This window comes from Thalia democratica, chromosome 2, assembly GCF_965202585.1.
Source record: "Thalia democratica chromosome 2, ktThaDemo2.hap1.1, whole genome shotgun sequence".
NCBI classification, from domain to species: Eukaryota; Metazoa; Chordata; class Thaliacea; order Salpida; family Salpidae; genus Thalia; species Thalia democratica.
Window position 1 is genome coordinate 57,643,249 of NC_139166.1, and position 60,948 is coordinate 57,704,196.

Sequence of the window (60,948 nt, forward strand, 5' to 3'; positions counted from 1 at the left end):
CACATTCTTCTTCATCACCATATGTGATGTATAAACTGATTAAAGTATTTTAAGTATGTTTTTATATATAAGCAGAAAAATCTAAATTAGAGATTTTTTTCATAATTAGAATGTCAAAAATTCAAATTAACTAATTAAGTTTAAATGCTGATAAATGTATTGATAAAAATAAACATTATTTTATATACCTTTACTAATTACGATAGTTGATTTAAACTCCTTAAGTCATAAACTTTAATAAAATAGATATTAAGTCTAAGAGTCTAAGAGTGTGTAATTCTCTTAATAATATAAAGCTTACTTTGTTACTTTCACCAATTACGGTAGTAGACTTATACTATTTAAAATATACTAAATTTAAGATTGTAAGTGATAACTGCATTTTAAATGCTTTGCTTAAAAATAAGTTTAAAAAATCTTCATACCTGTAGAAATGTTTTACCTTATATTATTACGATAGAAAAAGAAAACCAATTAAATAATATTAGAAATATAGTTAATTAAGGATGCATATTGCGGTAAACACGAGGTAAAAGGCAATGATTAGTTGTTTGTAAACTATTTATCTTCTTCAAAAATTATATCACTATTAAAACTCAGAAAAGATTTTCCAAAACCATCAGAATCATCGAATTGGTTTTTCTCCTTATTCACAACTTCATCGTTTTCAGCTGCTTCAAAAAGCATATTTTCAAAACTGGCGAAGTTTGCTTTCACACTTTGAACTTCAACATTACAGTTTTCCTCACCACACTTATCATTGTTGTTGACATCAAAATCAGCTAGGCTGTTCGTATCACTTTTTATACCCTCTGTACTGTTGACGTCAGTTTTAAACAATTCACAATATTTGTAAAAGTCCTTTCTGGCTTTTTTCAAATTAAAGCAGCCGTCGTCTTTTTCAGTGTTATCAGAAAGATAAGATAAGTCGTCAGTTTTGAATATGCCTAAATAGCCATGATAAACTTCTGTCACCTCTTCCGAATTAATTTTTGAGCTTACTTTTGTTTTTACCTTTTTGTCTATCTTATCAAAATTTAGAATAAGAGATCTTTTGTAGTCATTAACTTCGAAAATACGTGGTTTTGTTGCAACATTCTTTTCGCTTTCTTCATTGACTGATAAAGTTGGCAAATTTACTTCAGTAGAAATTTCTTCAAGAAGCTTTTCAGCCTGTTTGGTCTGATATGTTTCTGGTTCAACCCAGTTATCATCAAGGGTTGGTAACCTGTAATATGTTTATTTACAATTGGGTAACTAGTTTGATGAATACCATAAATCAATGGGGATCATTAAAATTTTTATTTTTATACGATAAGTTGTTTAATTAAGAAAATCTGAAACTAATAAAAAAGTTTTACAACACTCTTAAAGTAATTACAATATTTATTGACGCATTTATAATCAAAACTCAGTGGAAAACCTTCTATAGTACAACAAGTACGGCCTGCTGTCCAAAACATTTTCCACCGACACATTTCGCGCACTCTCGTCGTTGTAAGTGTTCCATTGCCCACTGGGCGCCTTGCAGTGAGCAAAGTAATGCTTGAAGGAAGATGAAACATCTCCTGTCATAACTACAACTGCGTAGAGCTCATACACTACAGCGCCTCCGGTGTTAGATTCCATGTAGGGCCTTATGTTGATTTTTTCTGGAAAAACTGTCTTTTTCTTATCAGGGGCGAAGTCTAACAGTTTTACGCTCAAAACATGAGGAGGACAGTTGATAACAGTTTTTTCAGCGCAGTCTTTGAGTTTATTGCACTTTTCGCAGGTTCGTTTTACATCGCAGTCTTTCTCTCTGCTCTTTTCAAGGAGTTGGTCTTTTATGTCTCCCTTATTCAACAACAAGTGTTCAGTAGTAACAGTGCGCCATTCATTATTGCATAATTTGCATCGAAATATGTTTGCTATTTTGCTTCCGTATATGTCGTTCAAAATACTGTTCTTTTTCGAATCTACCAATTTATCTGAAAGGTGATCGAAAAACTCACTGGCGTCGGCTTGCTGACCGAACTTGAACTCCTGGTGGTTTCTCATGACTGTTTTCAAGAACTCTTTGTGAACTACGTGAGTGTTGTTAGCATGACATTGTTCGAAAAGATCTATGTACTCTTTCATCGAACAGTGGCAGCAGTCAAAACTGTATTCACTTTTTTGTTTCTCTTTTTTACAGTTGCAAGGGTGATTTCTAAAATAATTAATCAATGCTGGAGTGTGGTTAAACACCTGTAGTATGGAGTTGGCAAAACAATTGTTCCGGAAATTATGCATTCCTGGAAGTTTGTCACTTCCTTTAAGGCTGTTTGGCCAACTTGTGTTAAGTTTGTTAATATCCATTTCTTCTTGCGCTTAAAACTCTTCAAAATCATGTTTGTTTAAATATATATAGTTAAGGACTTCCGCTAAGAAGTATAATACTAAAATAGCCAGTTTAACTAGTTGAAATTGAGTTTTAACCTTTTAATCCAGCCGCTTTTTGACAATTACAAACAGAAATTAAACGGAATATTTTTACATAACGTTTTTAATCCAACAAAGCTCCTGTTTTAAGTGCTTTAAATAAAAGTCAATACTTTATCTATAAACCAATTTTTTTATTACTACTAAGTTTTACTTATCAAATACTTTTTCTTCATCATTTAATTATACTCGGATATTTTTTTAACTTTAAAGAGGTTCTACTTTACTTAAAGTATAAACATTTAAACAGTATTTATAGTTTGTTAATTTTTTTAATAGTAGTTTAACTCGAAAATTCAAAATGTTATGCTTGCGTTTAAACTTAGATTAAAAAATGTTTTCTTTTTTACGATTATTTGTATTTACAAAATAATTACACGTATTTTTAATTTGATAAAATTATTTTACTAGACCTTTTAAGATATTTTAATGCAAAAGTTAAAAACTTTAGCATTTAATTTTATTAAGAGTATTTTTTAAGTTTATGTTATTCTAGTTAATTATCCTACTAAAATTTAAAAGTATGCTATTAACAGTAGTACATTTACAAAGTTATTTATTAAGTTAACTGGTTCAAACTTAAATTAGTGAAAAAACCCTACTTGATATAATATTGTTTCAAATAAGAATAGCGGAAACAAAATATTAGAAAATAGAAACAATATTTTTATATATACTTCTTTACCTTCTAAAGCTCTAGTCAAAGACAAGTTTTAAGCTTTAAAAAAACGCTTTATAACGAAAAAAAAAAATTCTAGTACCAAACTTTTTGACTTTTATTTAGATTCAATACTTGAATTTGAAATAGTGAAGTCGGCTTTAGTAGCTATAATTTGGAACTATAAAAATTTTATCTCAAAACAATTAAACGTTTTATGTAAACGAAAATTGGTTCAAACTGCACAACAATAGGTATTTTAAATTTAACTAATTCGTTTTGTAAAAGTTTAACCAAACTTTTACATGTTTTAAAGGGAGAAAATTTCTACAGTTTAGGTAAGTGAACGACGTACGACCCACGGGCCAGATCCGCCAGAACTGCATAAATTTCTGGCCAGTTACCTGACCGGATCTAGTTAATAAGAAACTCAAAGTTATTCACAGCTATTTGATTTAAAAAAAAATCATTCACAAAGTAAAATTGGGCATTATAATTACATATTTAAAATTATTGAATTATCGTAATTTATTAATAGTTAATACCAAACTCTTAAACGTGCAGCTTAGAACTAACTTATGTAATGATTCACTTACCTTATGAGTAAAAACATTTAACAGCTGTATGAAAAAGTCTTTCAAAACTAAAAAGTTTACTATGAACTTATTATAGTTATTTGATAATACTTGTACGCTCATGCTGAAGAGAATAAAAACAAGAACTAACTACTTTTGATATAATATTTTACATGAACTAAACTTTGACAAACTTAACTTGTTTTGGGAACAAATTAATAAAAAACCTTTTTCGTTTCGTATTGAAAAATCAGTAATTTGTATATAATATATAGTTTGTTCAACTTTAAGGGCTAAAAGTTGGCTTTTATCAATAAAGTTATATATACTTATTTTACAAAAAAAGTTATTTCTTAATCGATATTTTATGTTAGTAGCTAGGTAATGTTGTTATATGTCACAACAATGTTTTTTAAGGACAAAAAATCACATAAATGTTTGTTAATTTGTTAATTTTGTTTTATATTAGGCTGTTTGAGTATATAAAGTATTATAGAAGTATTTTATACACTTGATAGTATAAATTTTCTGGCTAATTTTAAATCAGGTTAAGTATTCATTAATTAAATCACACCAAACAGTTTTACTTTAGTATTTTTGGAGTCAGTTATCTTTGAAAACTAAGTATTTAAACAAAAACTAAGTATAGTTTAGTGCAGGTTATGAATAAATAACTTACAATATTAAAAATGAACACATTTTATACATTAAAATTTCCAAATTATTTTATTTACGGAAAAAATGCACTTTTACACCTTTCGAAAATAAAACAGCAATGATACTAAACTCTGCTTTGGTTCCAATCAGATTTACGAACAAACTCTTAGACATAATTTTAAGTGTTACATGACAATTCAAATTCGGACAACTCCAATTCAGACAGTTCAAATTCTTGAAAAAATATTTAAAACACTATATCTGAAAAAGTAATATAAATTTAAAAAAAAAGTAAAGCATATGTAGATCTTATTGAAACCTACAAGCCACCTTTTTCTTTTTTGCAAAATCCTAAATAGTTTTTAAGATATTTTAAATTACTAAAAATAAATATACTTTTTACTTTATTTAAGCCATATCTCAAAAAATATTCAATATCTGCAAAAAGAATAAAATGGCCCGTAGATATTAGTAGGACCTACATATGTGTTTTTATATTTGACAAATATGAATTACTTTTTTAGCTGTGGCCCTTTTAATTTTAGTTGTGGCCCTTTAATTTCTAAGAATTTGAATTGTCGGAATTTAAATTGTCCGAAAATGAATAGTCGTGCACCCAATTTTAAGCATTAATTGAAAAGTTTTAGTTTTCAAAATTAAATTTGATTTTGATTGAAACTATCATAAATAAATCTTTTGGTTACTAGTTTTTTACAGATTAAAAAGACTATTAAGTAGGGCAATGGCAAAAAAAAGATTTCATTTAATCTGTTATTAACTTTACCAACAATAGAGCTAACCTTATTTTGATTATACTATAGTACTTTGTTACTTTATTTACCCTAGTAATATTAAAGCTCTGTTTTTCAACGAAATTAGTCTGCTAAGTGTTACAATTACAAACTAAATTTTCAACGAAAGGACTTCTGTATCGTATCAAACTAGGTATTGTGCTCAAAAAGACTTCAGTATTGCTGTATGCATGAACAAAAGTTTAAGAATAACAGAATTTCCATTTTCTTTGAATAGTTCTGTAAGCAGCAACCAAATATGCGCCTTAGATACACACAACTCTAAAGTAGTCGCTGGTGGTTCAGACTTGTACTTTATAAGTGACAGCTGGCCCAATTGTACCTTTAAAAAGTATTCTGAATCCAGTAAAAAATTGGATGCTTTGCCTCCGTTGTTGGATGAGCGCGATAATTTTCATGTTTGCAGTTTTATGCAGAAGATCTATGTTCTCGGTGGGTACCTCAAAAATGAAAGAAACATATTGTCTGTAAGTGGTTCTTGCATGTGTTTTGATAAAAAACGTAACAAATGGACTTACATAGCTTCAATGATTGAAAGTAGACTAAATGTGTCTTGTGCAGCTTTTGAAGGAAAACTTGTAATTACTGGAGGTCGCATAAAGAAACAAGAATCTCTTGGCCCTACAAATTCTGTTGAAGCGTATTGCTTTCATGAAAATAAATGGACGCAATTACCTGATATGTTAGATGAAAGATCTTACCATGGTACCGTTAGCATTGGTAATAAACTGTTTGTTATTGGTGGAAATAATTTAACTACGTGTGAAGTATTAGATAGCAATACAAACAAGTTTATTTATGTCAAAGATGTTCAACGTATAGAAAATATTGAATGTTTTCAACTCCAATTTCATGCGATGACTCTAGGATATAAGGTTTATGTTTTTCAGGAGAAAATAGAAAGTTATTTGATGGATGAAAACAGTTTTTCAACATTTTGTTATGGATTGAATCAAAAAATTTGGATACATTTAGGCAGCTGCAAGTTCAAACGATTCCGTGTATTTAGTTGTGCAAAAATGCCCAAACAATGACATAAAAAAAAGTTTTAACTAAAACTTTGAAGTTTATGAATTGATGAGTCTTTTGATAAATTAATGTGTTTGGGATATTATATTTTTGATATATTTTTCTGTTTTTGAAAAACTAAGTTTTCATTTTTATGTTTGTATATTTGCAATAAAAACATGTAAACTAATAATAGTTAAAAATAGCTTAAGTCTCTAACGCAAACTGCGGCCGACGAGCCGCATTAAAAATTTTGTGTCAAGGTACGTAATATAACTTTGTTTTTAAAAAGGATAAAACATAATTCTAATTTATTTTCAAAGCAAAATATATTTCCTAAATTTTTGTTGAATTAAAGCACAATAAAAAATTCTTTTTTTTTACAAAAATATAAATGATTTATTACTTAATTTTTTATAAATAGTATTCATTTTTAGTGAGTTATATGGTCAAGGTTTATTTTTTATTTAAACAAAAATAAAACTAAGAAAATTTCTTAAATTGTTTTAAAACTACTAATAAATGATTTTGTGGCTATTTCAACTTCTAGAGTCTAGATTCAGTGGTCGTCAAAGTGTACACTGGTGCACACCAGGGACGTAGCTAGCTCAAAAATAGTTACGAATCTACAAAAATTAAAACATCTGAAATAACTCGTGATAACGTCCTAGCGGTAACACAGCAATTTAAACTACCTCTAATGTTATTGAATTTAATCTGAAAAAATGCATTCATGTTAATATATCACAAATGGAATGTTGAGGTACGAGTGATAACTGTATAAAGGGCAATTTAATTTGCTCCACACCCCCTATGACTCTTTATGTTTTGCCACTTGTGTAAACCAAGAAAAAATTCATTAAACGTTAAGAATTTTTATAGGTAGTTTTAAATATTGAGTATTTACAATTACAGCAAATTTGCAAAAAAAAAAGTACTAAATATTTCAATGACGTTATTAACTTTACTTTGGGTAGTTTTGAAGCTTAAACTTGTAAAAAAAACAAAATTGCTGTCTAAGCCTATGACAAATTCACTTTTTTAATTTTCTAAAATATGAAAATAATCATATCTGAAATAAAACAATAGAATAATATGTTAACAAAGTTATAGAAATATTTTTTGTTAACCTAAAGTTACAATTTTAAATTCAAACACAAATTAAAAAAAATGATTTTTAAAATTTTTCTGTTATAGTTTATTGATGAATGTGATTCATAAAAAATTTTGAACTAATTATACATGAGTTATGTACTTTAATAAAAGCTACCTTTTTATAGTTTGAAATAAAGTTAACAGGGTGGCCATCAAACCTAAATGCTTATGGGAATCTTGGAATGTTATATAAAATCATAGAATGACTTGAAATTCTGATCACTTATTTTGTCCAGAAAAGTAAATAAGACTTGAATTAAAAAAAATATATCAAATTTTGAAAAATTGAAAGAAGTTTGAAAAAAACTTTAGGAGCCACCTTGGGTACAGTGAGGGTGTAGATCACTTTTATTACAAGTTGATGTCACTTTATGAAATTTAATCTATACTACAAGTACCTTTATACAGATTTTTTATACCAAAACAAATTTTTGATATAAATCATTAAAATAGGAGAGTACAGTAGGTTTTAATTGTCATCTTTTACTATTTTTAAATATTGAAAGGAATAATTCCTTAAAATTTGAGCAGGGTTGCCAAAACACCTGGAATCCAGGAACTTGACAGTTTAAACAAAAACTGGAAAAACCTGGAACTTTTGAAATTAAAAAAATAGAAAAAATATAGTGTTTAAAAAAAAATCATCAAAAAATCTGTAATTTTTAAACTACTTCTACATGTAAAATAATGAATTTTTTATAAAATATGATAACTTAAAGTCATCAATAATCTAAAAAAGAAAAATTTTCAAAGTCAATAGCTTAATTTGTGGTTGAATTTAAAATTGTAACTCACACAAAAAATATCAAGGTTTAAAATAATTATATTTCCTCAATTTTGTTAACGTAGCGAAATGTTTAGTATTATTTTATTTCACATATGATTATTTTTATATTTAGAAAAATAAACAAAGTGAATTTATCATAGGCCTAGACAGCAAATTTTTTTTTTTTACAAAGTTTAACCTTAATAACTACCCAAAGTAAAGTTAATGACATCATCAAAATATTGGATTTTTTTTTTTGCAAAATTGAGGCAATTAAAAGTACTCAATATTTAAAATTACCCATAAAAAATTAAAAAGTCCTACCCTTCATTAAAAATAAGTATAAAAAATCACCATTTAACTCAAAAACACTTATACTGTTTTGAAAATCAAACATTTAACGTAGTCAATAGTAACAACAAGTTAGCAAATTTTTGTAACATAAAATTGTATGATTTTGATTTTTGAAGCTACAGCTTCCTTTAGAATCAATTTTGCATTGCAGCTTTCTGACAAAATAAAGCTTTAACGCCCTAAATGTTACAATTTGGATGTATTTATTTCGTTCAATTTTTTTACGACACTAAAAATGCTAAAGAGTACATATATTTGAAAATTATCTCTCAGGAGTGCAAAATTAAGCATAAATGAATACTAAAAGCTAAGACAGCAGAGTCTTTTCAAGCTGAAATAAAAGCAAGTTTTTTCGCACATAAGTATACGTTTCTGTAGATTTGCATAAACGTACCAAGCTACGTCCCTGGTGCACACTAATGTACACAAAATTTATTTTAGGCTGCACGAATCTTTTGAAGTACACAATGACTGAAAAAAAAGTTGTACAAAATTATGTTTACTAGTTTATTTATTTTTAAAATTTTAATTTAATTAGGGTCTAACTTTAAAGTAAAGGAGTTTCCCCTAATGTTTGCTGAATCATCAATTAATTTTTTTTTTAATATTTATACCCTTAACCCTAACCCACTTTAGATAAAAATATTAAAAACTAATCAAAACATAACATTTTTATAATTTTTATATGCTGATTCAGCAAAGATTTGGGGATTCCCGTCACATCAACAAAAGGACTTTTCTAACATCGGTCCGATTGTAAAGTTAAGATATTTTTCCTAATATTTGCCGAATCATCATTTCTAAAAGGTTTTTTAGTTTTGTTTTAATTTATACTCTTATCCCTAACCCGCCTTACCCAAACATATTAAAAAGTGTTTTAGCATAAATCTTTAATAAATAAAAATAAAAAAAATCCAAAAAAAAACTTTTCATTTTGCTGACTCAGCAAATATTAGGGGAAACACAATAAAGTTTCAACAAAACTCTACTAACATTTTCAATGAAAAAATGTTAATAATGTAATATCTATCAATGACTAAAATATGAAAAATGTTTAGTATACAACTTATTTGTTATATAAAATCTTTTAGTATAAGCTTTGTGCTAAAATTAAAATTACTAAGTATTATTATGATGAAATATATAGTATACTAATCAGTAGTTTAATAGTACTTTAGCAAACAGAATAATTTAAATAAAATCAATACAAATAAACAACTTTATTTAAAAACATTTTACACAACTCTTTTCTTGGTACAACAAAAACTTTAAACTTGTTTGGTTAACCAAAAAATATGTTTCTTAAGTTAAGTTTTGTAAAAATTTACTATTAAATACTTGTAGATTACAAAAAAATATAAATATTTATTAAAAACTTCTAGATAGTTATTGTGGTGAGACGTGATTTGCAAAAGTAAAAAAAAAAGAAAATCGTAAATTCTCTTTTTAACTAAGAAGATATTTGTTAAAATCTTTTTATTAAGAATAAATGCAAATATAAAACAATTAAAGAATAATAAATTTAGTCTCATTCAAAACAAAAAGCTTCATACAAAAATTTATAGTAAAAGTACTTTAGTTACATTCAAAAGAATAAGTTTCATTTTAGTATACTCTATTATCTAAAGACAAAAGTTTATTATAAAGCTTTATTTAGCACAAATTAGATTGTAATTTAAAGTAAATTTTTAACTGATTTTCCTTTAAATGCTGTTATCTTCAAACTGATAAGCAATAACAATCACTTTAATTATTGAATTGAAAGGTTCTAAACAACATTACAATCTATAAATAAACAAAATTGTTTAAGTTCTTATTCAAAGCTAATTGACAATGACAGTACTTGTGTTTTTTACCTTAAAAACTCTAGCTATTGTTTTAAAATAATCAAAAAAGTCTAAAAATAAAATCTCATGCGAACTATCGTTGTGGAGAAAAACAATTAAAAACTAAAAATTATAAAACTTTTGTATTTTATATCAAAATTTCAAAATATATTGCAAAACTGGCAATTTCAATCACAATATATGTACTGAATGTTTACGAGTTTTTAAATATTTTGTTATTTTACTTTCTGGATAGTAAACTAACTTTAAGTCTTAAGATATTTAAGTTTTAATTACTTCGTAGAAATAAATTTTTAGTATTTGTATTCTTTATAACTTGTAAATGTTTTGCATTTTTTGATAAAAACGACCTCAAGTTACTATGTATTCTGTTCTTATTTAATTAATTACTGCTACTAAAAAATAAATGTGTTGGATAAACTGGAAATTATTTTCAGTTTTAGATGTCGATAACAAATATTCTACTTTTTTAACTACTTTAAGTTTATTTTATTTAAATTTAAACAGCACTTTTTAGAAGTAATAAAACAGTTTAAAACAATAAAATAAAAGGTAGCAAAATGAATATTAAAACAAACTTAAAAGCTAACTTGTACAATTTAAACAATATCTAAAATGTTGTACTTTTATTAATATATATACTTTTCATCATAGCAAAGGTTATTTTTATTAATTTTTATGAAAAATCAAAAAGTTTTGTATTTAGCTCTTTAAAAGCTCATATTAAACTAGTATTACTCAAAGCAAACCTACTATAAAAGTTATACAACAACTTCAATATTTTAAAACTTTTTGCGACAACAACACCGTAAAAATTAAATAAACGCTTTTTATTACTATGTAAATGATTTTAAGAGCAAGTTATCTGCCAGGCAATAAGAATGCCAAGCATCTTTATTAAGATCATTGTCTTAAACCCTATAATTTTAAGCCATTTAAAGGCACGAATGTGTGACAAAAATTTCGTACGTTCAACTCACGAGGCACTTTCCTTATCTTTAGATTAAATCAAGCAATTATTCCAGATAATGCCCGAAGTAACGCTGGCAGTGCTCAAAATCACTTTCCGATGGAAATCAAAAAAAAACTATGACAATTCAGTAGCTTATGTGTCTTTTGATTTCTCTGAACGTCCTTTATTTCCCTTTGGCAACGTATTTTTAATCAGCCGAATTTAAACTTATAAATTTGCACTTTTACTTTGGCGTCCAGACAGCAAATTAAAGAACTATAAACATCTTCAAGTATCACTAAACACATCAACAATGCTCAAAAAACTTTGTTTGACATTGTTATGACTTTGTTATATAGATTAAAACCTAAAACCGCTCGTACTTAAGTAATCGAGTTCGGATAATTTGCTAGAATAAACAAATTAAGTCATTTTGTTTACGTTAGGTTTCGTTCATAATTTCATGATTAGTATGAAGCACTAACAGTTTTAATTTATTTTTGACAAGTGCAAATGAAAATTTTTCGAACAAGCAAGTCATTGTTAAACGCAAAAAGCGCTGTAGATAAAGCTTTACACATAAAATTTACAGCTTTCAAATTTATACATAGCCTCTTATCATGCAAATAAATAAACTTGGTAAAAAAATAGCCTCGTTAAAACGAATCAGAATTATTTACTTAATGGCATAAAGTTAAATAAATAAAAACGACATTTATATCACTGCTAATTTTGTTTGAACTGTGCATACAAGTGGTGTTATGAAATTTAATATTATTTGTCAATATGTGCTTTTAAAATTCCACGCACTTCTTTGTGTGAGTGTGAAAGAATTAAATGACCGAAAAGTTCTTATTTGTAAATTTCATTTAACCTTATTAACTTTTGGACTATATTTCGTTTTCAAGTTTTGTTCAACTTAATTGAAACTAATGAAAAAAATGTTTATCTAATATTTCGTAATAATAAAAATTATAGATCTATCAAGCAAAAATTAACAAAACTTAGATACCAAGTTAATAGTTTGATTTGATTACAACTCAAAGTTTCACACATTTAGACTGCTTATCTTTAAATTATAAGAAAAAAGTCATTAATCAAAAAACGTCCCAATAATTATTTTTTCATTTCATAAAGTTTTAGTGGTTCTCACTTTTATCAGAAAAAATTATGTTATATATTTATATTCTAAGATTAATTAAAACCAAAATTTTAATGCTCATTAGATTAGCTTAAAATAAAGTCTTTATAATACAATTAGCTAATTAGCGGTTTAATACACTTAAAAAAACTTAGTCTAAGCACAAATAAGCTGACTGTTAGCATGGTTTATATACTATATATAGGTATGCTACTATTCACAGGTATACTCTATATATATATAAGTAATTCTATGCATAATAACAAAAGCCTGCTGTTCTAATAAATACTTTTTATCTTAAGCCTATTTTTACATTTTAGTTTATTCAAGGTTTTATAATGCAATAATTAAACATTATCAACAAATTTGAATATCTTCTTTATAAAAAAACACATAAAGTTAAAAAATATTCTTGAAAAACTAAAGTTTTTGAGTGCAAACGTTATACAACTTTTGATATATTACAAATACTTATAATGCTTTTCTTTCAAAATTTTCATCAAAGCTGACTCACACGAAACTTTTCACATTGGGAGTTCAGACGTCTGAATATGAAACTGTAGAAGGTAGTTACGAGCTGCAAATCAAATTAGAAATTAATTTCTACAAACTTCCACACCGCTTCCACCCAATTACTCAGTTTTAAGCGCATTAGAGGCCTCGTTAGCGCGACTGACACTCCGATGGTGGCAAGAATAACGGTTTTTGGTCGGGGAAACCCCCTTTCATGAGCAGCACGTGCCGCGATTAAATTCTTGTTGTTTCGACAAACAAACTTTATTTTTTGCAGGTGTTGCGGCGGTCTGCTATTTTTCGCGATGACGGTTGCCGAGGTTTCCAGTTTATTAAAATTGGCGAATAAACGAGGCCATTGTTTCAACTTACCACTCGCTGAAACAAAAATTCCATAAACACGCTGTTGTTGTTGTGAATCTGAATGATTTCTGCGGAGAGTCGCTAACCCCTGATAGCATTTCGAGAGGATTTCAACGGTAATTAGCCGAACAGGCTGGTGATAAGGTCAATGTCATGCCGTCGATTCAGCAAAATATCGAACGCGTTACAGACACATTAAAATGATTTTTTCAGTCTGAAATGTTTGATTAATTATTTCGGTGCGTTTTGTAAACCTGGTCTGGAATAGAAACTTTCTTTTGTTTCAAAATTTTCGATCAATACCGCTGTATATGGAAATAAAGTTTTAATTGTGTCTGTTAAAATCTTAAAAGCAGGCTAATTGTTTTAGTTATTTTTGCAATGAGGAAGTAAAAAAAAGAAGAAGTATAAAATGTTAAGTTTCGAGTAAAATTTGTTTGCTTGTTTATTACAACCATTGATAATCAAAATTAACATGAAAATGCTTTTAACCCAAAACTAGATGCTCAATTAAAGCAGCATAAAACAAATTGCAGTTTATTTTAGCAACACACATATACTCTTTCAATTAAAGCAATCAATTGAAAGTATTACTTTTACTTGCAATATAAAATAAAAACTGCTATAACTTTTAAAGTTATTGGGCTTTGAAGTCAATATTCAGTTCTAGTAATTCTTTAAACATATTTTTATAGTTCAAGTTTTGTAAGTAAACTTTAAACGTGTGTTGTACTTTTAAAAGAATTCATAGATGAAAAATCGGTATGTAGCAATAAACAACTTTTTTTTATTCAATGTTTGTGTGGTTTTAGTTTAACGAAACGATTGAATGGAAAAACTTTGTTTACTTAAACATTTAAGATATTTAAACACTTTTTTCAGTACTTGTTTAGCAAAAAACAAAATGATAGTCTTCTGAAACGAAAGTCAGTCTCTGTTATTTGTTTTTAATACGTAAAGATACAGCGATAGAAAAACGATTTGAATTTTTACTTACAGTCAACTTAAAAGGTTCAAAAGCCGCGATAAAACAAAGTGGTCACGCCAAAAAAAAAAAGCAATTACTTAGCACCGAAAGAAATACATTATGCTAAATATTTATTAAACACACTGAGCTTCGGTCAGCTCAAATCTAAAACGAGAGAATGCTGCTCGGCGTAAAAACAAAATGAGAGAAATTTTTGAAACAAAGTAAAAGAAACGCTCTTAGCAGCTCGAGATGTTATTAAGGCATCCGTATAGCGCGTAGCAGTAGTAGTAGTGCGTTTATACTTTGTACTTTTAATTAAACGAACGCTTAATTGCCTGCAATGCATGACAACCTGCAGGCTTATTAGTTTTAATAGGATCTGTTAACGTGTGTGAGCTGTTAAAGAGTCTTTGCTTGAAGTGAGGTTTGAAGTGGTTTTTAAATAGAACACTTTAGTTGTTTATGCAGAGCTTAGGTTTTTGTTGATAGTAGTTTTTTAACAGTTTACTTTAAGATCACGTTATGAAATGCAGTAGAAAGTTTGTAGAAGTCAGTTCTTAAAATATGTTTCGTTTAAAAACAATAAAAGTTTTTGCTGACTAACCTTTTGAATTTATTTACTTATTGTTTTTAAACTTCTGTAAATTTGACAGTTTTCTTTTTCAAATAATTTTATTGCTATACTTTATTTATATGCTAAATAAAAATAAGGATAAATAAATACGGTTCGTGATAACGGTTATGTTTTTTCAAGAAATATTTCGTCAAACACTGGTTTTTGTTATCTTAATTGCAAACATTATTTCAAGGTTTACAATGTAATAAAAACAAATTAAAACATTAATTTTATGTTTTATTACCGCAACACGGGTCACCGCATTGTTTTTTATTGGACAATAATATTTTCATATCACTATTTTTAATTACCTTCGCGTGCTAAATAGCCCGTCATGAACGCACGCGAATTAACAGATTAATCGTTCAGTTATCAACTTTTTAGACGCCGTTTAGTAAATAAAATTTTTGTGAAAAAAGATATAAACAGCGAGTTGTGCAGTGAAAAAGACAAATAGAAGAACACCAAGCGTTGAGTTGATAAATTGGAATGACTCGGGTTGCGAGTATTTATACGAAAACACATCACTGCTGCTGTTGCCTCCTCTTGCTGCTGGTAAGTACTTCATTACTAATTCACGTGGGACTTTTCCCAAGTTTTATAACAGTAAGTAGCAAATAGCTGAGAATTTATGTAAGATTTTTAGTACAATACGGTTGTAAGAAGCACCAAAACAAAGGTTGCTCATTCGATGCAAAACAAAGCACCGCAGACTTTGTTCAGTGAGCTTTTTACGGCAGCCAAATTGCTTGCACAGCCGTCGCAAAAATTTACATTGCACCGTTACTTAACAAATACATGCACGATAAAATAGGCACTAATGTAAACTGCGGTCTCTTTAACTCTCCGCCAATGTGGAATGACTTATCAAACTTTTCCAGCGTCTATTTTTACCCTTTTGTATCGCTTACTTTTGGTAAATATTTACACTGGAATTGATTATGCACGTATGCCATAATGTTAAAACTGTACTTGAACTTTATTGCTGTGTGTGTTTTTTGTTTTTTTTAGACATGTGAAACGAAAGTTTTATCTTAAATAGTTGTTTTAAAGTTTTAGGAATTAATGCTTTATAAAATGCTTAAATCAGTTTTAATTTGTAATATTGAAGGATGCATTTTATACTTTAAACTCCTACGTATATTTTTCAGAGCAAAATTGAAATTCTGGCTTAAAAATAGCTGGAAAAATTATAAAAAAGGTCAGTTAAAGTCCACGCGAGTTGTGTAGCGCTAGATCAATAACATAAAACGAGGCCAAGTCCATCGATTTGCACTAATGAAAGTCACATCTAGCACACAAATATATATACATCGGCATAAAATGAGGCGAGCAAATAGCTTCAAGTTCAACTTTAATCGATTATATTGCAAGCTTTCTTTCGGGTAGGCAGCGTTTACACACATTCTAAAGAGAAAGCGAAAGGTTTTCTCTGCTGCTGAAAGTTTGTTCGGCGTCGCTTTTGCACGTTTGATCGTTTCACTTTGTATGAGGTGGCCACCGCTGCTGTGAGGTGTTTGTTTAATACTCGACAGCTTTTATCTTGTTTTGAGCTCGAGCGCGATTTGGTTTTAGTAATTTTTCTGATGGTTATCATCGTATCACAACGGTAATCCGCTGCGAACAGTAGCACTTTTGTGCTTATGTAGCAAGCGAACTATGCTTTCCTATCAGAGCGCGGCCCTCGGTAAATTATTCGGCGTCGCCTTGCACCCTGGCTGACCCCTGGTCCTCAAAACACTGTTGCTTTGTATTTGACGTCCGCTTGCGTCGTCTTGATAGTTTCTCAACACACTCGCCATCCAACACTATTATCTTGTATTCAAACGTCAGTCACAAGCACCGACTACTCGGCGAGATGGCAGAACAAAGAGTCCACTATATTGTTACTTGACAGGCAGCTCTGCCTGCTTGTTATTGGTTGCGCAGCTGAGCCTTCATTTATGTGGCCTGCCTGGCTTGTTTCTCTTTTCATACAGCGTGTAGAGATAACTGTTCATAATAGCTAGTTTGATATGATTTATTTGTCATCATTTTGCATTGCTAAATTCTTTCTGTGAATGTTTTAACGGCTGAAAAGGGTTTGTTGAAAACATGTATTTTGAAATTTTTGACTTGATTTTTAATATAACTTTTTATAGTTTTAAGTTGATCTCTCCAATAGTGCTTGACTGATTTAGTAAAATATCATTTATTTAATCAACCTTTAAGATCTACAAAAGATCTCAAAACTTCGTATTCATTAGACTATTTTTCTTGATTTTTTTAGACACTTGAAATATATAAAAATACTCTTAACACTCTTAATAGATGTTGAGAACATTATAGAAACTTAGCTTAAAGTTAAATTAAGGTTTATGTTTGACACATATTACTATAAGCACAGTCTTCATAATAAAAACTATATATAAAAACAAGATGCTCAAAAGCTAATGCAAGTACATTTGTTTTGAAAATTTTTAAGCAAAAAAGCTCAATATAAAAACTGTCTTAACCTGTCTCTTGCTTTATTGAAGAGCAACTGTTGTCTTTCACTAGTAATTTAATCTCTGAAATCTGCATGTCTGAAGAATTTCCCGACCTCAGTCGCAAACACCACTTTTGTCGTTTATCTCCTCTGCTTTTGTTTTAATGGGGGCTTGAGAGGGATAAAGATTACGGCGAAATTACATCACAATCCATTCAAATCCCATCACAAATTGCTCTCTAATGTCTCTCAGACGTCAGCAAATCCCCTGGTCGCTTGGCAAAACCGCTTTGTGTTTGTGCCCTTTACCCTGAAATTATGTAAAACAGTGTCATATTGCGCCCACCGGACAGCTTCTCAGAAAACTGTGGCCAGGAATTAAATTTTTGTGCAAACATTATGACGCAACAATCGCTTACTGAGAAGGTGCATGTTAAACCATTCAGTATTAACTATGGGCCGAAACAAGTGAGAGCGTTTCTTAATACATTCCGTTTGTTTTTGGTAATTTTTCACTCTAGTTGAACCTCTGCATGTAGGTTCAAGGAAGTTCCAAATCTGTCAAAACAGCGAGTTTAACGACGAACAATTAATGTTTCTAGTCATTAAAATCAAATTATTCAATTTAAAAACTGCCTTCCGAGTGTTTACGTACGTCCTTGTGTTTAGGTTTGTGTTAAAATTAAATGACTAAGCATGGTAATTTAATTAACGAATTCCAGCAAAATTCGGCACAAAAACGTGATCGGAACAAAATAGGAAATGTTTTTGTTTTGTTTCGGCAACACTCTTATTTGTTTGGTAAACGGCAAACTGATAACAACTACTTTTTTAAACAGTTTGCATGTTTGCGTTTTTTGTTGAAATGCGTACAGAAAGCACAAATAAGATAAAAATAAAAGTAAATTGATAACAACGCTGCTTATTTTCCCTTCAACTTTTTACTGAAGTGTACTAAAACATGATAACTGCAAACAATAAATCAATTAAAAGCGTTACGCATGAACAATGTCGAAGTTTTTTTTCTTTGAAACGTAAACATCAAATTTTATTTAATGCCTTTAGTGGCTTTTGTGGCCGATAAGTTTTGTTTTAGTACTTTTGGTTAAGCTCTGGGTTTTTATTAAAAAGTCAGATTTGATATTTTATAAACAAATATTGATTTCTAATCAGTAAAGCTTTAAGATTTCAGTTTTAACATATACAAGTTTTAATTAAAAAATGAAGCCTGAAAGTGGCTTGGTTTGAAACAGTTTTATTGAAATTCTTTTTGAAGTATGCACACATAAATAATTTATAAGCAGTTTGAACTTTATAATCTGCTGCTGTAAAAATGTGTTATGCAATAAATTTATTTTACAGTTTAATTCACTCATGTTAAATTTGCTGCAAACATTTTTGACGTCTTTCAAGAAAATACATTAATATAAGTGGCTACTAATCTTGATAGTTTGTGTTATAGAATAACTCAGCTTTAAGTGTTGATAACATTGGCATAAATACATTCATTTAGGCTGGGATTAATAAAAAAAAGTTAGCATGTTGGTTGAGAATAAAAACAAAGAAAACTTGCATATAAAACTAAAACTATAAATTATAAAACTCGCAAAAAACTTTAGACTCATTCAAATATATGCAATTCGTAGATAAAAAAGTTAATTATAGTTTTTGTTAGTTGTTTTTAGACAAACTTTTTTTGAAAACTTCTATCAATAAAAGAACACATGAGATAAGTATAAAAAGTACAAGAATAATTGAGAATCGTTTTAGAAGGAAGTTTCGATTTCTGTTAGGACATTTCTCACACTTGCTAAGCTCTGTATAAACTTTAGTATTTAAAATTTATAGTTTTAAAAACGTTTACGTTAATAAAGTAATTGCATATAAAAGTTCCAGAAAACTGTCAGGTTATTTTTTCTAGATTTTATTTTATAATTATGTCATACATGTTGTAAAACACGTTTATAAAAAACACATATTTTAAAAATTTTAATGTTTAAGTATGGACGATTATATTTAATATCAAAGTTAAAAACAAAATTTACGAAATTCTTAAAATGTGTATTTTCATCATTGAATTTTGTAAAATAAATAAAAAGTAAATGTATTCCTCATATAAATATTTTAAGTTTCATAACACACTTTAGTGCTTTAAAACAATTTAGAAAAGATACCACAAAAATATTTGTTAGCTTAATACCAACTGGTTTCAGACATTTTAAATTATAGTATTCAGTTTCACAGTATACCCTTTTACCTCTCAGATTTTACCTCATTTCATAATAAATTTATCAACTTAAATACGCTCTTATTTCAACTTTAGCGCATCTTCGTTAAAATCAAATTACCATTACCTTAAATGGATTTAGAGCAATTTTTGAATTTCGAACCGGTTTTTACGAGAAGCCAAGTATATGTTTGTGTAAAACATTTTGTAAACAAAAGCGTACGGAAATATCTTCTAATTCACAAAAACCTAGCTGAAACAAAAAGCTTGTGAACGCTTAAAAAAGTTCGTTACAAAGCTTCATTCTTCTTGCACGACAAAAAACCGATCATGCCATATGTCTTTTGCTAAGAAAAAAAAAGCACACACAGTTAAAAATATGCAAAGTATTTGATTGTGTTGATTTTTATTGAGGCCGTAGTATCTCGCTCACAAAAGAGAAATTGCCAGGTTAAACTGATGTAAAGGAGCCCACTGTGCTCAGCTGTCTTGTTTTGCAGTTTGAACGTTAATACAGCAAAACACGTGCAATATGTGAGCATCTTTTCAGTTTTTTCGTTGCTCGAAACTCAAGCTTGCCTACTGCGGTTTGAATGAAACAAACGCTTAACACACGGATTAAATATAAATAAACGTTATTTGCATGCTAGTTTTTTTTTTGCCGAGAAATGAAAACAAAAGTTTTATATACAAACCGCTTTTGTCCCAAAAACTTGTTTGCTTAAACAGGTACCAAGCAAATATTTAACAGTGAATGAAACTGCACAGGTGACAAAAACACAAAAAAAAAAAACAACAGCTGTTGAAAAAAAACTATTAAAAAACCACAATGAAACAAAAAAATTCTTTATTTTTATCACCGCGCATTCATCCCACGCTTTTTGTTTACGGCGCGCGCTTTATAAGCAAAATTGAATTTTTTTCTGGTCAAAAATAATTCACTCCGTGATACGCGACCTTCGAATGCTTCCGTTCGCGGCAAGTTCATGGCTCAAATTTCTAATTTTAGTTTAAATATCAGCAGCATGAACAGCAGTGGCCTGTCAAGGCACGCGCGCAATTATAGTTAATTTATTTTTATTTTCTTTTAGTTAGAATTTTACTCAGAATTTTCGCCATGCTGCGGATTTTACTTAATCTCGAGCCTTAAGCCTAGCATGTTGTTGGCTTTCTATTAACAATTTTGAATTTGTGTAAAGTTTTGTTAAATATATTTCAACAGGCTTGTTAATACTTACAGTTAAGACGCTAATTAAGGAACAGACAAGCTTGAATATATTGTTAACTGCTTTTTTGCACTAACATGAATTTTATTTCGAGTGTTGAAACAACTCAAAGCTATTACTTTGTCAATTAACCTCAATTAAAGAAAGTCTTTCTTTGGAAACACATCAGCTTCAAAGCTACCTAGGACGCCTGATGTTTACAAAACAGCAGTTTAGCAGCTAATTACGCTGAAATTTGCATTGAAATCATGTTAATAGCACCACGCAAGTCAGCCAAGGTTATCTGCTTGTGAGATCTTATTTACAATTAATTTCCACAGTGATTAAATCAGCGAGCCACCTACTAACTCTTTCTCATCATCTCATCACTTCAACCGCTTCAACTTTCTTGTGCTACTTTGCTACTTTATTTCGAAACGGTTTTTAATGCCATATATAATTTTGATCTGTATTTAATTGCAACACTAGCATATTGTGAAGTAGCTCTCTGCGAAAGGGAAAGGCATGGCGCGATTAAACTTTTAAATTTATATCTCATTTCAGTGGGTGGCACAGTTTGAAGTGCACTCGCTTTTGTGTTTGATTCTAAAACTTTTCCTTTTTATCTCAGGGGCGTTACTCGCCTCTCGAAGAAGAATGAGATTAAGTCGCTTGACAGCTCCTTAAAAATTTTCACCACGACAGCTTTGAAAACTTTCTTTTTATAAGATTCTTTCAGGGTCGAAGAATTTATTTCAGCTTCAAAACCCTTTCCAGACTTTTCATTTTTTCAAGCAACGGCAGACAAGCCCAAAGTAAAAATTCCCTGATGGTAAAAATTTTAAGTGCTTGAAAGGGAATTTCTAATGTAAACTGATGGCGTTTTTTGGGCTTAAACGCAAAATTTTGAAAATAAAAAAAAACTATTTAAAAGGCACTCGAGTTGTGACAGAGAAGGATTGTGCGGTTGCAAGCGAATAAAAATAAAATAAAATTCAAATAAACATTTGTCATTTCGCTGTAAACTCGTGACTGTTCGTGTAACGCCTACGCTTGTGATATTGTATACCCGGAGAAAGTTTTTTTGAACTTAAATAATATTTATTTGCTTCTGGAATTTTTTTCTTTAGAAACATTTTTACAACGACTAATTCAAAATAAATTTCCGAGAAATAATACTTGTTTTTTTTTCATGGTCACATACACTTAAATCTAATCTATTAATTACAAAAAAAAATCTAGTGCTTATACGTATTTTAATTAGATTCTCAAATAAAAAACTAAATTTGAAAAAAAAATCATTCTATTCATAGAAATATATTTTTAAATAAGCTTACAGGTGAATACTTGCTGCTATCTTACTTTTCTGTAGCGACCGAGCCAATTGAAAGTATTTGCTCTTCAAATAAAACGCGCTCCTAACTACAGCAATTAATAACTGTGTGCAAGATAACATCGTCTGCTGGTAAGTGACTGAGCAAAATGACAAGATATTACATGACACTCGCTTTGTTATATATAGTGAAACAGCTTAAGTCTGAGAGACAATGGTGAAATTTTGACATTTTCCCATGTTTGATGCGATAACACATATTATGTTATGTTTAAAAGTAGGTCTTTCAATAATCGGTAATTATCAGTAATAACTTGAATTGGTAAAATTTTTGTTTTATTCACGAAAATGATTCTTTGTCGATTAATTTAATGCTTTTAAGTTTAAAAATAACCACGGTTCAGAAAATTGAAATTAAAGTTTCGGTTTTCGATGTTTTCATACTTAAAAGCTTGAAAGTATCTTTAATTTACATCAGTTTTAAATGAGTAAATATGTTAAAATATCTTTGTGGTATCATAAGCCCATCTGTCAGTACATGTTAAATGATTGATAGATTGTTAACAAATACCTGATTTTATATGTCTGAATAATTGAAATTTTTCGTGCTCGTTTGCAGAAATTTAATGCTGCATTAATGGCACCCTAAGCAAAAAAATTATCAAACACATCAAGTTTTTGTAAACAAAATTAATTGGGTTCTAAGTTATGAACTGGCTCAGTAGATTGATGTACTTTATTGCATGGTGTAAATAAAACCATGATAAGTTCGCATGAAAACATTGCGTGATAAATTATAACAAGCAAGTATTAGTTTACATTGAAACGCAAATTTAAAACCAGACAAGCCATTCACCTTCATAAACAATTAACAATCAGTAAACAAGATAATGCGCTCAATAAATTGCAAATTAAAGCGCGCAGATAAACACACAAAATTTTATTTCGTAATTCGCGCGTAGTTTGCTCATTTATTGAAGGTAAACACTATGTCGCTAATCGCCCGACAAAAAACAAAACAAAGTAGGTTACGCGGTCAACGTCGCCGTAAACAAAACTTGTCTTCGATACAAAACAGTGATGTCACAAACAGAGGCTTTTGGCGGGTCTTTGTGACGTAACAACTTCTCACCACGTGCTGTTTGCTCGCCAACCCCCAGCAGCAGTGGAAGTTTGTGCGCGCAGTCACGCAAGTTTTTGTTTGTTGGAGCAATCACTTCTACCGCTTGCTTCTTTTTGTTCAACGATTTGTTTGAATTTTGAGGAATTTGAAATTTATGAGATTATTGTGTGCCTGTGCAACTTTCCTTTTTGTTGTTTACGTTGATTTCAAGTGTTTTATAACGTTTGAATGGCTTTAAATGACCACTTTTCAAACAACAGGGGAATAAAAATTCCTTGCTTAAATATTTTTAAACATTTTTTAAACTAGAATTATTAAAAAATTTTAAAATAATAAAAGCTACACTTAAAACCATAAATTAAAGTAATTAAAAAAGTTATAATTGAGTTTCAAGAAGGTTTATGTAAAGCTAAGGTATTTTTTGATAGCTTATAAGTGACGGTTTTTTATAGAAAATAAACTTATAGTACTGACCATAAAGAATTAAAATATTTAAAAGTACAAAAATTAATTTATTCGGCAGGTGTAACATGAGCTTAGCGGCAAAAACATTTTTATTGGACTTAAATAATTGGCAAGTTTTTATTAATCTCACAGTTCATGATACCCCTTGTATTTCTATTTCTTTTCTATTTTTCATTAGAAAGTGATTGTATGAGCGTGATACCCCTTGTAATTAACTTTTAACTTTCTTGCAGATATTAGTCAAGGCAGATGAATTCGTGATGTCAGACGACGAGGATTATGACGTGACAGGGGGAAGCGGCGATGATGAAGAGTGGCACAGCGCAGTCAAACATGTAAGATTGAAAAATTTTAAAGACTTTTTAAAGTATAAATGATTTTTAAAATATCTAAGAACATGTTTTTCATTTTTGTAATTTGTTGTTTTTCATATAATTGGATCTTTACATGTCGATTTATCATTGTAACGCATCAATTATTATGATTAATTAATTTCAAATATCAATTATTGTTTAGTTTTTGAGCACTCAGAAATTTTTTATTGACCTACTAGTAGGTATTTATTATTTTATATTAATTGAAATGTATATAGTGTTTGTAAATTGCATTAATTATATTTCATGTATTTAGTTTCTCATACAACATTGTTGGTTGTTACGTTTATAATGTCATTGAAAGTTTGTTTAGATTATTAAACAAATCTACAAACTTAAGTTGTAGTAAAATATTTAAAAATTAATTAAATGTAAATTCTAAATACCAACAGGTGCGCACTCTTTGGTCAGAATGGTCAACTTGGTCAGATTGTACAAAAACCTGTGGTTTTGGAATTTCTAAGTCTTCAAGATCTTGTTTAAATGGGTAAGAATTTTTTTTTTGATTTTAAATTTCTTTAGTTGTGGTGAATTATTAAACTTAAAAAAAAAAACTTTTTCTATAATTAAAGATCCAAAAATAAAATAAACACAATAAAATTCCCGTTAAATAAAAGTGTTTGATCTTTACAAATTGTTTGATCTAAGAAAAAAGCAAATTCATCAAAACATAAAGTTCGGTGTAATTTTTGTATAAAACATCTGTATTACATTTGTATGCAACACTTTTAATTTTGCAATGTTAGTAAAAATCATAAAAAGTAAGTTATTCTGTAAAATGAAAGCTTTAAATAGGTTTGCTTGTTATGTTATAAATTTTTAATAAAATAAGTTAAGATTTAAAAAGGCTCGTTTTTATTTAGTTTTAAAATTATTTAACGCAAGTGTTTTGCAGAACATGCATTGGAGAAAATCATAGATACAAACTATGCTCGACTGAGGTACGTTTTTTACCAACAAGTTACTAATATAAACTATTTGATCATAATAAGGTTAGTTATGTTGTTGTGAGTCATAAAAACCTGCAGACATAAGAAAAGCATTCATAAGCGCAAAGCAAACACTTTCCAGTGTGTTGGGGCCCAATAAGGGTATTAAAGTATTTGCAAGTTTCTTGATAACTGCGGTGCTTGAAAACAGTAGCCGGGTTTAAGTAAAGTTTAAAGTTTCACAACGTTTTGTTTGTAGAAGTTTTACCAAATCCTTGCATCAACAAAGTCCATTATGCAGGCGTCCATTAAAGTTATTACCAGATAAGTTTTATGTATAATGGTGCCACGCTTTCAGCCCTATAGCGTAATTGTTACACTGCTACTCTTTAAATAGTCATGATGTTCGTAATGTAAAAACATAGATTGAGGAAAAATTTAAAGTTAATTGTTATTTTAAGGTAATAGTTGAAAAATGTAATTAAAGCATGAAATCTTTTTGTATTAACTAGTTGTAAAAAAAAATTGTTAAGATACAGTTTAATATCATAAATATAGTTTGAGGTTGTTGATATAATAACATATATAAAATAAAATCATTTAATTAAACAAATCTTATAAATTATATGCAGACAAAAAAGTTAAATTACACTCTTCTTTTATCAAAGCTTAAAGAAAACATATTTAAAAAGGAAGCTACTTTTAATTCTAAATTAATTTTATTTGCTGGATTGATATAACATATAATTAAAAGAGGATCTTATTAAAAATACTTCATTTTATATAGTTTATAAACGTAGAATAAAAAAATAAATTCTAGATAATTTGTATTAAAAACATAAGCAAATTTCATTATTAAAATATAAATTGCAGGACTGCCCGCAGTTCTCTGTAAGCTTCAGACAACGCCAGTGCGAAAGTTTCAACTCGGCAACTCAAAAGTGGACGCTTCCCGTGCTGACCGCCTCCGACCTCATCGACCACAGGCTGCAGAAGGACCTCAACTCCCACTGCTCGCTCCACTGCAGGTCGAGCGTGACGGGTATGGTTGCCATGGTAACCGACAAGGTTGTTGACGGAACCCGTTGCCAGGTGCAAAGGAGTTTCGGGGTTTGCATCGAAGGAAAATGCGAAGTGAGTGAATAAATAATTTTAATACTTCAGGATAGGCTTTAAAGTTTTCTCTTTATAAAATAATTTAATAAATTTCTAAAAACGCTTTTCATCACAATATTAAACAACGTATAAAAATCATGTTTTAAACAATCGTGTGCTTTGTTGTTCGCCTGAATTTGAAACAGTATAAAAATAAACGAGTTTTTAATCAGCCTTCTGATAGACACCCACAAATTTATATCTAAATTTTTAATTGTTTAGACTAAATGGAGTACAAAGTTCACATTTTCTCCTTTGGCAATCAATTATAAAAACAGTTTTTTTTAAACGCTGGATTTCCTTGCGCACTTGAAACGAAAAGTTCGTCTTTTTATATCAAGTTGGGTTGGTGTGAGAAGTATTTGAGAATTTATTTCAAAGCAAAAAACTCCAGCTCTCTTGATTAAAATACCGTTCGGATTTTTGTAAATCTACCAAAAGTTCCATCAGTTTAATTAGGCTGTTAAGTGCATTTTTTTTGCTTTCAATAAAGTTGACAACTGTAATCTCCATTGTTTGATTTTTTTGTTCTTTTGGTTGTTTTAAACAAAAAAGTTGTGGTTGCGAATAATTAGCAACAACACAGCGTTCATAAAGAGATTGCGTGTATCTTGTTTGGTGAAAATTATAAACATAATAAATCGCTTCATTCACGTGATTACTGTTCCCATCATTAACTTTTTGTCATATAATTTATTCAACCTTATATGGTTCACAAAGTAAAAAATAATACATTACTTTATCATTATGCTTATAAAATTATGAATAAAAAGTTGGAGTAGTTTACGATTTTAAACAAATGATGAAAAGGAAAAATTGGTTCTAAGCAAAAACTAAAAAAAAAAGGAAAAACTGTAATTGAAACAAAAATTTTTTGGTTTGTTTGCTAAATCATTTGTTTAACATAAATGCGATAACAATCATGTTATTTTGCAATTTATATGTCTATGCGGTCTGCATATGTGATTTGTTAATGTAAATGTTTGCTTTATTAAGTCGTGAACTGAAGTTATTTTAGCGGAAATTCAGAAACAATTGCATTGAGTTGAGATTTTTTTCGATTTAACACGATTTAAAACGTGTTACAGAGGTCGAAATTAAATTATTCGGAATAAGCCATAGCCAAGTTAGGAACAGCAAAAAAAAATTCTTACTGGTGTGTGTTTATTATACATACCGATGTCATGTTTTGTCGTTTTGTAATCACAAGACGCGATTACTCTTGTTTATAACTTCAGTAGTAGCTGAAAACATTGTGTAAAAAATACAGTGAGAAAAAAGCACATTTTTGCAAGAAGCTGTCTCTGAGTAATTCTAACTAAACAATACCGAATGCTGTTTAAACAATAGTATTTGCACAAGTTGTTAAGATATAGCACAACCGGATATTTTGTTTGTGTTTTCTAGTTTGTTTGCTGAAAACTTTACTGTTGTAGTCATCTTGAGTCATACAGAAACTTGAAAGCCATAAACAAATGCTAAGAACACTTGTGTTCAGGATGTTTTTTACTTTAACAAAGTTATACTTTAAACAGGGTTTTATAATTTCTAAGAAACCTTTGATCTACTATACCTTCGGTTGTTGCTTTTTTTTAATGAACTAATTATGCAAAATGTATAAAATTTATTTTGAAAATCTAAAGAATGGAAGTAAGTATAAGTTTAATTATTACTGTATTTTTCAGCTTTTAGTTTAAAAAACTATATTCAGTACATAAAAGTAAAAAAAAAATCTTTAATGAGTTTCTAAATTTGTTTTTTACATTAAATAACACAACAAGCTATTTATTACTATTGAAACTTTTTATTACATAAAAAAAAAAATTTTCTACTCCACAGCGAGCGGGATGCGACGGAGTTTTGTATGGAGGAGAAGTTTTTGACGAGTGCGGAGTTTGCGGAGGAGACGGAAGTTCATGCAGATTGATCAGCGGTATTGTGACGTCATCAAGCGATAGTGGTACATAGTAAGAAATTATATAACTGTGCTCGTTGTTCTTTGAAGAATATGCAAGTACTTGGTATTATATACATAGGTTATAAAAGAAGTGTGTTTAAAAGATTACTGATCAGCATTGAAGATTAAAACAAAGATGTGTAGTTAGTATTAAATATATTTTTCAATTACAAATAAATGTTTTTAAAATTTGTGCGAGATACGTTTTGCATGAATTTAATTAACTTTGAATTAAAAAAAATATTTTTTAATTATAAAAAAAGCGTGATATTGCTAGAAATAAAAAAAAAATATCTAAACTGCAAATCCAAAGAAAATTCTCTCAATCTCTTAATAATGTTGAAAATTTTATTAAATAATAACGTAGCAAAAAAGAAGTTATTTCTAAAACATTGAAGCAGTAATGTAAATTAATGTGTTTTCAATTGTATGAAGAGTATAAACCTAATGATTTATAATATTCTACGAAGTGCATACTTAGAAAATACTTAAATTGAGTTTTAAATCAGTTTACAAGGCTATTAAACTGTATTCAACTCCTTAATCATCGTAAGTTACACTTTTTTATACTGCTAGTAGTATTCTAACTATTTTAATAGTTACTTGTTTTAGTTCCAAGCACGGACGTAGCTGTTACGTATCTGCAAAAAACTAAAACATCTGAAATGACGCGGGAAACGTCCTAAAGGGAAAACAGCAATTTAAAATACCTCTAATTTTATTGAATTTAATATGAAAACATGCAGTTATGTTGATTCTTTAAAGTTAAAGTATCGAAGTATGAGTGATAACTGTATACAAGGCATTTTATTTTGCTCCACACTCCCTATGACTCTTTATGTGTTGCCACTTGTGTAAACCAATAAAACTTGCTTTGAAAATAAGTATAAAAATCACAATTTAACTCAAAAACAATTGTATTAATTAAAATCAAACATTTAAGGTAGTCAATAGAAATGTTTTTAAATTATGCAAATTTTTGTAACACAAAATTGTTTTATTTTGATTTTTGAAAAAAAAGCTACAGTTTCCATTAGAATCAATTTTGCAATGCAGCTTTTTGACAAATTAAATCTCTAAGGCGCTAAATTTATACAATTTAGATGCATTTAATTCGTTTAATTTTTACGACACTAAAAATGCTAGAGAATACATACATGTCGAAATTATCTCCTAGGAGTGCATAACTAAGTTTAAATGAATACTTAAACCTAAGAAAGCAGAGTCTTTTCAAGCTGAAATAAAAGAAAGTTTTTTTGCACATAAGTATACGTTTCTGCAGATTTGCAGAAACGTGCCAAACTATGTGCCTGGTTTCAAGTAATTTTGATACTTTATCTTTTGTTGACGTTATATCTGTATTAAATTGTGGACGTTACTGCAATTGACATTTACAAAAATACTTTAATATAAAGATTGATCATTTGATGAAGTTATACGTTATATCGCTTCATTAAAAGTTCAGTTTTAACGTCTTGAAGTAGACAAAATAAAGTGAAAATATTTTTTTTTATTAAATCATAGCTGTTAAATATAGTGAGCACAAAAATAAAATAACTTTCTATTTTTATAATGCATAGAATTTTACTCATATGTAAAAGTTTAAACAGGTTTGACAAAACCATTTATAACTTAATAAAATTAAAATCTAGTATTTTTTAAACAACGAGTCATAAGTATTAAGTATAAGATAATTTGCTTAATTTATAGTGTAAAGTAGAATAAATAATTTTAAAAGACAGGAACTATTGTAGTTTTAAAATTTTGTTACGACAGATGCTAGTATTAATCAAAAGTCTATCATATTGTTAAAATAAAATTTTTACTTGAAAAAGTAAAAAATAATAATACAACGGTAACTATCGGTTAAAATTAATAATTTTTAGTTAAAATAAACTAACAAATTTTCAGAAACAATCACGGAGATCCCAGCATCAAGCACAAACATTATAGTTTCCGGGGATGTTAGCTTCGGTAAATTTATTTAATTTTTATAAGCATTGTATCGAATGCAATTGAAATCTTATTAAAGCTTCTTGTCGTTATTTCATTACAAAAAAAAACGACTTTATCGCTCACTTACATAACATATACACTTTATAATATTTTAACTTTTGTAACAGCTGTTTATTCATGCTCACTTAAAATTATTTTTAGCAGCAATAAGTAACTGTTAATAAAATAAAAAACGATCAATACAAATGTAAGCTTCTTGATTTTACAAATACATGACAACTATGTTCGGCTTACATAACAAACTACATTGCAGATATAGTATCTGAGGAGAAAAACCTCAGCTTGATAGAAGTGAACGAAGAAGGAAAACAACCGCTAGCTGATGCCGAGGAGCTGTCAAATTTGGACGACTTTGTTTACTCTCTCGCAGGGCCGATTAAAGAAAACGCGAAAGTTGTAGTAAGTTTGCATTTTGTATTACTAATAAAATTCATTTACTTATGTGCTTTTTCATTATTCATTGTTCCAAACTTTTTTACTACGTAGTATATTATCTATAATTTTACCACTTTTAAATAAACACTATTTTCTAAGTAATTCAAAGTATCACTAGAATTTTGTGAAGTAATGTTTTTTTAGTAAATTTTAAATTTTTAAAAGCGTTAGTTTAAATTTAATTTCTGCTTGTTTTTCTTTTTAAAGTAGGTATATGATAATAAACAAAATAAAAGTTTTTTTATCAAAAACTATAAAGCGTATGCTTATGACCTTACAAAGAATACATGAAAAATTTTTGATAAGTAAAAATAAAACTTAGAATAAAGAAAACATCAAACTTGCTGTTTTGTCTTAAAAACTTACGAAAAATCTAAAGTATTACACTTAAAAACCTGTAACACTTTTAATAAACTAAAACTTTTTAATTTGTTACTTTTGAAATGACAAGTTAAAATTAAATTTTCTAAATTATAGGTAAAATATTTTAATAGAAATATTTTACCCTAAATCAGCGTATAACTATAAAGTTTAAAAAGCATTTTGAGTTTGCATTAACTTTATTACATAAATTTTTTAATGCAGTTTTACTGTCAATGATAATTAAAAAATAAACAAAACAAGGTATTTATCTTAAAAGCTGTTGGTAGTAGTTAACAAAGTAGGTAATTTAACAAGATTTAACATATGAAATAAAGGTTTTTAGTGTGTTAGTTTTAAGTATTTTGCGCAAGAATTTCAAAAAACCCTAAGTTATTTATTAAAATAAAGCATACGTTTCTTGACAATAAGTAATATAATGTTTTGTATGTTGAGTGTAAAATTCCAAAAAGATTATCTAACAAAAACCAGTAATTGAATAATTCATACTTTGTACAAGCTCCCATAAGCCTTACGAAGTAAATTTATCAGTACAATGGCCAAAATTTTAAAATATGGTTTTAAGCATAGTACGAGCTTGTATTATTTCATAATTATAGTTTATCATACTTTCTAAGACTAAAATATACACATAAATTAAGTTTTACAGCTAAAATACATTAATAAATAAGTAACCACAAAAGGCAGAAATATAATTTACAAACTTTTATTAATATACATCAATAGCTATTTAAACATAGATTATCGTCATACGAGAAAAAGTTATACTTTAATATTCTCAAAAAAAGATATGTTTAAACTTTTTGTACAATAAAAATCAAATGTGTTATATAACAAGTAAAAGAAATAACTAGACTAACATTTACAAACTAGTGAAAAAAAATGTATACAGCAAATAAAAATCTTGCAGTGTAGCAAGTTGTTTCTGGTTATTTAAATTCTTTTAAAGTTTAGCAAAGTATCAAAGCAACTTAAAGCTGATTAAAGATAAAAACTTTGAAAACGTTAAGGTAAAACGACAGACGATGTTGGTCAACAGAATGTGCCCGTTCATTCAGGGATGCAAGCATCCGCACGAGGGCGCCAGAACCATCAGATACAAATACTATAAACTGAAACCCGTCATCTGGTCGCTGCCCATTGCTACTGGCAACCAAGCTCCTTGTTCTGCCACTTGCGGCGATGGTGAGTCACACTTTTTACATTTTAAGGAATTTGCAGTTCGACGAATTAGCAACTAACTAGGTGTCTTTGAATTTAGTTATATTAGTTGTATTTGTTAATTAATTTCTCATCTGATAATTTTAATAAGAGTTCATTACTGTTTAGAGTTAAGATTTAATAGATAGATAAGATGTTTAGAGTTAAGATTGTAATATGTAATTTTATAAATTAAGACTTTGTTTTATCATTCAACAAAGTTTCAAAATTAAAAACTCCAGTATTTTACATTTTTCATGTAACATTAATTACTTTGTGCAACTATGAGTTCTATAAAGTATATCTTTACATGATTGAAAAAAAAAGATAAAACTATAACAAAAAATAAAAAAGTTAAAACCTTTAAAAAAAAATTTACATTATCATGTCCAAAAACCAGTAAGTTTTAGTAATAAATATTAACAATTATAGTAATAACTCACAGTCTGGTGTTAAAATCCATTGCCAAGCTTAAAATAAACAAAAACTATTCAGAAGGGTACAAAGTTATTCTAGTTTCATTCTGTAAAGAGGTTAAAACACTGATGTAGGTTTATAATTCAATTTTCTGTTTTTATATTTAAATTTGAATAACAAAGAAAATCTCATAACCTTAAAACCTGAACTAGTTAAGTTCAATTTCTGTCTTCGGTTTCAATTAAAGAAAATTACTTTTCCAAAATGTTGCAAATGGTCAATGCGGTTTGTGAACTAAACTAATATAAAACTATTGTGGTTTGAATTAAGTTTTGTAAAGCTATCTTTTATGAACCTATAAAACCTACATAACATCTTCTGAGTTTAATTTAAGCAGAATATATTTCATAGAAAATAGATTAGTTGGATTAAAGTGAAATCACGTTATATATTTTTTTATTAACTGTAGCATTTACTAAAGTTTCAATTTACCTAGTTTTCTCAACAAACTTATGTAAACTTATGCTATTGCATAAAAACAAAACCTGTTTCAAATAAGTTTTCAATTTAAGTACATGTTAAAAAATGTTTTCTTTTATCTGTAAATTTTCCTCAGTTTTTGCTGAAAGTAAAGATTTTAGATTTAAAATTATATAATTTGCTTAACATAATTAGCAATTAATAATAAAAAAGTAAACTTTACCTGAAGTGCTATACTTAAAATGAGTAAATTAAGTCTATACACTACTTTACACTACTTTACTACATTTCAGGCTACAAAGAAATGAGGCCAGTGTGCAAGTCTTCGAACAGCTCTAAAGTTTTTCCAGATTCCAGATGCATTGAGGAGGGTTTGGGTGAGGCGAAAATTCGCCGGGTTAAATGCGTGCTACCCCTATGCAAGGAAGCGCGCCCCTCCATAAACGGCACCAGGTATATTTAAAGCTCTTTTCTTATTTTTAAATACTATAGTTTTAGACTTACTAGTTGTAAGGATTTCTTACTGTTACAACACTCTATTTAGAAGTAGTTTGGTGAAAAGTAGTTGTGTTATTAATAGTATAAAAAAAAAGAACTTTATTAACAAAGTCTGTTTTTTGAGTGATTAAAGATGCTAAAGGTAAATAAAATATATTTTAAGTCATTTAATATAAACTAAAGCTTAACCACTTACCTTTAAAAATTAACAAAATGTTCTATTTCAAATTTAAAATATTATTTATTTCAAATTTCTATTTTTATGAAAGTGCCTAAATATTTTAAACTGAAAAGATTTCAAGATTTAATTTTTTTATATTTTACTTAAACGTTTTTAAAAAGTATACAGTTAAGCAATTTGACATAATAGTTATTTATCAATTTTTCACAACAGGTTTTACAAGTACCCAGAGCAACACTACGAATACTCGAGCATACACACGTGAGCTATTTTTCAATTACTCTTACCGCTAGGGCGTGCTACAGGACTAAAAATACAAAACAGATAAATTACTTGCTCTTACGTGTAATCGTTTTATTTATTCGCTCTATGACTAAAGACTCAATTTTGTAGCTGGAGGACGACCGAGAAGGGAGCGTGCAGCGTGAGTTGCGGGAACGGGACTCTGCAGAGGACGATCAGGTGCGTTGAGGAGAAGTACAACGGAGATGTGATCAGGATCCATGAGGACGAGTCGGAGTGCGGGAACTTTGTGAAGCCGGAAAGCGTCGAAGCGTGCAACACGTTCGAGTGCCCGAAGTGGATCGTTGGAAACTGGTCCGATGTAAGTTGACTGGTTTTTTTAAACACATTATTTTTAAGATAAGATAGTTTTAAAAAACTAAAAAACAAAATTTATTATAAAATCATTGGCTTAATACTATTTTTCAATACTAATGAAGAAAATAAAAATTTGTTATTTATTACTTAAATTGTATGTAATAAGATAGTCTTGAATAACCACAAGCCTTTTTCTAGATACTCTATTGACACAGATCCTGTTTTTTATTTAACTTATTCACTTAAATGAACAGTGTAGTGTTAGTTGCGGTAGTGGAGTGCGAAATAGGTACATCATATGCGACAACAGAGCGACTCCTACAATAAATTGTGACACAAGACGACAACCCAACACTGTGCTGGAGTGCAACAAAGTCTGCAAGAAGGGTTAGTTTTTTCTAGAATTTTGTAAAATTATGCTTTTTGAACCATGTTTACAGATTCGATGAGTCACAAACTTTATTATAATTTCGATAAGTCTAACTTCTCATTTAAATGTAAGTTTTAAAATTAACAAGTATTTTGCTTTCAATATAAATAATGGTACTTCAATATAAAGTTTAAATATACAAACGTTATTTTAACTAGAAAATATTCTAGGCAATCAATTAGCTGAAAGTAACAAAGCTTAATTGTTAACTTTGTTTTTATGACGTATTATTGCGGATGTAAAGCTGGCCTAATTGAGTGGAAAATGTTATAAATTCGTTTTTTTTTACCTTTCTTTCAGTGATACCTTATTATGGTTATTGAAAAAGCTAAGCTGTTGTTAGTTTTTGAAGATAATTTAAAAGTTTGTTGAAATTGACATAGCAAATCTTTTCCACTACAGCAAATAAAATGATTTTTCCCAGGTAAGAACGGCAGGAAAAAAAATCAGAAAACAAAATTAAAGAAAATGAAACAGAAAAAACCCTCAAATGTTGTGAAGTTCACCCCAGTTGCCAAGTAAGTTTTAAAGTTACTTTAGTTTTACTAAGTTGATAAATCTTTGAACATACTTTCAAAATATATGATTGAAGTTAAGTTTTTTTTAGCTTGACTATTTTATTATTCAAAAGTTAAACTAATCTACTCGTAACACTCTTTACTAACTGTGTTTCATTGAGATAACTTTTATTTTTTATTAGATTTTTTTTTTATCAAAGTTCCTTAACTTAAGTCAGTTCTGACGAGCTAACTTTCAAATACTAAAAACCTCAGCACTTTTGCTGATGCCAAACTATAATTTTGTTACTAAACACTTTACACAATTATACTAGCAAACAGCTTTATCAAAACAGGTGGAAGGCGAGGGAGTGGAGCGCATGTTCGAAATCTTGCGGGATGGGAGGATTCAGGACGAGGAGGGTGGAATGCGTGGAGGAGGGGATCACTAAAGAGGAGGAATTGTACAAGAGCGAACCCAGGTGCAGGGGACCCGCTCCCGTTCACACCGAGGTTTGCGTTTGATTAGAAAAGAATTAAGTAGGTTAAGTTTTTGTGATTGCTTATGATATTGAAAATCTAGTGGCGACTTTAAAAGAAAATATTGAAAACTAAAGTATCAGGGATGAGAATGCGGTAAATAATTTTTTAAGAAATAATGTACTTTTAGTAAACGTAGTGTATTCAAAATGACAGAACTAACAATTATATTAAATTATAAATGTTACCTATTTTTATTTTATATACTTGAGCCAGTTTAATCTTTTCTCGAATTATGTTTACAGTTTTGAATAACTTGTTTTAGTATTTTTTGCTTGCTCTTTTTCAAAATTTTATAGATTTAGAACTTTAATTTTGTCTTTGTTTTACTTTGCTAATTTAAAAGTGTTTTCTTTTTATTTTTTATTTTCATTACTAAACTTAACAATATGTTACAATAAATTAAATTTATTTCAAAAAAATTCAAATATATGTAATTTTAAAAAGTAGCATGTAAACTTAATTTTAAGAAAGTCGTATGTAAATTTAAAACGAACAAAGTATTTTGACTGATTTTATTAAATAATATATCAGATAAGCTCAAAAACTTACCTTTGTGCACACTATATATTCTTTATAAAGAATTCAATCTAGTTCTGCAACAAATTGATAAAAAAAATTTTTGCAACGAATTTTTCCCATTGTTAAGGAATAACATGTTAAACTGAACTTAAAAAGCCATCCGAGTTTGATTTTGGATTATCTGTTGCGATAAGAGTAAATACTCCAAATGTTTCTTTCGTGTTGCAGTTGGGTTGTGACCTTTTGATTAAACAAACTACAGTTTGTAATGTTTGCTTGGGAGATTGTTGGCTTTGTAGTTTGTGTAAGACCGGTTTTTAAACGAGGGCGATTTTACAAACATCACAAAGCCGAAAAAGGGCTTCGCTTAAATCGCTCAAATGTTTTTTTAAAGATTACTTTGATGCTACCTATTGTAGTCTGAATTTAACTGAATTACTTTTTTAGTCGAAAGATAAATTCAAAGTGAAAAAAAAAATTATTGTTAAATTGTTTTCCTTTAGTTTTTTATCTAAACAATCATTGAAATTTATTTACAAAAGAAAAGTTGTACAACGTTAATACTTGCAGAAATGCTTTTTGGGTTTGTGCCCCTTCGACACGCATCGGCGGGTGAATGAGGCGATGGGATCGCCGATATCGGTTGTCAGGGTGATCGAGAAAGAGGTGGTGGTCGTCAAGGAGGAGTTTGTGTGGAGATTTGTCAAGTGGACAAGCTGCAGCGTCACTTGTGGATTTGGTGAGTTTTAAAAATTTACAAGTTTCAAATACACAGATTTGTCTAAGTTTGTTCTAAAAACTCCTAACTGAATCATAGTTTTATTTTTTATGTTAAAGTTATTAAGTATGTTAGTATTATTAGTATAGAAGTTATACATGTAGTATGTAAAACCCAAGTAAAATTTGCGGGTATTTAAAAAGATAGTACACATACGGCTATTGTTATCTTATTATAGTATTGTTCTATGCTGTTTTTATGTATTTTATTTACAAATTTATAAATGTTACTAGATTCTGTGGACTGGTGTTCTGTAAAATTTAGTCAGTAAAATATAAAAACATTTTAGTATTGTTCGCGTGCAAGCTACGCGTGTTACTAGTTAAAATATTTATCAGTAATCTTCTGTAAGCTAAAACTTAATTCTCACCTAATTCTTATGGAATGCGAACTAGTTCTTTTTGCCACCAAATATAAAATATCTCTGCCTGTGTATTTTTGAATAATTGCACAACTATTTATTTACAACCAATAAAAATAAAATAAAATGTAAAAAGTATGATTACGTGTAAATATTTTATAATCAACACGAATTTGAAAAACATTTTGTTAAATACTAGTCGACAATCAAAAACTTACGTATCCATTTTTAAATATCAACTCAAAATAAAAATTTTTTAATTCTAATTTGATTAATATTATTATTTTAAAAAGTTTAGGATGTAACAAAAAACTCTTAATATAAAGTAAGTATGTTATATGTATGCACACAATAGTTAATTACTTATGTTTATAAAAATTCAACTTCAAAAAGCGTAAACTAATTATACCTAAATAGTTCACACTCTAATTAATTAAGATTGATAAGAAAACAACAAAATTGTATTTTAACAATCTCTTTTTAATTTTAAAATGTTTGATATTTTTAACTGTCGCTTTTTAGATTTTTTCAGGTTAAGATAAAACACGTGTTTTAATTACTTAAAATTAACTTATGGTATAAAGTTTAGATTTTATAAATCTGCTTAGTAGTTGAAATAACCAGGCAAAAAATTCGTTTGATCTTGAGTTTATTTCAATCGTTAATCATCACACTATCTGAATAAAATTAAATGTTAATTAAAATAAACTCGATGTGTAGCATACAGCTTAGCTTGCTAATTTTTATCACACATTAAAAAAAGCATTTTAGAAGATTAAACATTAATAGCTTAATTAGCTGCCATAAAGTTACTTTTAACTTTTAAATTACCTTGATTGTTTACTTTCTAATTTCATATTTAAAAAATAATTAATAATGCTGATAGATTAATTATATATTTTTATAGATGTAGTATTTTATTTTCTACTTTGTAAATTTCTACATGTTGAGATAACCTTAAACTAAGTAAGCTTTATAGCATATTTTAACTATCTTTAAACTTTTTACTAATACTTATTTAATCAGAAATACGTGTATAACTTATAGCATTAAGTAAACACTTGTAACCTCTAAAAAATTTTTCTACCAAAATTTAATTTTGATAATATGGCCAAAAATTACTCTTTTAAGTTGGTTTAAGAGAAAAATAAAAGTAACGCATCTTTTAATAGCTTTATTTACTCTAAATATTTCTATCCTAAAAATATTTTTTGCTGTTCTATAAAAAAATATAATTTTTATTTAAGCTTGTTATAAAGGCTAGTTTTGAAATTTATATATAAACATACTTTGATTTTATGTAAATTTAAATACACAATAAAACATACTATAAGAAATTTAGATACAATTTTTACTTATAACGTAAAATAAAGTTTATTGCGCCATTTCGTGTAAAAAAGGCAAAAAGCCAGATTTTTTTCTAACAGCCGACAAATTATACAATTAGCTCTTTTTGTGCACGCCATTACCTTTTGTCTGTACCCAACTTTGCGTGTCCAGACACCAAATTGTCCACTTTGGCGTTTGCACTTTAGCACAATTTCAGACAAACACTCCCCGGCAACGTGAAATTAAAACCTTAGTTTAAGGGCTTAGAGCGGGCGAAAAGGGATTTACAGATATTCGAAAACGTTTGTCGTTCGGACAAATTGGCGTTGTTGGCGGCATGGAGCAAGGCAATTACGAGCGGATAATTCGATACTTTCGGCACAACTCGATACGCTGGCACCTGTTTGTTGTTGGGCCGGCACCTGCAAAAATACCTCCATCGTATCGGGTTGCAATTACATCGCGGCTTTGATCCGACTTTAAAAGGATGAAGCCCATAACCTGTTTTCATACCGTAAAAGTATGCTAGTAATAACGATGAATTGACACTGTCAACACAATTTTACTTGGACATTGAAGGATTTATATGAAATCACAGCGTTATTAAAAGTTTTTGTTTGTAAACAGCGCATTACAAAAGTTGTGTTTTTCTGTGAGCATTCATTGGGCTGTTAAAAAAATACTAAATATTTTTTATACAAATATTAGAGTTTAAAATAGTGTTTAAATAAATATTTTTTTTTATATTTTCATAGGAATGTCCGTATCAATACCGTTCTGCTACGACAACCTTACAAATCGCCAGGCAGCAGACAGCAGATGCGATCGATCGAAACATCCCCTTCCGAAGCTGGCCACCTGCAAGAGGGACCCCTGTCCCGTTCCATCCAAAACTGAAAACGAGACCAGGTAACTTTTATATGCGTTGAATTTATTATTTGATGGCGGTTTTTCTGTTTTTTAAAGCAAAATTGCATGAGAAATGTTAGTGAAAGGTTTACTGGGTTGCCTGTAAAAATTGACAATTGGTAAAATATGACATAATTTGTTGTAGAAGTGTTCTGATGGAAACAAAAGAGCCGTGTAATTGGCCTGTTTTCACCACGCACTGCTTAAATAACAGTATTGAGGTATCATGTATCACTCTTAACCTTACTAAAATTAAATTAGCTATCGTTACGATCAAACTAAGTCAAGTGAAACGCGATTGAATCGATAATAGACAAGGGAAAAGCAACACAAATATTTTTTAAAATAGTAACTCAAAACCTAAATAGTGAGAATAAACCATGTAAAATCAAGTTGAAATATCTTAGTTTGAAAAAATCCTTGGTATTTATCAAAATTTCAAACAAATATTGTATTCAGCTAAGTTTGTAAATTGATGAACAAAGTGTAAAACAAAGCTTATTAAGATTATTGAACAAACATTTCTAAAAGTTTCTTCATTATTTACTCAACTTGTATTATAAGTTTACTAACTTTTAAGCTTGGTAAAATATAGGCGTTAATATGCTTGAGTAGAGCTTCTTTGATCAGAGCTTTTAACTCTTATGATTGATGTTGTTGAGATCTTATCTCGCTCCTTTAGAGACTCTTATCGAGCGGCTCTAATACGTAAGAAGCTGTCAAAGCCAAGAGGAGTGCAAAACAGGTGAAATTCAATCACTCAAAACTTTTCTCAAGCACCCTTTTGAAGTGTTGCACCTCAATGTATTCATGCCTCGAAACAATACCTTTCATGTAGGGAAATTAGATATCATTTGTTCTGCAAACAGCAGGGATAAAAGGGTTCTTTTGAAACTTCTTTAACTTGAGTCAGCTGATAAGATTTAAAAAGCTTCCAGTGATGTTCTGAAGGCGACCTAAAATACATTTGAAGTTTATATTTTGAATATTACGTTTTGCATCAATTTGTCTGCTTCTTAATGTTTATTTTTACACTTAAAATTTCAAACATTTAAGTTTATTTTGAATTACGTAACCAATTATAAAAGTTCTCAACTACAATATTTTTGTTAATCCTTAACAAGAGGCTTAATTTTTAACTTAAAGCGTTTCGATACCAAGTTCTCAACTTTGATTAAGAACAATAAGTTTTTAGAAAAATATTGTAAACATTGAAAAGTTTATATTCATAATGCCCTTAATTGACTTACTTAATAAAAACATTTGGAACAAACTATCATTTTTAGTTATACAGTAGATATTTTAATAAGTAGTTAAAACTTTTCAACAAAACAAAAAACTTTTGCAAATTTATAAAACTAAAACGACAACCGTTTTGAGTAAATAATTAACACTTTTATTTAAAAATCTATAATGTTAAAAGAAGGGATTGTTGTAATATAATCGAACTACTTTCGTACATAAACTACTAATTTTGTTTTATAATTCTTATATAAAACTAAGACAGCTATGTACATAGAATACTTCTAAAAACACTACACAGAAGTATTTTGTAAACAAAAGCTTCTTTATAGTTCAACAACACGATTAAAACTTTATGAATTGTTTTAGACGAAAAACCGTAAAAAAATAACATTATTTGTAGTACAGGTAAATAGCGAACATGAGATAACTTTCCATGTAAAGGAAAAAGGCTAGAACTTCTTTGCTCACAAATTATTTTGAGTATGTAAGGCTTTGCTTAAGAATTTGTGTACGAGCAGAGTTAGACAAGAAATTTTTGAGTAAAACAATTTTGGCTCGGCTGGTAAGCTAAAAAATTGCGTTTTTGTTTTAAGTTTGTTTTAGAGTGCAGATGAAGTTCAAAGACTGTAATACATTTTTATAGTGCTTACTAAATCAGTATTGTTTTAATATTTATTTTTTAATTGAACCTGGATTAATAAAAAATAGTCTAGAAACTTTCCTTATAATTTTTTAAAGACGAATTTACATTAATCAAACTATCAAAAAAGGTTAAATCACAATACCAGTAAAAGTTTTCTATTAAGTTATGTATTAATCGGATTTCAACTCTTTAAAAAGTAAAAAAACAGAAGGACAAAAGAAATTAAATTAATAGTGTAATATGTTTTAGTAAGCTTTTTTAATAAGTGCTAAGTTTTTATTAACTTGAACTTTTTTTTACCTAGAAAGACTTAAATTATTTTACTACTACAAGTATATTTGACTACAGCTTAAAGTAATTTAATTTACCTGTTTTGTTTGCAAGCTTTACTTGCTATGAATGTTTTTTGCAAATCTAAGCAGAACTTATAGCATAAAGTACAAACTAAATAATTGCTGACACATCAACAGCTATGACAGTGTACATTACACAATGTGAAAATTTGCACTTATTAAAACCAATTGCAAATCAAGGTACACAAAAACAATTAAAAAATTAATATATTTTCCATTGTAGATTAACGGCTAGACGCAAATAAACAAAGAATTGCATTGTAGTCAGTTTTAATCTCATTTGCTTCCTGCTTTATCAAACTTATTAGTAAGTATAACATAATTAAAAAAAGCATATAAACTTGGACTCAGCCCAACTGGTTGTCAATTAATTTTCATCAATCAAAATCACCATTTCAACGATTAAAACCTAGTTGAATGTAAAAAAGTATACGAGCATGCTTATCAGCAAATTATGAGGCAGAACTCCAGCAAAGCAGAGCACCGAGTAATTGTTCAAGTAATCAGATGATATCAAAAAATTTAAAACAATGTCAGCAGTTAGAAGTAGCAGCAGATTTTTATTATACAAATTTGTCATCTTTTTTGTCATTTCGCTCGAACCGCGTCTCCACGGCAACCTTATTGTCGCCGCCGTTCCTTGGCAACCAACCGGCGATTGTTCCACGGCCAACAAGCCGCAATCAAACGGCTCGGGGGTTGAAAGCGGGAATGCAGGTACAAGGCTTCCATTAGAAAGTAGTTTCCCGCTCAATAATAAAAGGAGTTCTGTTGAATTTGTTAACGAGGCATCGCGTGAAGTCAGAGCCCAGTTAGTTTGTTGTTTTTTAAGGGAATACATTTTTAATAAGAAGAAATAGATATGATCACTTTGTAAATAATTTGATATTGCTTGAAAAAATATATTTCAAACAATTTATAGCTAATGGTGTTATAAAACAGTAAATTTCAGTCTGGTTTTAAAAAATATTTTAAAATAAACTAGTTTTGTAATTAAACTTACAGTCTTTAAAACAAAACACCCTTTATGAACTTCTTGTTAAAATATATCATAATTTTTTTTTGTATTTTAAGTATCTTAAACTTACTAAGCTTGGTCAATTCAAAGAAAGTTTTGAATAAAGACTGCTTTTCTAATATTTAAATAAAACAAATATGTTGAAATTTTGTTTTTAAGTTTTTTAGCTTTGTGTTTGCCTCAAAGTTGCTCCAATGGTCAAATAAACTACAACAAAAAAATTAGAAATAAAAAAGAGCATTTTTTTTAGTAGAATACCATAGCTAGCTTTAGCTACAAATCCTTGCAAACAGATAGTCAAATGTAAATATTTGCATAAAAAAACCTTTTAAAGCGGGTTACTTGGCCTTCGCACATCGTTTCTTATGTGTTTTTGCTTTTTGGTCTATTTCTATCATTTAACACTTAAACACTCGTCGATATCATCTATTAGCTTTGCACAGTAGAGTGTTATAATCAAATTAACACGTTTCTATAATTGGCATCTATCAATTACAAAGTTTGATTTTAAAATATCAAAAAAGATATGAATTGTTGAAAGTAACGCAAAATAAGATGTGGAAATTTTTGAGAGCTAAATTGTTGAGATAAATTTGTGATTTTACATTGATGAAGATTTTAAATCTTTTAATATGCTTACGGGATATTTTTGTAGTAATTTTAATTTGTTTTTACCTAATTAGTCTAAAACATTATATTTAATTTTTTTGCTGAGTCTAATAATAGAAAAATAAATTAAATTAGTCTATGATGTTATAAAAAAGTAAGAAAATTTTAATTTTGTTTAAATTTTTAACTTGTGCAAGAGAATTTGTTTCCTAAAAAACGTATTTGAAGTCAAAATTACACGGTTTGAAAACTTTCAAATAGTTATTGTGAAAATTTTGTGTTTGCTTATTCATTAATGTACAAACTTTTATTTTAAATTTAATATTTTTTTTGTCACTAAGCAGAAATAGATTAGTACTATTTGTTTAGTTATAACTGTCAAGATAATTTATTGGTTTTTATTTGCATTTTATCAGTTAACGGTTCAAAAGGACTTCTACAAACAAAAAGCTAGTATTACTTATGCTGTTAAGTAAAACTAATTGTAAACATTTTCACGTTAGTGAAAAGAATTGCTTAAAAAAAAACCAAAAGATAAGCCTTAAAGTTGCAATAAATCATGTAAACTTTAGACTTTAAATAGTTGTAGCAGAAAATTCATGCTGATAATAGACCCTAAATTAATTGTAGATTATGATTCATAGCTTAAAACTTGATTATTATAAAGGTACATGGTACAATGTTTTGTAATTTATAGAATGAAAGACTACATTTTTTTTTCGATACAATCTTTATAAAAATAATAGTCTCATTTTACAAAGATCTATTAACTATCAAGTTTGTTTTAAAACAGCATTTAGTTGTTCGCAAATAATATGTTTATTTTTTTAGTAAAAATCAAAGATAATTCTTTTTGACAACTCGAGGTATTTATTTAATAGTCGTTTAAAAACCTTCTTTTGAAGTTTTTAGGAGTTTAAGTATTATTTTACCTAATAAAAGCAATGTTTATGAGATGAAACAACATTATTTTACAACCCTAAACGAGTATTAATTGTGTTTGACAAAAAACATCGTTAGATAATAAAAGATTATGTAATGTGATTGTGTAAGCAATTTCATTATATAAAGAAATGTGAGATTAACAATATAACTTAGTTTTGAAGTTTTCTTAAAGCTAAAAGTTGATAGAGATCATTTGAAAATGAACATTAACTGGTTAATGCTTTTTTAAGTTTCAAATATTTTTTTATTACTACTGGTAATGCTTTTTAGACAATATTTTTATTTAAATGTTAACTCTTTAATCATCAAAGTTTATTGATGATTTTTTTAAACAAAGAGAACGTTGTGTATTTTTTTAAGATCTTACTATAATAAGGAGAATAAATAAAAGAACGATTACAAAATAACAGCAAAAAAAAACTGCCAACAATTATTAAAGCATTTACTTTAAAACAAGTTTATCAAGATTTTCTAATAAGACGTTTTTGTATCGAAGTTAGCACTAACAACTTTTGATAACTTCCGAACATAACAGAACCTTACAAGTTAATAACGCTAAAAGCTCAAGTAAAAACAAAAATGATAATTTAAGGGTTTAGTAATAACGCAAAAGTTTCAATTTGGTTATTAAATTTTGAGGTTTTCAGCTTTGTTCGTCGGCACACCTTTAATTTGGCCCGGTGTCAGATCTTATGAAAATTTGTATTTATGTTGTTTAAAAACTACATTAATCCCATAACGCACTGCGCTGCTAATACACTGAAGTTTTCAGCTAAACAACCTTGCATTTGTAAAATTTTTTTTGTGTTTTCACAAGGCATTTAGATTTTTATTACTAGCATGAAAAGCAGTTTTAATTATAAAGACCTTATTTTTTTGATCAAAAACATCTTGGTTCGAAAATTTCAAAATTTAGAAAGCAGGCATCATCATTACAATGCTTACACTATGAAAAGTTTATAGTAAAATATAAAGATACAGTAAAACAAAACTGATAAATAAGCGTATTTTTTGTGCAAAAAAAAACGGACAAAAGTCTCAATTCTCCCAAAAATTTTAAAAAGTTACGTCATAGACCAACTCGTAGTAAGTTAATCTTGTTGCGGCAATATTACACACAAGTTCATATAAAAACTTACTGGTGGTCTTTTGTCATGAAAAAACAACGAGTTGCACTTCTGTGCCACTTCAATAATTTGTTGTACTACGACCACCCCGACACACAAAAACCTTTTTTCTTTTTTGTTTTCGTCGCAGGCTCTGTTGTAGCACAATAGTGCGATGGCTGCGCTGTGTGTTAACAGTAGCTACTCGACAAAAGACACAAGCTCGAATAATTTGTGTTCAGATTTCTTTAAGTCGCTGCAAAGACTAGATTAGGTTTTTAAAAGATTTAGGTAATTGGAAGTTAATAGGTTTTTGAGGTATTTTTAAGTCAGTTATTTTTGTTTTGTTCCACGTAGATGTTTAAGTTTATTTTAAAGGTTGTAAATTAGGATAAATAAATAACTAAACAATAGTTAACTAGTTTCAAGTATAAGAAGCTTTACCAGTATCCATAATATTTTAAATAGGTAGAACTAAAAACAAGTTTTTTGAAAAAAATTATCTTGATAGTTAGGGATTGGTTTAAAGTAATTTTTTATAATACTTTACTCTGAATATCTATTATTTAGCTATAAGAATAAATAACGTCAATTGTTTATAATGAATAGAAGTATTTTCAGTTTTTTTTTCGCATTTTGTAAGTGAAAAAATGAATACTTTAAATTATATCTTTTTTCACAGCTAAATTTCTAAGCTTAGAAATTCAAAATTTATACCAGTGTGATACATTTAAAAGTAAAGCAATTTTTTTTAAGATGCTTACTTCCTTACGAAATTATACTATAAAGACTACCATAAAAAAGAAAGTTTATAAATACTAGCAAAATAATTAAAATTTCCAAAAAGATGGTTACCGCACTTGTTTACACTATTATGGTTTAGATGGTTATATATTAGATGGTTACACTATTAGAAATATTTCTATTACTGATAATGATAAAACGTCGTGCAAATTTTTTACAAACAATTGAATTTTAATTGCTTTTTAAAATACTAAAAACCATTGATTTGATAAATACATTTTATTCAAAATTAAATCGCCAGCAACGACGCTCTTATCCGTTTCAAACTCAGCAACAAAACGACGTCCATTAAGTTATTACAAATACAGTTTGTTTATCACTAAACTGTCACACGCAGGATACTGTTTATGAACGCCAGTATTACAACTGCATTGTGTCCTTTAAGGTCGATTTCGGTTGTATAGGAAACGGTATGATGTATTTATACTGATGTGATCCATCACTCTAGTGCAACGAATAAGCGCGGTTTAATCAACCGACGAGACGCTGTACTAACAGCATCGAGAGCAAATCCCCACCACTTTGTGTTTGCGCCGGTGACCGCTCATGCGGATCGACTTGAGAGTTGTTGATTTCACAACTCAATGCGGTCGGCTGCGCTCGCTAGTACTTTAATGCGCTCTCCGGTTCTGAAAGTTTTAAAACTGCTGTGCAGAAACGGCCAGGAGAAAGAATGAAGTATACCGACTTGTTGATGATAAAATATGATTTTACTAAACTGATGTTACTACGGTTTAATTGTAGTTCTTTGCATTCAGTATACAAAAGTCGATTAAAATTATAAACAACATTATTAGGAAGCATAATTGAGAAAAAATATATGATTTTACTATAAATTTTCTCAAACAATTTTTTAACTTTTTAATCTTTCTGAGAAATTCTCTAATACTAGCGCTTAAATAAAATTTTATAATTGTATGTATGACATTTCCAAAGTATAAATATAGCTTCTTTCATGTGCAGAGCATTTACGTTCTACACATAAAAACGTTTTCGTAGGTAAACTTCACTTATATGTTGAAAAGCGTATGCAACAAACGCTTCACGAATATATAAATGCGACCGGTCGAATTTTCCAAACAAAAATAAAAGGCACATTTACGAAACCAAATGCGCACTTTCCTAACCAAACAAAACGCGTTTCCGGCATTAAGCCCAGTCAAGACGGCTTTGCTGTTCAAACAGTCCTGTGCTTGTGATTCTACGCAGAATTACCCGTGTACAGAAATCCGTGAAAAGTTTTGAAAGTTTAAATCGTAGGCAGTGTAGTGGTGTAGCTCGGAAGTGAGTAAAAGTGCAAATAAAAACAAGATATTGTGGAGAATTAGAACGAATGTGAGCAAATATTTATTAAATACGTTTGTTCTTCGCCATTCAACTCGTGTTTGTTTTGGTTTTCGACACAGAAAAAGGTGAAAGCGTTTGCAGCGTTTTTAAACAGCAATAACTACGTTTTGTGTATCGTTTGAACGTTCAGTTGCCGCAGACTTTGTTAGCATAGCAAGGTATAAAAAGTTGTGAGAATATGTTGCAGAATTATTTTGATGCACAAAGTTTTGTTGCACTAAGTTGAAATCAGTCGCTGTGCTCGAAACTACTTAAGTACTGCACTTAATTAGCTGAATTAGTGTTTACAGATGTGAAAATAGTAAAGCAGATATTCGTTTGCACTAGATAAAAGATAGCAGCAATATAGAAAGTATAAAAAAAATGGTTTGTAGGTAAATTGTTCTTCAAATATAAACTATTTAGCATGATGTTAAGTTTTTTGAGTGTTCAGTTCATATTAAGAAATAAGGTTTTTGTTGTTTTTCTGTTATAGTTCAGTCGTATTTGTTTCCAAAGTATACAAGAAAGATATAAGTTCAGAAGAATAAAATGTTTTAAGTAATTACGCTGTACCTTTACGTTTTTCAATTAAAATTAAAGCTTCAGGTCTAAATATAGCTTTTTACCTTTGAATCAGACTTAAGCTGAAACAATTTTAATTAAATGCTGAAGTTTATGACATATATATTTAATTACATATTTTTTTCGTCAATGTTTTTGTTTTCTATCAACATTACAATTTCGGGTGAAACGTTTGAAATATTAATACTTTCTGATTAAAATACTTACTCATATTTTAGATTATTTTCAACTGACCTTTTCAAAGTTTTGTCGCGCTTTTTAATGAAAATCTTCTCTATACGTTTTTCAATGACAACTACATACATGAATATAGTGGTGTAAGCTGTTTACGCAAGACTAAAGATAATAAAATTTTGTTTTGGATGAGTTTATAAAATTGCATAGACACGAAAGCATATTCATTATGATGTCAATTCAATTTCAAGTAGTGGTGAATTTTATACAACTTTGATCTAAGCTTTCTGCAGAAAAAGTTGTAGTCAGTCTATATAAGGATTGTTAAACAAAGAAGCTTTAGCGTATAAAAACACGAAAATAGTATTTACACTAAATACTGTTAAGTTGGTTGTTAACAAGGTCAGAGAAATGTTTTACAAAAACTAGTTTGATTTGTTTTAGTTTGCAATTTAACTTCGTACTTTATAAATCATAGTAGTACTTTTTTTTCTTTATGATGTTTGCTTAACTTTTATATCGCAATAAAAAACAGCTTAGTACTTTTAAACGCTTTTGGAACAAAATAAACTATTAGAAAGTGTTCTATAACTACTACTTAACATAGATATAACTTAATACATTTTTTTTTCAAATTGTAGTTTTAGTTGAAAATAATACAAACAAACTTCACTTACATTTAGCAGTTTCGAAATGTTATGTATAAAACAAACATAATCTTTTTAAGTACTTATTATTGTTACTTAGCAGTTTTTTTAGTTGCTGTTGGACTCTGTCAAAGTATTCCAATTAGGTAAGTACCGTTTAGAAGCAATTAAAAACTATTTTTAATAATGTCATTATTTGTTGTCATAGTATAAGAATTTAAAACTAATTATGTAGCACCTAATGAAAAATGATTGCCTACAAGTTTTATATAATGTCAAATGAAAACGTTTTAATGTGATATTATTTTAGCATTATGTTATGAATGAGAGAAGTTATACGCTTAACATAAAAGTTTAATGCATTTAGAAAGGCTAAAAAACAATAGTAGTCAATAAAGTAGTACATGAGAAAAAAACACACTTCATAATTTGTGTATATAGAGGGATTGATTCCAGTAAACTTTAAAAATGTTTACTTCGCATAAACTCATTGAACTTTAAACTACTTATTAGAAAAATAAAGTTTGTATAAGCTACAAGTAAGCCAATGCATAGTGTAATAAAGCATTTAATAATTATAAAAAAAATTTACCTGTTCAAAGTAAATTTTGATATTACTATATTTTGCTGTTTTACCATACATAAGTTGACTTAAAATAATGATTAATGATTTCTGTTTTGATATGTTAATACAAAATAAGTTTGTTTGTTTTATTTAACCATATCTATATCATTTTATTAAAACTTGCTTAGAAAATTAGAAAAAAACGAACATATAGAGTTTGAATTTTTATCAACAATTGTACTGCTTTTATTAAAAACTCTGAAAGTATACATTTTTGTATATGAAACATAGCCTTTTTAGTAAAATTTTTAATAAGTAGAAATAAAATGTGGATTGATTTGAAGTTTTTCGTATCTTTTCGATAGGCTCTCCTTATATTTGCTTAAAATTCATAGCAAAAACTTGAAAAATATGTTCCAACAATTTTTCAGATGGGAAATAGGTCAGTACGGTTCGTGTTCGAAAATGTGCGGCAGAGGGATCAGAAAAAGATCTGTCACGTGCAAGTTCATGCCTGAAAACTCCACTCACCACGTCACCAACAATGACGTCATGCCTGAAATCATGTGCCCCAACCCGAAACCTCAGTCGGTTGAACCTTGCGGGTTTGCCACCTGTCCCCCTGTCTGGATGAAGTCTGGTCTCGGGAAGGTTATTTTTCAAAAACATTTTAAAATTACATAAAATAGTTCTTGATATTAGGAACTTTTTTTTTTGACTATCAAACCAATTTAAGCAAGGTCTGAACATTTAACAAGGTTAAAAGACTAAGACTAGTCATTTAGCTTAGCCTAGTAATTAAGCATAGTCACCTACTTTAAGGAGTATTTTTCATTCGAAAAATAACACTGTTTAGTGTTCTGAACAATGTGGTAACGGGTTTCGTGAAATTTCCTACTTGTGCAAGCAAAGAACAGGAACAGGCAAATTGATTCAGGTGCCTTCAAAATATTGTTCGCAGAACAAACCGTATCGATTGACAAGGAGAAAGTGCAAAGTTAATGAGTGCGAACCGAAATTCATTGCAGAAGATTGGAGTGAAGTTTGTGTTTTTAACTTTAATTACTATTTTGCCTGTAATTGGCATAATTAGCAACACTTAAAACAGTTTTTAAAATTTTTTTATAGAAAAAGTGTTACTACAAGGTAATTTATAATTAAAACTCATAGATAACATTATTATTTTTATTAAACTACTTTGTTAATTACTTTCAAAAACTCAAAAATGCACAGCTGAACTCTTTTTTTAGTGCAAAGGCGACTGCACAAAGTTACGAAAAGGTTGGCAAACAAGAAAAGTTATCTGCATCTACATGAAAAATGGAATTTGGCACAAAACTAGTGCGACATCTAAACATTGCAAAAGCCTGAAAGCTTTTCCGGCTAGAAGAAGTTGCTCACTGCACAAGAAATGTATGTCCAGCTTGGGTTAGTCAACCATGTGTTAAATTCAAAAATAGTTTGTTTTTTTTAACGTCTGAGTAATTTGTATAATGTTCTATTTAAATATTTTGTAGCTGCGAATCAAGAAGGGCAAAGCGTGATCAAAAGAAGGCCCAACCCGACCAAGATCAACGGAGGGCTGAGAGTATTCGTGCAGAAGAGCGCCAGAAAAATCCCCCTCCAACTGACCCTCCCGCTGAAGGCCTTCGTCATCCCTGGAACAACCATCATCGCCAAGTGCAGCTTCAAAAAGTGAGTTTTAATGCAAACAACACCGTCACGCACAAGATCAATGCGCTAAAAAATAAAGTTTACTTATCGGCAAATGGGAGAGAACGATGGAGGCAATTAGCTTTGATTATCTGCCCCTTTGTTTGCTCATATGACGATTTGATGGCAAGTGGGCAAACAAGGTGACATCAATAAGAAGAAATTTCGCGTCCTGTTTGCCCAACAACTTCAGACGGTGGCCTAGTTTTAAAATTAAAAAAACAAACAAATTTTTGCAATTAACTTTTGTTATTTTTGCTTCAAACATTTAATACAGTTTGGCGCGCTATAATGAGTAATGCAGTGCGAATTTTGTAATGTTTGGTTAATTGGAGATATTTTCGGACATAAATCTTCCTTTTGGAGCTAATTAAAGCTGTTTTACATTGCAGCGGTCCTAAATGTTTTTTTCTTTATGCTAACTAGTACTATTTTTGCTCAGCGGTGCGCCATCAAAACACGCGTGGTTTGTCAACAAGCGTAGGGTGAAGAGCAGGCGGGGGAAGGTGATGGTGACGAAGGGGGGCAATCTGAAGATGAGCAAGATCAGGATGAGGAGGAGGCAGGTGGTGAAGTGCCAGGGAGGACAGGGCAGGAGCAGGCTGCTCGTTCTCATCAACAAAAGTTTAAATTTGATTTTATTTCAAATAATCCTAATTACCAAAAGAATATGTTAACTGGCTTAATTAAAAATTAAGACTGTTGTAGCGTTTTAGGACTGAGTTAGTAAAACAAATTCTTATAAATTTTAAATTGTGTTACTATACAACCTTAATACTAAATTATACAATGTGTTACTTTAAAAGTTCAAGTTCAATCTGAGTAATAAATGCCGTTTAGATGATGTGTGTGTAATAAGTAACAAATTCAAATCAGCTTGAACTTCAGTAGTTAATTGAATTAAAGATTTGGAAAAAAAAGTTTGATTTTTGTGTTTTTCTGAATACAGCTCTTTGTGTTTACAAATTACGTCACTTTTAATTTTATTTACGGTTCAATTAAAATAAACAGCAATTTCTCAAACGTAATTTTTTAATTAAAAACGTGATTTATATGCTGATAAATAATGTACAATGTTTGTAATGAGAAGTGCATTAAAAATTAAAAAACAAAAAACTTTACAAAGCAGGTTCATAATAAAAGTTCTTGAAAATTTATTACCAGTTTATTTTCTCTTTAAATTTATCCACTGAACATGTTTTGAATGAGCTTTTGAATTACGTAATCCTTTGTAGGCTAATAAAGCTTTAAAATTTAACTTTATTTGTAACACAATTTCAACAAAAGGTTTTAAAAAAATTATGGTTGTAAAATTTTTTTATATTCCGTTAAAACTTTTGTTTTGAATAAGACCTGTATAGTATTTTTCTCAGCTATAATTAGTAGAAAATTATGAAAAAGCTTAGCTTTATAAAAGTTTGAAGTAGTTCAAAATCAAAGAATACTGTCTTTTTACGTATAACAGCTTTACATTGCATGAAAACGCGTATAAGAACATGAAAAGCAACTAATTAAAAGCTTTTAAGATTAACTTCGTATCTAATTAACCTTTAGGAGCTGCCAGCGGATCGCATAAAGGTTTAGTGCAAGTCAAAGAGAACCATTTGAAAGAAGAGGGTCAAGCTTTTCAACAATCCATTACCAAGTACAGCGACAGAAAAGTTTGTCAATTTTGCACGTGCAAATTTTACATAAAATATAAAAAAATGCCTTTAGTTTTAAAAGACTTGAAATAGATTACTATTAAGTAATTTTGAATTTTAAAATCATTAGGTAATTTTTATTTGAGTTTGTAACAACAAGACCGAATAAGTTTAAATATTTGTTCAGTAAATTCTTAGCATAGGGGTGACTTCCATCGTACAAGCTAATCGTATTAAAATTCCAAGTATACACACAACTTCGCGTTTCAACTTTTAACATTTGCAGTATTTGAAGCTCGCATCTGGAACTAAAGCTGTGAACAAGAAGGTAATTAGAAAGAAACCTCACATAGTCAACGATTACAAAGTCGTCCAACTACAAGAAATTGTGCCTGCTAAAACTGACTTTTTAGGTATTTTAAGTAATATAAATAGATATTTTCAAAACTATTGATTTCTTATATATTTTTTCTTTAAATTTAGAAAGTAGTTGTTTTCTAATGACTTAATAGCTTTATGCTAACATAACATCCGTTAACAACCTTTCATAGAAAAAAATCAAAGTTATGTAATTAAAAAAAAATTCTCGGTTTCATTTACAAGTTTTCGACGAAACATGTATTGTACTTTAAATTCTGTTTCTTAAATTAAAATGTACTTTAAGGCTACAGAGAAAGAAAGCACCTTCCGTTGGACTCAAAACAATCCACTGTGGTTGTCACGATAACGCCTCCCCCTACCAACGAAAACGGGGTGAAAAAGGCGCCATCTATTCATATTGCACCAACAATCGACCCCCTTCAGTACAGTGATGACGTCATAGTCAACGTCGGAGGGTCGGTGGTGGTAGTTGGGTCGCGACGGGTGACCATTTTGTGCGAGGTTACAGGGGAATACCCTATTAAAGTGAAGTGGATGAAAGACGGGCAAGAAATTAAAAATAACGACAGGTTTGATTTATTAGTTACACAGCTTTTTTGTTCAAACTTTATCTACACCAGTGGCGTAGCGTGGTATTTTGGTCAGGGGGTGCGCAAATTTTTTTCTCAAAAAATTCTCTAAATTAAAACTTTTGTAATTAGCTATAAAAAAACTTTTTATAAGTAATATAACTGAAATAAATTTATTAAGTAAAATAAGTTCGTTAACTGTTTTAAAAAATATTTATATATTCCAAAATTAAACAATTAAATAAAAGTATAAATTTCATTAGAATTACTTATACTTGCAAAAATGTAAACTTACTAAATAAAAATTGTTTTTATTACTTATAGTAAACTTAATATCTTTAAAATTTAATATATTCAATAAAACAAAAGTATCTGTTTTATTTACGAAAAAAAATATCAATCTCTTTAATATACTATACAACAGTGATAACAACACCTCATTGCACATAATTTTGATAAAGTTACACAGAAGTTAAAATAGACCAACTTTATAACTGTTATTACAGTTTATTACAACTTTGTAAAATAGTTAAACGCATATTTTTTAAATTTAATTCATTTGATTGTATTTGTTTAAAATAAAAATCACAAACAAAGTTTATTTCTCATAGGCCGACACGCTTATCTTGTATGTTTAAAAAAATAAAGTTCAGAAAACTAGCAGTAGTCTTAACAATATAGCATAAAAAAAAAATTGTAAAATTGTTTAATTTTTCTTTAAGCGTGACGTACTTATGTAAACTTTTTGTAGAAAAATAATCTGCCGTAAGTTTATACTACAGCGGTGCGCTATATTAATTGCGTGCTTTTTGAGTCTAAATTATTATTAAGTTAATGAACTTATAAAATTTTTCCTTATGGAGTTTTTGATCAACATCGGTGCGCATTTGCAATTACGCACCGAATCAATATATTGAGTAATAACATGTACTTTCTTAACTTGTCACTAATTGGTATTAAAAATTTTGTTTAACTTTTTGAATACTAGTTAAACATAGTTGAAAAAAGGCAAATTAAGCAGAAAAAATAAACTATAAAGGGTAATGATATTACATTCTTTTTTTGATACTTTTATTTTTTTGGGTGGCACGCATGCGCCAGTGTCCCTCCCCACGCTACGCCCCTGATCTACACTACATGAAATGAGTTCACGACTACTCAATTTCTGACAATTAAAATTCCGACATCTAAAGTTCTTATAACTTGTAGTTATTTTGAATTATGTATTTTAGTTAGCATTTTTTTTATATTGCGAAGTAAATAATAAGACCTACATGCACATTGTTGTTTGTTTAAAAGTATTTTAATTTTGAGATAGAGTTAAAAGCAGTATTAGAGTTTACTAAAACATATTTGTTTTTATTACTTAATTTTTTATTCTTAATAATCTTTCAATTTCTTCACATTTATAGTTTTATCAATTAGAGTTATTATAACTAAATGAGTTTTTTTAATAACAAATACTTTTTGAAGTTATAGCCCTTTACATTTTTATAAGAACCAGCTTCGTCGGAAAATAAACATTTAACCCCTTGAATTAGGTCTTAATTTTTAATCATTCATAGTTAAACATAGAAAGAAAATATTTCATCTTAAAACAGATTTATTAAAATATTTATTTTTTTATTATTCAATTTTTCCCTTAACAACTTTTCAATTTATTCACAATTATAATTTCATTTACTAGAGTTATTATAACTATGTTGGCCTTTTTTTAACCTAAAATGTTTTTTGAAGTTATGGCCCCTTACATTTTTTGTAAAAACTAGCGTTGTCGGAACTTGAATAGTAATAGGTTCTAGTTTATAAACATTCGTAGTAAAACACATAAAGAAAATATTATATCTTAAAACAGAATGATCAAGCTTGGTGATGGATCCCTGAGAATTTTCAACCCGGAAACATCAGACGCTGGTAACTACGTTTGCATGGCAACCAATCAGTGGGGAAACGACAGCCGAATGGTTTCATTGTCTGTCACCAACAAACCCACGATTCTGTCCACGACCAGAGATATTGACGATTTTGTGTCCATGGATTTGACAGTGACAGTTGGGTCCCATGTCAGGGCAAGATTGGGGGCCCGGGTTGTTATCAGGTGCCCTACTAGAGGTTATTACAGTGAAATATTAAGTTTTATTAGTTATAAAATTCTCACTTTTTTTTAAGTCATAAGACTTTTTTCTTAACTCATTATAATTTTTTTTTAACGAAAGTTTTGATAGCAATTTTCTTTTTTAAAAATGCTTATTACTGGTTGTTAAACAGACAACGGCTAAAATTTACATTAGCTAACTAAGTACTTTATAATTCAATTCATACTTTCACGTTATTAAATTACGCAAACTTGCAAGATTTAGAAAGTAAGTCAGAGCATTACAAAACTTCTGCCAGACTATCTTTAATAAAAAAATTACGCAAGTTGTATTACATACACTTTACGAGTTTTCATTTTGTACATTATGTCAAAAAATAATGAAAATTACACCCAAAGCAGCTGCTATTGCAGTTTAAAATTAAATTTATATCTAGTATGTACATTGTGTGTAGCAACATTGAGTTTTCAACAATGATGTTTTATTAAAATCACACAGTAGAAACATTGATTAATTTCAAAGTTTATTTAAGGTCTAAAAGACAAAATTTTATTTCATGATAAGTTTTATGTTTTATTAAAAATAAATATTACAGGCTCACCAGAACCATTTGTTCAATGGAACAAAGACGTCAACGGTCTTCAAAGAAACTCGCAAATTTTAATCGACAATTCTTTGGAAATATTTCCCACCACTTTGGCTGACACGGGACATTTCAGTTGCTTAGCAACAAACCCTTTTGGTAGCTCTTACCAAGCAACTATACTAGAAATTGTCGGTGAGTATAGATTTTAACTGCTTCAAAGATGGTAATTATTAACAAATCTTAAAATATACCGTCATGTAAAACCATTAATAAGTATAATTTTTATTATTTTCACAATTTAAACTAGATTTTTTTTTTTCAAAATAAAAGTTTTAGTTTATACTTAGAATAGCAACTTCTAAAGAAGTTATACAAAAACCTCTTCATTAGAAATCAAACGTTAATTTGGTATAAAAAAAGTTTTTTAGTTTAAAATTTTCTCTCACTTTAATTTAACTAGTTTCAATTATATAGTTTTGTTACTAAGAGTATTTACTGTAACCTTAATTTAAAAATTTTCTCTTACTTTAATTTAACTAGTTTCAATTATATAGTTTTGTTACTAAGAGTATTTACTGTAACCTTAATTAAATTGTAGAATGTACAGTACCTGTAGAATATTTTATCTGTTGTAGTACTGTAATAGTGGAGTTCAATAGAGTATAAATAAGTTTTGATTTTTATACGAAATTAAGTCAAAGTTTTATTCAAAACTTTTTAAATTAAATAAACAGACCCGCCTCATATCTCAAATGATGGAGTAATTCTCAAACTAAATGAAATGAACGGACTTCCAGAACTTTTGTTAAGCGATTATAATACTCCAGTTTACAGAGTTAAAGCGAACACTACTGTAATGATGGGTAGGTTTTATTATTGACCGAACTTATTAAACAAACAGTAAAGATAAGTAGTTTAGTTAATGATACGTATAGGTTGTCCATTGACTGGGTATCCGGAACCAACAATAGAATGGATGTTCAAAGGAAGTGCAATAGAAACAACAAACAATTCGACAAAATACAGACTGATGCACAACAACAAAGTTCTTTCAATCAGCAATTTCAACAACGTTTCAGTTGGCAATTACTCTTGCAAGGGAACAAACACGGCAGGATCGGCAGATGCTAGTCTTCAGCTGAAAATTACCAGTAAGTTTACATTGAAGCTTCAAATTTTTAAAGCTCTATCCGCTTTATTTTAAGGTTTTTTTTTACTATCATTTTACGTATACGATAAATAAAATTTAAATGTTTTTGATATTGTTAAAAATTCGTATTATGCTTTATTCCGTTGATATTACTTTTCATAACAATATTTAAACAAACATATTGTTTGTTACATTAAAAAATTTTTAAGATAAAACGTAAAAAGTATAACTTTCGATCAAAAAAACAAATTGTTATGAAAAAGTCTAAAAACTACTTTCTTATTTATTTTCAGTATACAAGTACCGAAAGGAGGGGTTGACGGAATGCAGTGCAAAGTGCGGGAACGCGGGAACCATCACTGACAAGCTGGTGTGCATAGAAGACGGGGTGAGGACGGTGGACGATTGGTACTGCAAAGGAGTGGCCAAGCCGCAAGTTGAAACCCGGCCCTGCAACAGAAAAGACTGCCCGCCACAGTTGGTATCTTTTTTAACTTTAACAAAACAACAAACAAACAAGTACATTACAAACAAATATTTTTATTTTTTGTTCTACAACAATATACAAACAAGTTTTTTTTATGTCTAGATAAAAGTTTTTGATAAACATGCCTATACAATACGTATAAAATGACAAGTAAATGTAAGCGATTGCTTTATGCCTATATAAATACTGAATTATGGAAACACTTATGAAAATAAAATAGAAGCTAAACAAGCAATAAAAGCATTTTTTACATTTTTCAACAAATTTAGGTCATAGAAATTGTTACCTAGATTAGGCGGATTAGAGTTCAAACATGTTATTTAAAAATTTTACAGGAAATAATTGGTCTTAATGTCAAGTGCTGACTTCTTAATCACTCATATCTGGCTTTTATTTAACTTTTAGCGCATTTAAATCCTTATATTAAAAAGAATACTTTGAATTTGTACTAAAACTACAACTTGTCTCATAATTAAAAAAAAAAAAAAAATTTAAGCAATAAGCATTACGTTTACATTTTGTAACCAATTTTAGGCTTTTCACAAATTACAGAAAATTTACATGCAATAAGTTTTTTATACCACAAAAATTTATGCTTTATATTGTTGCGTACTTTTTAACTTAATTTAATTTAAAAATGTTGTAAACAGCAGTAACATAAATATTTATCATATCAATGTCTTTAACAAGTACTATAACAACCATTAAAAACCTCTATATTAGAATCAAACTAATTACAAGAAATTTTATAACAGATATTACGCAAACGAATGGAGCAAATGTTCAGTTGATTGCGGAAATGGAACAAGATTCAGAAAAATATCCTGCGTGGTTCTCATGTCAGACGGAACTGTTCGTCAGGTTGCCATGGAAAGTTGCCGTAGCAACCAGCAACTTCCGCCACAAAAAGAAACCTGTTTCAGTAACTCGTGCCCTGAGTGGAAACCAAAACCATGGAAACAGGTTAGATTCGGTGATTTTTTGGAGGGTTAAAATTATTGTACTCACAAGATTTTTAGAATTCTACTTTTGTTAAAGCTTCAGTATAAAAGTTCTAAAAATCTGGTTAATTAATCATGTAAGTATTTTTGTTTTTTTCTTTTTTATCAACAAACAAACTAAAACATTTTTGCTAAACTTAAGTTACAAACCAACAGTGTAGCAAGAAGTGTTACGGAGACGGAATTGGCATTCAACTGAGACAGGTCCGCTGCGTCGCTAATAACGGCACAATCGTCCAAAAGTCCCAATGCAAAAACCTGCCGAGACCAGAAAAGTACGTTTAAATAATAAAGCTGCATAAGCAACTTGTCATTTATTAACGATAAAAATTAATTTATCAGACAATTTGAGTTTATTTCATTGAATCTACAAATTTTTCTTTATAATACATTATTTTTATAAGTAATGATTGAAAATGTTATCACAAAGCATATTTTATTTCTAATTTATCTCACTGTACTTATATTAAAAATTTCACCAGAAAAAAAAACTGTCCAAACATCCGATGTCAGCCAGTTTGGAGACCGAGTCCCTGGTCCGTTTGCTCGGCAACTTGCGGCAGCCATGGCATAAAAACGAGAATTCTTGGCTGCTACTACAAGGGCAGGCCGAAGCAGACCGCCAGGGGGCGTTGCCTAGCGACGAAACGGCCTCAGGTTTCCGCCCCCTGCAACAGAATCCCCTGCAGCAAAAATCTTGTTAGGTTGCAGGAAAAAATTTAGACTTTATTTTATTTAATTTTACTCTATAGGAATGACCAAGAATATTATTAGCATATTTTTTTTCTGTAAATTTACATGACTTTTATTTATGTACGTTTATGAAACTGTAGTTGATGGTAGTTTTAAGTTATGACACTTTAAGCCTTTTATTTAATGAAAGCATTAATACTTGCTGAAATTTTTAACAACTTATTTTAAAGACTTTATTCTGACAAAATTTAAACTTTTAAAGTTTATAAAAACTGCCTTTAATTTTTAAAAGGTATTATAGTCCTAATTAGTTTCTTATTTAATTTAGTTTAAAAAAATATACTTGTGTTTCTTGTTTAGCTTGCTGCTATTAAAAAAAAAACTTTTTTCAAGTTTCTTCAATCGTTTTTCGAAACAGCCTTTTCTTAACGATTTTATATAGCAAACGATAAGCTATTTAAATTAGCTTTAAATCTCAGATATAAAAACCTTGTTTTTTTTGCTTATCATACTATTTCGATTTAAACAAATCATATTTAGTTTTCTTTTACTTTTATATTTCATTTCACTGCCTAATAAACTCTTTAAACCTAAACAGTTGTGTCTTATTTAAATTACTTCTTATGTTTTTAAAAATCATACGATTGTAGGTTTTACTTAGATTTTGTTTTATTTCATACTTTTCTAAAATAAAACTGCTGTTCTACTTAAAATATTAACTAATTGCTAGTACCGTAACCTCCCAACTAGGTACGCACTTTGAACACTGCGCACAAATGCGTACCTAGAGAAATTTAATTACTAACATAAAGCCTGATACAAACATGTTAGAAGCCACCAACATTTACAAACGACTACTAAAGCAAAGTTTTTAAAATTGTACTTCAATCATAAAGTACGAAAATGTCAATAGCTATGTTCTTTATATTCGTTTACTTCGGTTATTTATA

General features: G+C 28.9%; 1 protein-coding gene across 1 annotated transcript; it reads left to right on the plus strand.

Moving 5' to 3' along the window:
- Positions 1 to 15,272: 15,272 nt before the first annotated feature.
- Positions 15,273 to 60,566, plus strand: LOC145830176 (ADAMTS-like protein 1). Its single transcript, XM_082938080.1, has 33 exons — positions 15,273 to 15,405; positions 23,904 to 24,005; positions 24,437 to 24,531; positions 24,940 to 24,985; positions 25,847 to 26,107; positions 27,968 to 28,088; positions 29,997 to 30,059; positions 30,355 to 30,500; positions 31,928 to 32,102; positions 33,308 to 33,467; positions 33,907 to 33,954; positions 34,087 to 34,297; positions 34,548 to 34,680; positions 35,148 to 35,241; positions 35,577 to 35,733; positions 36,853 to 37,021; positions 39,506 to 39,659; positions 50,111 to 50,330; positions 50,536 to 50,721; positions 50,930 to 51,107; positions 51,197 to 51,374; positions 51,835 to 52,016; positions 52,947 to 53,053; positions 53,322 to 53,448; positions 53,700 to 53,985; positions 55,841 to 56,097; positions 56,677 to 56,859; positions 57,402 to 57,530; positions 57,603 to 57,818; positions 58,111 to 58,294; positions 59,060 to 59,267; positions 59,462 to 59,580; positions 59,788 to 60,566. The coding sequence occupies exons 1-33, from the start codon at positions 15,340 to 15,342 to the stop codon at positions 60,026 to 60,028; spliced, it is 5,202 nt and encodes a 1,733-aa protein (XP_082794206.1). The 5' UTR covers positions 15,273 to 15,339; the 3' UTR covers positions 60,029 to 60,566.
- Positions 60,567 to 60,948: the final 382 nt, after the last annotated feature.

Excerpts from the sequence above, each read along its gene's own strand:
- LOC145830176 (XM_082938080.1), top strand. The coding sequence starts at position 15,340 with ATGACTCGGGTTGCGAGTATTTATACGAAAACACATCACTGCTGCTGT. Across the intron at positions 52,017-52,946 it reads GCTCGTTCTCATCAACAAAA|GAGCTGCCAGCGGATCGCAT; the intron begins GTTTAAATTTGA and ends ATTAACCTTTAG. Across the intron at positions 57,819-58,110 it reads TCTTCAGCTGAAAATTACCA|TATACAAGTACCGAAAGGAG; the intron begins GTAAGTTTACAT and ends ATTTATTTTCAG.